This window comes from Arachis ipaensis, chromosome B9, assembly GCF_059453495.1.
Source record: "Arachis ipaensis isolate K30076 ecotype BB chromosome B9, ASM5945349v1, whole genome shotgun sequence".
Classification (NCBI taxonomy): domain Eukaryota; kingdom Viridiplantae; phylum Streptophyta; class Magnoliopsida; order Fabales; family Fabaceae; genus Arachis; species Arachis ipaensis.
In genome coordinates this window covers 150,384,688-150,456,014 of record NC_142444.1, presented here as the reverse complement: position 1 = coordinate 150,456,014, position 71,327 = coordinate 150,384,688, and the positions used below count along the sequence as shown (strand labels likewise).

At 36.2% G+C, this 71,327-nt stretch overlaps 7 protein-coding genes, 1 long non-coding RNA gene and 1 pseudogene across 11 annotated transcripts in view; 4 read left to right on the top strand and 5 right to left on the bottom strand.

Annotated features, from left to right (window-relative positions):
• Positions 1-3,115: 3,115 nt before the first annotated feature.
• On the top strand, positions 3,116-4,285 carry LOC107616339 (uncharacterized). Its single transcript, XM_016318308.1, has 2 exons — positions 3,116-3,866; positions 3,933-4,285. The coding sequence occupies exons 1-2, from the start codon at positions 3,116-3,118 to the stop codon at positions 4,283-4,285; spliced, it is 1,104 nt and encodes a 367-aa protein (XP_016173794.1).
• Positions 4,286-6,040: 1,755 nt separating this feature from the next.
• LOC107616341 (uncharacterized) lies at positions 6,041-7,272 on the top strand. Its single transcript, XM_016318309.1, has 2 exons — positions 6,041-6,673; positions 6,805-7,272. The coding sequence occupies exons 1-2, from the start codon at positions 6,041-6,043 to the stop codon at positions 7,270-7,272; spliced, it is 1,101 nt and encodes a 366-aa protein (XP_016173795.1).
• Positions 7,273-8,404: 1,132 nt separating this feature from the next.
• LOC148546785 (uncharacterized) lies at positions 8,405-9,279 on the bottom strand (annotated as a pseudogene).
• Positions 9,280-21,279: 12,000 nt separating this feature from the next.
• Positions 21,280-22,353, bottom strand: LOC110266321 (uncharacterized). Its single transcript, XR_015899941.1, has 3 exons — positions 22,228-22,353; positions 21,493-21,573; positions 21,280-21,414 (listed from the first exon to the last, which is right to left on the bottom strand). It is a non-coding gene; the product is annotated as an uncharacterized LOC110266321 (long non-coding RNA).
• Positions 22,354-22,647: 294 nt separating this feature from the next.
• On the top strand, positions 22,648-30,053 carry LOC107617801 (tRNA nucleotidyltransferase cca2). Of its 4 annotated transcripts, none has more exons than XM_016319669.3 (16): positions 22,648-23,253; positions 24,362-24,792; positions 24,872-25,002; positions 25,143-25,260; positions 25,548-25,603; positions 25,726-25,775; positions 25,897-25,995; positions 26,120-26,229; positions 26,378-26,505; positions 27,365-27,431; positions 27,570-27,653; positions 28,122-28,184; positions 28,321-28,468; positions 28,898-29,056; positions 29,344-29,441; positions 29,537-30,053. In XM_016319669.3, the coding sequence occupies exons 2-16, from the start codon at positions 24,445-24,447 to the stop codon at positions 29,639-29,641; spliced, it is 1,764 nt and encodes a 587-aa protein (XP_016175155.1). In that variant the 5' UTR covers positions 22,648-23,253; positions 24,362-24,444; the 3' UTR covers positions 29,642-30,053. The 4 variants fall into 4 exon arrangements, with proteins under 4 accessions (XP_016175155.1, XP_016175156.1, XP_088356081.1 ...); XM_016319670.3 differs by having other exon boundaries at positions 24,357-24,792; XM_088499955.1 differs by having other exon boundaries at positions 22,801-23,253; positions 24,362-24,780.
• A 3,856-nt stretch (positions 30,054-33,909) lies between these two features.
• Positions 33,910-38,757, top strand: LOC107617843 (Protease-associated (PA) RING/U-box zinc finger family protein). Its single transcript, XM_016319712.3, has 4 exons — positions 33,910-34,606; positions 34,977-35,207; positions 36,350-36,754; positions 37,755-38,757. Exons 1-4 carry the CDS (start codon positions 34,426-34,428, stop codon positions 38,321-38,323), a joined length of 1,386 nt encoding a protein of 461 aa, XP_016175198.1. The 5' UTR covers positions 33,910-34,425; the 3' UTR covers positions 38,324-38,757.
• A 1,322-nt stretch (positions 38,758-40,079) lies between these two features.
• LOC107619631 (hevamine-A) lies at positions 40,080-41,335 on the bottom strand. The gene has a single exon (XM_016321930.3). It carries the CDS (start codon positions 41,234-41,236, stop codon positions 40,358-40,360), a length of 879 nt encoding a protein of 292 aa, XP_016177416.1. The 5' UTR covers positions 41,237-41,335; the 3' UTR covers positions 40,080-40,357.
• A 13,170-nt stretch (positions 41,336-54,505) lies between these two features.
• LOC148546784 (uncharacterized) lies at positions 54,506-57,527 on the bottom strand. Its single transcript, XM_088499361.1, has 5 exons — positions 56,924-57,527; positions 56,588-56,857; positions 56,434-56,489; positions 55,785-56,324; positions 54,506-55,288 (listed from the first exon to the last, which is right to left on the bottom strand). Exons 1-5 carry the CDS (start codon positions 57,525-57,527, stop codon positions 54,506-54,508), a joined length of 2,253 nt encoding a protein of 750 aa, XP_088355487.1.
• Positions 57,528-71,097: 13,570 nt separating this feature from the next.
• The window catches only part of LOC107619696 (uncharacterized), a 910-nt gene continuing 680 nt past the window's right edge, over positions 71,098-71,327 (bottom strand). Inside the window, exon 1 of the mRNA XM_016321990.3 lies at positions 71,098-71,327. This exon is cut by the window's right edge and continues 680 nt beyond it. Coding sequence (XP_016177476.1) covers positions 71,292-71,327 — 36 coding nt within the window. The 3' untranslated portion in view covers positions 71,098-71,291.

Genomic DNA, 71,327 nt, shown 5'->3' with positions numbered 1-71,327 from the left:
GAACAGGGTTCTGGGTCTGGGTGGGTTGTGTGTTCGGGTTTTGGGAAGGGATCATGGGCTAGCCCAAGGTGTCAAGAACTCAAGATGCAAAAACAATCATGATCAAAAAAAAAAAAACAACATCATCAAACTTACTTGGATTATTAATCCAAATAACACTATATTTGTCATCACTAAAGTTATTAATTGTTTACTAAATTTAACACATTAAAAGAAAAAATAAATATAATATTAAAATAAGAAAAAAATAAAAAGAGAATTATTAAAAGAAGAAGAAAAACCAAACAAAAATAAGAAAAAGTATAACATGTAACAACAGCAACAACAATGATAATTCTTGTTCCGGCCTGATCCGGCTAGTGCAGTGTCCGACCTGACCCGAACGACTGATCCAGCAGGCCATGTACGCCCGAATTGCGACCCAAACACCTGCTCCCTGGCAACCAGCTGCAAGACAGCTGGGAGAAGAAGCTTCTTGGAAAGAGACATCTCTTTTGGGACCCGCCCTACTGACAGGGTATATATGGGGAGGGTCCTACCCTTCCCTCACGGTACGTCACTATCCCATACTCTCACCGTCATCTGTGAAAAACTCTGACTTGGGCGTCGGAGTGTGATGACATGTCATCATGTCATATTTTTCTATGCTTTTTCATACAAGAAATTAATGATTAGTGCTTAAATATTGAATGTTTTTCTATGTTTTTTCATACAAGAAATTAATGATTAATGATTAATGCTTTTTCTGACTTGATCTTTTGATTTTACAAATTTTGTAGGAAATAAGAGGAAAAAGAAGTAAAAAAAGCACAAAATAAGCTAAAAAGGAGAAAAGATTAATTTTTGGAGCTTGGGCACACTTTGGAGCCTTAGGCCACGCTTTTAAAAGCGTGGCCCATGATTTAAACAAGGAGAGCGCTCTTGGCACGAAAACACCACGACGCACACGCGTACAGGACGCTTACGCGTCGGATGACGAATTTTGAAGACCCACGCGTACGTGTGCATGACGCGTACGCGTGGAGGTGATTGGCGTTCATTTGCAAAGAGAACGCTACGTTGAATAAGTCAGCATTTTCGGGCAAAATCTAAATTTGAAATGGAAGTTCAGCCATCGACGCGTACGCGTGCATGACACGTACGCGTGGATGTGACATACCTGAAGAAGCACGCGCAAGCATGGGCTGAGCGGCAGCGTAGAAGTGGAATGTTTGAAGAACCACGCGTACGCGTAGGTGACGCGTACGCGTAGGTGACGCGTACGCGTAGGGAGCGCTCAATTGAAGAACGCTATGCTCACTTAGAGAACGCTGCAAGGGACGCGCACACGTCGATATGCCAGATTGCCAAAAGCACGCGTAAGCACAAAGGACGCATACGCGTGGAAGGCCCAAAATGCAAAAAGGACGCGCATGCGCAGAGGACGCGTACGCATGGATGTAAAAGCGTTCCGCTCACTTAATGAACGCTACGCTCTCCTGGAAGTGCAACTTTGGCTCAATTAATCTGATTCAAAGCCCATTGAAGCTCCAAAGCAAGCAGAGCCCATTGACATCACTCAAAGGCACAAGAAACAGTTAGAATAGCATTTTCATTTAACTGTAATTTGTTTTGAATTTCAATTTCATTTGTAATTTAGGAATGCCTATAAAAAGGCTTTAGCTCACAGTCAGGGAAGGAGGCAGGTCTGTGAAGTTAGGAGGCGCTGGAGTAGGCTGCATTAGTAGTAGGCAGTAGTAGAAGTAGGAGTAGGAGTAGAATAGAAGGCTCTCTTGAAACACTTTTATTTTTCTGCACTTTTACATTTCTGTATTAAATTCAATTTAGCTTATGCAATTTTAGTTTCTGATAATTCTCTTCTGCACATTTTCCTTTCTGCAATTTTACAATTCAGTTTACATTGAACTTGATTTTAATCTTCTATTCCCATTGCTTTCAATTTACTTTTCATGCAATTTAAATCTTCTGCAATTGTTCTGAGTTCTGATTTACTGCTTTCTTTAATTTCTCAGCACCCAAAGCTCTTTACATTTGCTGCAATTTACGTTTCTTGTTCTTTAAGTTTCTGCCAATTTACCTTCTGCACTTTATACCTTCTGCAATTTACATTCTGTCAATACAATTTCACCCAATTCACCACTATTAGCTTAACTAAACTAATCACCTCACTAAAATTGCTTGATCCATCAATCCCTGTGGGATCGACTTCACTCTTGTGAGTTATTACTACTTGATGCAACCCGGTACACTTGCCGGTGAGTTTGTGTGGAATTGTTTTTTCCTCATCAGAGTGTCATTGCAGGTGGCTCCCCTCTCACATTGCAAGACAGCTCGGGAGGTCGTCTACCCTCAAGTCTCACTCACCAGACCCAGATCTAAGCCGATTCCCACCATCACACCCAGAGAACACCTCCGACCCGTCCGGCACATGAAGTACCGAACATTGGCGCTGTCCGTGGGGACTGGCCAGAATGGACTTTCTGTTGGGTCTTGTGGAGGCAGATGACGGAGGTGAACCACGTGGGGAGGAAATGGTTCCCCGAACTGGCAGGGTAGCCTCTGTGGCTTCCTTTCGTGAATGCACAAGATCCCTTCTGTGGCGACCTGAGCCCCCCTCATGCTCCCAGGAGAGGCGACCATTTGGAGGGACTGGGAGCGACAGCGTCAGAATAACACAGGAGCTACGCCACAGGGTGCAAAAGCTGGAGCGAGAAGTAGCAAGCAGAGAGTGCCACCGACCAGCTCCGGGGCAAGATCGTTCCTGGTTTTCCCAAGGGAGGGAAACCAGAGGGAGAAGCCCCTGAAGGGACCGCTCCAGACGCACCCCAACCCCCGATCAGAATCAAAAAGCCAAGGGGAAAGTAGGGAGTTGCCGAGAAGACGGCGAGATCCCATCATTTATACCCGATCTCCAACGAGGCATACAGTGGAAGAAAACTGAGAGGACAGCAGAGAAAGACCAAGGAAAAGGCGACACCCCATAATCATGGGAGCAACCCCTTTCCACCACTCCATCCTCGAAGTATGGCTACCGAAGCACTTCGGTAAGCCAACGGACATGAGGTATGATGGGACCCAAGACCCCTAAGAACATCTAACGGCCTTCGAGGCCAAGATGAATCTGGAAGGGGTGGGCGATGAAGTAAGATGTCGCGCCTTCCCTGTGACCTTAGCGGGACCGGTAATCCACTGGTTCAATGGTCTCCCCCAGGGCTCCGTAACAACCTTTGCGGACATAACCAGCGCTTTCCTGGCACAGTTCACCACGTGCATTGCCAAATCGAAGCACCCGATCAACTTGCTAGGGGTGACACAGAAAAGCGGGGAACCGACCAGGAAGTACCTAGATAAGTTCAATGATGAATTCTTGGAGATTGACGGCCTAACCGACTCGGTGGCCAGCTTATGCTTGATGAACGGGTTGCTAAATGAAGATTTCAGGAAGTACCTTACCACCAAGCCCGTATGGACGATGCAAGAAATCCAAAACATGGCTAGGGAGTATATCAATGACGAGGAGGTTAGCCAAGTCGTGGTAGCCAACAAGCGGCAGCCCGCCTATAACTCTTCTCGTCAACCCGGTAACGGGGAAAGGTCTAAGGAGCACTCCAAGGACGGAGGGCCAGCTAAAGCCTTCAAGCCGTTCCCCCAGGTAGGGAAATTTACTAACTACACTCCTCTGACAGTCCCGATCATCGAAGTGTACCAGCAAATAGCCGATGAAGCCATCCTGTCGAAGTCCCGGCAACTTAAAGATAGGATTGGGGGGAACAAAAACCTCTACTGCGATTACCACAAGGGCTTCGACCACAAGACCCAAGATTGTTTCGATTTGAAGGATGCTCTGGAGCAGGTGATCCGGGAAGGTAAGCTGGCAGAGTTCTCTCACCTCATAAGTGAACTCAGGAGGCGGGATCGTGACTGATCTGGAGACGATAGGAGCCGCGTCGTTAGACCAAGGCAAGAGCCCGAGGAGGACAATGAGCGCGGCCTCACCATTGTGAACGTCATAGTTGGGAGAGACGTCGCTCCCAGGTCGAAGTCGACAAGCAGGAAAGATGCCAAAGTCTTGGCTGTGTCATCGTCTAGTCCCGCGCCTCCCTCCAGGAGAGTCTCGTCAATATCATTCGGACCAAAGGACCAATGGTTCGATGACTTGTCGGAGAACCCTCCCATGGTGATCACAGCAAGGGTGGGAACTGGTATGGTCAGGCGAATCCTCGTAGACACTAGAGCCGATACGAACATCATGTTCCGTAACGTGTTTGATGCTCTGGACCTCTGATACACCGACCTAAGAACCCACCAACACGGTGTGGTCGGCTTAGGTGATAACTTTATCAAGCCTGATGGAATAGTCTCCCTACCGGTCTCCATAGGAAGAGGTCGGAGGAAGAGGTCGGTAATGGCGGAGTTCGTTGTCCTAAGGGACTCCACGGCCTACAACCTCATCTTAGGAAGGAAAACCATCAATGAGTTTGGAGCAGTGATTTGTACCAAGCTACTGTTGATGAAGTTTGTCGCTGATGATGGATCGGTTGGTTCCATCAGGCGAGATTTGGAAACGGCGGTCGCATGCGACAACACCAGTCTCTCCCTTAGAAAGAAGTCTAAAGAGGCATCCGGGGTTTTCCTAGCTGATCTAGATGCCAGGGTCGACGACAAGCCCAGGCCAGAACCTGAAGAAGACCTCGAGAAGTTCCGGGTCGGTGACTCGGATGAAAAGTTCACTTTCGTGAACAGAAACCTCCCTCATGACTTGAAAGAGCCACTGGTGGAAATGATTCGAGCAAACGGCGATCTGTTCGCATGGACGCCAGCCGACATGCTGGGAATTGACCCGCAATTCATGTCGCACCACCTTGCCGTGAAGGCAGAAGCTAAACTGGTGGCACAGAGGAGGAGGAAAATGTCCAAGGAGAGGGCTGACGAGGTGGCCAGGCAAACGGTCAGCTTGCTAGATGCCGGGTTCATTCGAGAACTAGACTACTCGACCTGGCTCTCGAATGTAGTCCTGGTCAAGAAAGCCAATGGAAAGTGGAGAATGTGCGTGGACTATTCCGATCTCAACAAGGCATGCCCTAAGGATTCCTTCTCCCTCCCTAATATTGATGCTCTTGTAGACGCGGCGGCGGGGTATCGGTTTCTGAGTTTCATGGACGCATACTCTGGCTACAACCAGATACCGATGCACCGGCCAGACGAGGAGAAGACGGTGTTCATAACGCTAGGGGGTACATACTGCTATAAGGTGATGCCTTTCGGACTGAAAAACACAGAAGCTACATATCAAAGGCTGATGAACAAGGTATTTAGTAGTCTCATCGGCAAGACGGTGGAAGTGTGCGTAGATGACATCTTGGTGAAGACCACCCAGGCCGAAGACCTCATCAGTGATCTAGAGACCGTGTTTGCATCTCTTCGGCAACACAACATGAGGCTTAACCCTCTCAAGTGTGCCTTCGCCACGGAAGCTGGGAAGTTCTTGGGCTTCATGATAACCCAAAGAGGAGTGGAGGCCAACCCGGAAAAATGTAAAGCAATCCTACAAATGTCAAGCCCGGGATGTATTAAAGATGTGCAGAGACTGGCAGGAAGACTCACGGCGCTATCTCGTTTCCTCGGCGCATTGGCTGCCAAAGCTCTTCCGTTCTTCAACCTAATGAAAAAAAGGGATAGTGTTCGAATGGACCCCGACGTACGAGGAAGCCTTCAATCACTTCAAGACCATTGTCCGGCGCCCCCTGTCCTCGGTAAGCCCAGAAACGGTGAGGCGCTATTCTTGTACTTGGCAGTAAGTGATGAAGCTTTGGCAACCATCCTGGTAAGAGAAGAAGGGAGGATTCAGCAACCGGTCTACTTCGTGAGCAAGGCGTTGCAGGGGGCAGAATTGAGGTACAGTAAGCTGGAAAAACTGGCATATGCGCTCCTGACCTCCTCCCGTAGGCTGCGACAATACTTCTAGGGACACCAAATAATCATCAGGACAGACCAAGCGATCCGCCAAGTGTTACAAAAACCCGACCTGGCGGGCAGAATGATGACCTGGGCAATCAAACTGTCTCAGTATGATTTACAGTACAAACCCATACATGCAATCAAGGCCCAAGCAATGGCCGACTTCCTGGTAGAGGTAACAAGAAACAATCCCGAGACACCAAGCACACGGTGGAAGCTCCATGTGGACGGAGCCTCCAACCAAACATTCGGGGGAGCGGGAATCATTCTAGAAAGCCCAACGGGAGTCGTGTATGAGCAATCGGTCAAGTTCGAGTTCCCGGTGTCCAATAATCAAGCAGAATACGAGGCCCTCCTTGGCGGCCTACTTTTGGCAAGGGAAATCGGAGCCCCCAGAGTGGAAGTATGCAGCGACTTCCAGGTCATCACATTACAGATTAATGGAACGTATCAGACCAGGGACTCCCTGCTGCAGAAATACTTGGAGAAAGTTAAAAAGCTGAGCGAGGAGTTCGACGAGTTCACAGTGCAACATGTTCCAAGAGAGAGGAACACCCGAGCTGACCTCCTATCAAAACTGGCAAGCACAAAACCAGGAACAGGGAACCGATCTCTGATTCAAGGTTTAGTGAAGGAACCAACGGTGACCCTGCATATAGCATGTACAATCGATCCCCCTCATGGATGGACCCAATCATCAACCTCTTGGAAAACAGTAAGCTCCCTGATGACGATAAGACGATAAAGGCACTAAGAAGAGAAGCGGCCAAGTATACGATAATACAAGGCCAGCTATTTAAGAAGGGGCTGAACTAACTTCTATTGAAGTGCCTACGCCCTGACCAGATGGACTACGTGCTAAGCGAAGTCCACGAGGGGTGCTGCGGCCATCACATCGGAGGAAAAGCCTTAGCCCGAAAGCTCGTCAGGGCCGGCTACTTTTGGCCCTCAAAGATGTCGGATTCCAAGGAGTTCGTGAAGAAATGCAGGAGGTGCCAAGAAAACACCAACTTTCACAAAGCACCGGCAGTCGAGCTAAGCCTACTGATGGCCTCCCGACCATTCTCTCAGTGGGGAGTCGACTTGCTAGGACCCTTCCCGGTCGGACCTGGGCAGGTCAAATACCTAATTGTTGCCATCGATTATTACACCAAGTGGGTGGAGGCCAAACCGTTGGCCAGCATATCTTCGGCAAACTGCCGAAAATTCATGTGGAGGCAAGTAATAGCCAGATTTGAGATCCCGGAGGTCGTCATCTCAGACAACGGAACACAGTTTGCCGATAAAAGTTCGGAAAATTTCTCGCCGGTTTAGGGATAAAGCAAAGAAGTTCTCGTCTGTCGAGCACCCACAAACTAACGGCCAAGTCGAAGCAACGAACAAGGTCATCCTGTAAGGCCTCAAAAAGTGACTTGACCAGAAGAAGGGAGCGTGGGCAGACGAACTAGCATCGGTCCTCTGGTCCTATCGCACAACGCAGCAGTCATCTACCGGGAAAACGCTCTTCCGGCTCACTTATGGGGTTGACGCGATAATACTAGTAGAGATTGGGGAACCGAGCCCACGACTACTCTTGGGAGGGGTTGAAGAAGCCGTAGAAAAGGACTTACTGGATGAGACTAGATAGATGGCCCACTTGTCGGAGACGGCGTTGAAATAAAGGATGGCCCTGCGTTACAACGCCAAAGTACTAAAAAGAGATTTTGAGCCAAGCGACCTAGTCCTACGACGCAACGACGTTGGACTCCTGGCACCAGGGGAAGGAAAGTTGGCAGCCAATTGGGAAGGCCCCTACAGAGTAAAAGAAGTAGTCGGCAACGGAGCTTATAAGCTGGAATGACTGGACAGCAGGGAGGTCCCGAGAACATTGAATGCAAGGAACCTAGGAAGGTTCTACTCTTAGAAGCCCGAGCACACCCAACAGGCAGGCAATGTACCAGTTTAGTAAGACCAGTTTCATTTCATGTTGCATTACCTCCCATTAGTTGTTTATTTGCAAATCATCATGATATAATTGTGTTCAGGCTACGCTAATCGTCTCTTTTTTCATTTTATATTCCAATATTATTCAAATTATTCAAATCACTTTGCCAAGTAAAAGTAATTAATACCATAACGACACGGCATCCCGGGGTGATCCCCGGGAACCATTGAAGTCGCAAACGCTACGGCTATTAAATAAGGCCAAGTTTCAGGCACTCAAACGAAAAAGTCATGACCTGGCTTCATTAATTACCAACGAATTGGTAAACAAGTGCAAGCAAATAGATAATTACCAAGAAAATGGTAAGCAAACACAGCAAGCAAGTCGTTAATTACCAGTAAAATGGTGAACAAGCAATTTGTTATCTACTGATAAAACGGTAAACGAGTTCGCTAAAACTACTTAAGCGTTCAAAAATCCACACAAATTACAAAAATCAAAACAAGATACAACAAGATTACATTAGTTCTTCGAGATATCAATGATCTTGCCATCCTTAATGGTTTTAGAAATGCTGACGGCCGAGGTATCAAAATCGGGAGCTAACAGCTTCACTTGAGCCTTGATCGCCTCCTTAGTCACCATGATGGCATTCTTATCTTGCTTCACGGTCTCTCTATACTTTTTCCTCAGCTCAACAGCCTCAGTCTTGGCCGCAGTCACCGATGAGAGGGCCTCATCACACTCTTTTTCGAGTTCCTTTACCCGACCTTGAGCAGCGCTGAGTTCGCCCTCCAAGGCAAGCTCCCACTCGGTAGCCACGCCACCGTCACATCGGAAGTCTTGACCTTCTCCTCAGAAGCAGCTAACTATGTCTGCAGCGACTTCACCTCAACCTTATACTTCTCATTGGCACTGACGTACGATTGAAGCTTGTTTTCTAGATTCTGAGCTCCCGCAAAGACGGGCTCTGCCTTCTTTGCTATGGCAGCGGCCCGGAGCAAGGTGCGGTACACCCATTTGGCTTGAGAAGCAAGATCCCCATCCAGAAAGAAATCCTCTGTACCAGGTAAGAGCTGGGAATCGATAAAGCTGCTTGTATCAAAGTTCTTCTCCATCACTGTGAGCACCCCCTCGGGGCTGGAGGACGGTTTCCTTTTCCTTGGGTTGTCAACGACGATAACCTCAGGTCCTTCACCATCCACTTCGACCTCTGGTTGGGGGCCCAGACTAGAGCTGGTCCCAGCCACCTCTCGTTGCGTAGGCTGGGATTGGGCCTCAGCCTCGGCAGCAGAAGAGTGAGGCACCTCGTTAATACGGGTGGCAGAGTCATTATTGCTACCCTCAAGAAGAAATGTATTGAATAAAGTGTCAAGTCCAACCTGCTCGCCAGCCATCAACATCAAAACAACACACGAAGGCTCGTTAGTCAGCAAACCAGTTGGAAAAAAAAAAGGAAAAAAAAAAAAACAAATCTACATGAGCATAAAACCAAACGAACACCCACCTACATAGCCCCTAGCCATGTCACGATCACCCATGAGGAGGTGAGGGTTAACGTGGTTCTTCCCAAAGATAGCCAACAGAACATCGACAACCTTCTTATTCTCGGGAGACAACCCTTTGTATGTCACTTTCGTAAAGGCGTTAGGCCCCGGCCCGAAACTCCAGTAGGTCGGGATGCAGCGTTCCCCCTCCAACGTCAACCAAAAGGGATGCCGACCTTCAGCAGGGCGAACCTTGAAGTATTTATCTTTAAAACCGTGGTAGGAATCTTTAAACAGGCTAAAGATCCTGCGACCTTGGGCTGATCGGAAGGACATGAAGCCTTTTTTGGCCCTCCCCTCTTTAAAAGGGTTGGTCAAGGTAAAAAGAAATAAAAATACCTCAACAGAGGCCGACAGCTCTAAATATTCACAAACCATCTCGAAACAGCGGATAGAAGCCCAACTGTTCGGATGCAATTGAGATGGCGCCACATCACATCGGTTAAGCAGTGCCATTTGAAAGGGGGGGGGGAAGGTGATGCGAACCTCCAAGTTGGTGAACATCGCCTTGTATACTCAGATCCAATCGGCGAACCAAGGAGTGTGTAGGTTTAGATGGAATATCCGTTCCTGGGCAGCGGGAACAAACACCTCGTAGTTATTCTCCTCAGGGCCTCCCACGCATAAGTACTCGGCTTGTCGGAACTCCGTAAGTTCCTCTAAGGACATCTGATTGGGGCTGTCCTTCACGTCCAAGGTCACCCAGGCATACCAGTCGTAGGGTGCTCTCGCAATGGGAACCCTCGTGACGGGACGTTGGGCCATACCTATGGTGGGAGCACCATCCAGAGTCAGTCTATGAGGTCGGGAGACCAGAATTAAAACCAGAAACTATAGTTTGCCTATGCAGTATCTACAGTCAAGCAAGGGCCAAATCTATAGTCAAAACAAAACCTAGAATCCAAAAACCTGGAATGGTTACCCCCCTAATGTCTACCAAATATAGGAACTGATCAAGCATGCAATCCATCAAGTGCACAGTACACACACAAAGCCAAAACAGAAGACAAGCAGTACAACTGCGAGATAAAATTAAAAGAATAATAGAGGGAAAAAACAGCTTACCAGGATGATGGTAATGATCTAGGAGAGCTGGAAAATCTTAGGGAGGTTTGGACGAAACAGGTGATTCACAGCAAGGAACTTTGGAGGAGATGAGAGGAAATGAGAGAGATGTGTTGATAATGGGGAAGTGGAAACGAAAGTGAAAGAAAACTGAAAGGAAAACTGACGCGTAGGAAGCGCAAAAGACGAGGGCAGAATGGACTTTTCACGTAGGGTTTAAATCAGCCATCAAGAGCATTAAATGCTCGGTGCGAAGATCAAGGCGACGTGGGACATTCCTTCGAGGCGACGAGCCTCACTCGCGCGTAGGGCACGCCCTCACCACAATTAACGGCACCCTGATAAAGCGACGACACATGTGGGAGAACATAACGCGCCAAGAACGGCGCTCACGGCCATAGCTGACGTGTTGGGGCACTGTTCCGGCTCGGCCAGTGCAGTGTCCGACCCGAGCGGCCGACCCAGCAGGCCACGTACGCTCGGATTGCGACCCGGACACCTGTTTCCTGGCAGCCAGCTGCAAGACAGCTGGGAGAGGAAGCTTTCTGGAAAGAGACCTCTCCTGTGGGACCCGCCCTACTGACAGGGTATATATGGGGAGGGCCCTACCCCTCCCCCATGGTACGTCACTATCCAATACTCTCACCGCCATCTGTGAAAAACTCTGACTTGGGCATCGGAGTATCATTGCAGGTGGCTCCCCCCTCACATCACAAGATAGCTCGAAAGGTCGTCTACCCTCAGGTCTCACTCACCAGACCCAGATTAAGGCCGATTCCCACCATCACACCCAGAGAACACTTCCGACTCGTCCGGCACACGAAGTACCGAACAATTCTATTGATGAGCATATTTTAATAGATATTTTTTGTTTAACTATTAAATTATTAAACTAACTTAGTTGAATTTAATTATAACAAAATTTTGTAATGAAATATCATCCTTTTAAATACCGTTTTTTGTTTATTTTAGTATATTTCTTTTGTTTCATATATCTTTTTTTCTTTCTTCAATGAAAATACTTATTATTAAATATTAAATTATCCATTACACCCTTAATTTAAAGAAGAAGTGAAGATGCTTCAAATATTTTCTATATTCACCGTTCGTTAAAAGATGTTAAAAAATATCATTTTAGATTACATTTGATTTTGTATTTTCTTAATATTTATTTATTTATTTAATAGATACAATAGAAAAATAACTTCAACAAATCATATATTACCGTAATAAATCACCAAAAAAATATTATTATAATGAGAATTTATAATTACAAAGTAATTTTTTGTTTTTATAAAATATAAAGTGGTATCAACAATTTTTTTTATTATTTTCATTCATCTACTTATCTAAATTTTGTTGTTTAACTTAATTTGACTTTGTTCACAAAAAAATTTATACATATAATATTTCTCTAAAACAAAAATAAAATTAAATCGATCCGATTTTTAAAACCGACTGATTTGTCAATTTCGATAAAGTCATAAAATCCGTACGGATCAAATCAATTTTCGTTTTTTTTTTGGATCGATGGATTGGACAGTCTCCAATCATAGGCATTACCCACTCATGTACACCACACTTACACACACAATTCATATTCTATCACACCCAGCTACAGCTGGAAATTGAACCTGGGATGTGGCTGTATGAGACCAACAAATAGGCCATCGGTACAAAGCTTCGCCATTAACCAATATTTTGGGTCCGGCCAAACAAATTGGTCCGATTTTTACAGTAACGTATAGTAGCAAAAATGAAAAACAATAAAACTAGATGTTAAAGCCCTTTTTAAACATTTTTTTAACCAAGTCAACGCGCTTCTTTTCTTTCGTACACTGGTGAGTACTTCTTCTCCTTTTTTATTATTGTTGTCATCATCTTTTTTTTACGTGCTTCTTTTTTCAATGTTATTGTCGTCATTGCTATTGCCACTGATGTTGCCGTCGCCGTTGCTGCTATCTTCTTTTTCTTCGTGTTGTTGTTATGTTGTTTAATTTATTATTCTCTTTTTTTTCTCTCCTCATTCTCCTTCATTATCATAATCGTCTTCGTCATCTTCATCTTCTTCTCCTATAAATGTTCAGAAAATTAGAGCATAGAAATTTAATGCACTATACATAAATTTTGGTATACAACACAAAAATTTTAATATACAACATAATTTTTTGAAGAATTACATGGCCAAAATATTAACACTCAACTAATAAAATATGCACAACACATAAATTTTGGTGTACAACATAGAAATTTTGGTGCATAGAAAAAAATTTTTATGTACAAAACGAAAATTTTTGGAGAACCTAAACATTAATCCACCAAACTAACAAAATAGATTTGCAGCAAAATTTGTATACTACGTGCAAAAATTTATGTGCTATACCAACGAAATATGCACGCACATAAATTTTGGTATACCACACCAAAATTTTGGTATAAAACTCAGCAAATTTGGTGGAGCAAAATTTTTTTTAAAAGATTATATACTCAAAATATTGATTCACCAAACTAATAAAATATATTTATAATAAAAATGTGTGTACTTACAAATATTTGTATATTATATATAAAAATTTGTATATTATATCGATAAGTTTGTATTATGTATAAAATTTTTTGTATTATACTTAAAAAATTTATATGCTATATTAATAAGTTTTTATATTTTTTAGAGTAAAGAGACAATTAGATCCTCGAAGATATTGAACTTGGACTAATTTATTCTTAAAGAAAAAAAAGTACCAATTAGGTCCCCCAAGATAACAAATAATGGACATGTATGTCCTTTTGTCAATAAATAGTGCGAAACGAACTACAAGGATTTTTTTTATTTGTGGCAGTTTTTTCTCTTATTTGTGGAGGTTTATAACCCCCCACCAAATAGTTTGTGAGTTCCTAAAACCCCAAAATTTGAGGTGCCACGAGGTCTTTTGTGGGGGGTTTTTAAAAACCTCCACAATCTATTCAGTGGAGAGTTTTGTGTGTGTTTAGTGGGGGTTTTATATTGAACTTTTGTGGCAGTTCTTGGTCAATGTTTGTGGCGGTTTAAAACCCCCACAAAAAGACTTTTTTATTTTAAAAATAATAGCTATTCTATGGAGGTTTCAAACCAGTCAATATAATTTTTAAAAATTAATCTACATTATTATTACACTACTAATCATTATTATTAAAAAGAAATATTTAAGCAAGACATTAAAAATGTAAAAAAAAATTAAAATAAAAGAAATACTTTAAAACAAAATATAGTACACTATCATCATTTTTCAATCACATTAATTACAACTATAAAATATTAAAAATAATATGATAAAATACAGAATAGCTATAGAATATAACTATAACTATAGAATAGCTATAGAATATGTCCAAATTCTTGAACAATGAACACAACTATAGAATATAATTATAGAAGAGATTATAACTATAGAATATTACTCCATAAAACTGCATGAGATGACATAACCATCAATAGACAGAAGAGCATATCTTCAACCACAAATAAAGTTAAGAAACTAGAAACACACTACACAAATACCACATGAGAGTCAAATCCCAGAGATAAAAGTCAAAATACTGCCTAAATTTTTATTTCAGGGGTGTATAGTTCTTAAAATATAACTAATTACCAAAAGAAACGCAGACAAATCGTTAGTTATTCAAGAAAGTTAAACACTACCGTGTTATTTGCTTGCAGTAGAGACTCTCATTGTGCATGCAAATCTTGAAGAATAGAAATCCCAAGATCTTCTGTCTCAAATATTGTTCTTCTACTATCCTCAATTCTATCACCAGACTTGTTCAACCTCTCGGTTGATGCCATTAATCTTTCTCTTTGATCAGCTGATGTCTATTATAGTCACATTAGCAGCTGGCATCAAATTTGATGGCGCCAATCCAAGAAAAGAGGTGTTCAGAAATGAAAGTTCGATATATAAGCTTAATATGTATAAGGACATAAGATGCTATGAAAAATAGGATAGTTAGCAATAAAATATAATATAAATATTTGAATTGGTGCCTAAATTTATATATATTAGTGTCTTAATTTGATCATCAAAATTTAGATTTATTTAATTTGGTCTTTCAATTTAGCACTCAGTAATTTAGATTTGTTTCTAACTTTATTTTCATCATAAAATTGTCAACGATATACTTGTTTTTAATAAATATTTGATGTAACAATTAAAACTTATTTATCTTAATTTTCTTCCAGCAAAATCTTTAAAATTTTAATTCAAATTTCACTTACGAATTTTAAAAGTCAATTATACTCACTCTGACAAACAAGTATCAATTTGTGAACTGAGCCTGTTCAAATATTCAGTAGGGCTATGTTTCTATCCTCTTCCAGCTGATGCACTTCCTAATTTAAAAGAAACTTCCCTAGCATTAGTAATTAGGAATGCACAAATAATATTACTAGCTAGCTTATAATCATTCACCTTAAATATCTCATACTGGCAATTAGAATTAATTAGGTTCATATATAGATTAAGGATATAGGCAATAATTAACTTCATTATAATGAAATTTTAAACAGCAGTCGCAGTTATATATATCTTTATGTTGGTAGATTGAATAAAATCAATCAAATAATTCAATCAAATATGAGTCTCTTTTTTTTCAAGTGCTCTTAATATCTCCTTTGCAACTTTATACTTCTTCTGGGCAATTTCTTCACATAGGACAGCAGCAAGCATAACCTACAAGTTGATCAAGCGATAAAGCTTCAACAGAGATTAGTCTTTGAGAAGAGTTGGATCAACAGCAAGCAAACTCTTCCAACCTGAATCAACAAAAGAAATTACCAAATCGTGAGAAGAGTTGGACCAACAACTCGCATAGCAGTTAAAAAAAAATTCAAATAAAGCAAGTAGGGGATTTCAATTATCTTCAATTTAAACGTGTTGTAATGACTCTTTAATTTCTAGGAAGAGAGTCCCTATATTGAATTAGCACTTATGAAACTTGGATCAATTATCTTCAATTTAAACCTGTTGTAATGACCCTATTATCAACTGTATAATATTATATATATTAATAATTGTTAATATATGCTCTTAATTAGTCAAAAAAGCTGGCTGCTGTGTACCTTTATATATAACATCATCTCACCTAACCTCCCCTTTTACCTTAAGCCAGGAATTCCTACAAATTTTCTATCTTTGCAACTTTCCTTAATTAATGGTCAGTAATTTGCTTGCTTTTTTTTTTTTTTTCATGAATTGCATTGTAGCATTAATGGCATACTAACTAATAATCTAGATAGATACTCAAAATGGTGCCATAAATGTTCGGTACAGGGTACTCTTCTTCTTTTGCTGATGATTCAACACTACTGCTTCACATAGCTGCAACAACCACATACACATTTTGCAACGTCAATTTGGTAAAACATTTTTTTTAGAAAGTCATACACAACTATATTATTACTAAAACAAAAAAGACATAGTTGTATAATCACACTATCACCATTAAAGCAAAACATCAATACATGAATGTGAAGTGCCATTTTAGAACAGCAAAACTATGGTTCATTAGTGTTTTACTTGACTTGTTTTCTCCCCAAAATTCTAAATTTAAATCACAAAAATATCATGAACTAATATTTTTTGCATTGAGAATATAACGAATGGAAGTGTTTAACATCCTCCTCGAAAATGTAAGAAGGAGTCAAGTTAATCCCCCCGCCAAACCACCACTGCCTAGGTACTCCGGGAGCATCTGTAGAATGCAACAAGGTTACACAGTTAGTAGCAGCAAATTTATGCAGATACTTATTTGCAAGACAATTACCTTAGAAATTGACATATGTAAGATTTTGAGCTATATGACAAACAACAAACCTATTCTTTCATGGATGACTTTCTCCAAAGCCTCCAGCTCAATCAACCTCCTCTGTGGCTTTAATTTTGAGCTACTTGAATGTTTAGGAAGTTAGATTCTAAACTTTATAGGAAGTACAAAAAAACAAAGAAACATGAGTGATAGAAAGTTAGGAATTTAAAAATCCTAAATTGAGGAAAAATGTTGAAAGATGTAAAAAGACCTAATGTAGCGCTGGTGGATGGACTTAGCTATACCAGACTTGAAGACGAGAATATGGAGGCGGCGCTCGAGCAAGTTCTCGACGGTGAGAGAGAGGATGTAATTGAGCTTGTTCTGCGTCTCGTCGAGGAGGTCGTAACGGAACATCCTCAGAGGCTTGGGCGTTGCAACCAGATCTGGAGAGGCGATAAACCGTAGTGGCAATGGCGATACGAGCTCTCTTTCCTCTCTGAATCTCTCTATTTCACTCTTCTCTCAGATCTCCTCAACCATCGGCACTGAGTCCACGCCCAAACCGTACTTCGAGTGCTTCACATCCGCCGGAGCAAAAGTAGAACAAGTGGCAAAACCTGCCGGAGAAGACGACGCAGTAGTAACACCGCGCGGATATGACGCGCCATAGTGAGAGGGAGCTGGCCTTGGGCTTCAGAGCTTTGGTACGGTGGCGCATTGATGTAGGCTCAGATGCAGGTAAGTTGGCGGTAGCGGAATGAGTTGGAGATGCGGCATCGCTGTCTTTCTCCTTCATTGGAATCGAAAAAATTCTGTTTAGGGTTTTGGAGTTTCACCATTCTTTTTTTTTGTTGGGTTCATTTTGTTTGGATGGGAGTTTGTCCATAATCATGATTGGGAGTTTGATAAATTGCCACAAATAACTAAATATCTTGTAGTAGAAACTGAATTGTCCATGTATTTCGTTATTTACATTGGTGCATGTCCGTTACTATCACATGAGCAGAAAAACGATGTAGTTTTGGACAGTGAAACATTTATTATCTTCTGAGTTTTTATATATCTTTTATCAACTGCTCTCTATTTATCACAATCCTATCAAAATAAGTGAAGTTTCACTTCAAAAGTTGTTATCTACATGACTATCTTTCATAGATAAACATGTTAAAATAATTAACATTACATATAAGTATCACTGTTAGGTTTTAGTTGATGAATTGATTGAAGGACATCATGTGTCCACCTTTTACTATCCTAAAAGACTGAATTGGTACTTTTTTTCTTTAAGGATTAATTTGTTCGAAGTCGAAATCTTCAGGACCTTATTATTATTTTACTCTATTTTTTAATAAAAATTTTTGTATTCCAAAAAACTTGAAAAAATAGTGATATATGTAAGCATTTTTTTATTTTTGGACTTGAGTTAATAGTCAAAATCGTCCCTGAAAGATATCCCGATCTCCATTTTCGTCCCCGAAAGATAAACTTAATCAAAATCGTCCTCGAAAGATTTAAAATTAATCACGTTAGTCCCTCCGTCTATTCTGTTATTAACAACGTTAATTTTGCTGATGTAGCACGTGAGTTTTTTTTGTCAAGGTTCAAATCATTAGAAAATTGGAGCCCCAACCTAACAACCCGACCCGAAGATCACAGACTCTCCTTCTCCTCTACGCGTCTCAGCCTCCATGCCAGTTCCAACAGTTGCTGGCTCCTCGTTGATGTCATTTTTCCTGCCATCACCTACATTAATGCCTTTTCATCAGCTCCCGTCAGTATCTATTTCCATACCCTAACCCACCCAACCCCAAACCCCAAACTGACCTCTCTCTCTCTCTCTGTGTGTGTGTGTGTGTGTGTGTGTGTGTGCAGGTTGGGTCAGCATCCAAAATTGGAGCAATCTCTAGCCTAGCAGTAGAGGCAGAAGCAATTAGGAATGCCATGATACTTGCAAACAATTTAGGGTTATAGAAAGTGTTTATTGAGTTAGATAGCTTACCTCTAGTGCATAATTTGAAATCAAAGAGCAGGATTGGGGACATTGATCCAATATTGTTGGACATCCTACAGTTGGCAAGGGAGGATAACAAGTTCGGGTTCACTTGGACGCCAAGGGAGGGAAATAGATTAGCACATGAAATTGCAGCCATGGAACTCGGTGGAGCGCTGGAGCAATCCTGTACGATTAACCCGCCCCCTGAACTCAGGGTAGTGATCCGACGCGACGTCGAGAGTTGCTGAGGAGCAAGGATCGAACGACGTCAACAGAACCAGTAGCAAGGGCAACAACAGATGACGTCAGGAGCCACGGACAGAGGAGCATACGTCCGAGGAAGCTCAGATCAGGGGCGGAGACTGAACGGGCATATCGTTCAGAAGACGATGACGACGGCGGAAGTTCGAAATCGTCCTCCTTGGTGCAACGACAACCGTGTTCCGCAAGTAGTGCTCTGTGATGCGGCTAACCGAATTGGATTGGGGGTGGAAAGCGAGCACTATACCATTGATGCGGCGGTGGCAGCAGCTGTGGAGCAAGGGCTCTAAGACGCTTGATAGGTGGCGGAGGTTGACGTTCAAGCAAGGCGTGGTAACTCTGCAACATCCGGCGACGGCGGTAGTTACTGGAGACGGTGCACAGCGTGAAGCTTGAAGAACCACCATTGCGGGGGTTGTGTTGCAGCGGGACGGGAATGGAGGCTCGAAACTACTCAGATAGGTTGAAGAGAGATTTTTGGGCTAGGTACGAGTGGATCGAGGTTCTGGGTAGTTAGGGTTCTGTTTCTGTTTCTTGGGTTTAACAGCCCACGACAAAAAAGACAAAAAAAAACTAACGTGCCATGTCAGTAAAATTAACGTTGTTAGTGACAGAATAGACGGAAGGACTAACATGGTTAATTTTAAATCTTTTGAGGACAATTTTGATTAAATTTATCTTTCAGAGACAAAAATGAAGATCGAGGTATTTTTTAAGAACGATTTTGACTATTAACCATGGTTCTGAAAACCGAACCGGACCGGCCAGTTCAACCAAAATAACTGGGAACCGGTCACCTAGCCGGTCCGAATAAGGTTATAAACCGCCTGACAAAAAACTGGTCGAACCGGCGGTTAACCGGTGAACTGGAAGAACCGTTCGATTTTTTAGCGATTTTTGGTTTGAAAATAAAAGTGCTAAACGGCGTCGTTTTGCCTCTTAAAAAAAAAAAAAAAAAGGCTAAACGCCTAACGAAGCCCTAATCCCCTAATTACTCAGAAATCACCCAGAAGCCAGTAGAGGAATCTCCCCTCTTCGCAGTCGCACGCCACCACCATCCTCCTCGCAGCCCACCGCCATCGCCACCGCATCCCGCAACCACAGCAGCGACGACGTTGACCACCGCAACCACCACCGCGTCCTGTTTCGTCGCGGAGCTCGCCTCCTCTTTCGTCGTCGCCGAGCTCGCCTCCTCATTGGTCGTCGCCGAGCTCGCCTCCTCTCTCGTCGTCGCCGAGCTCGCCTCCTCTCTCGTCGTCGCCGAGCTCGCCTCCTCTCTCGTCGCCGTTACTCGCCGCCGGTAATACTCTGTTCTTATTCGGTTATTCCTCCTCGCTGCCTTCTGATTTTCTGTGATTGATTTTATTTATTTGTTTGCGATTTTTGATTTATTTGTTATCTGTTCATGATTTGTTTGTTTGCTGGATGCATGATTTTGTTTTTTTGATTTTCTGGGGTTATTTGTTCATGATGAATTTGGTTGCTGCTTCATGATTCTGGCTTTTGATTTTCTGAGGTTATTTGTTCATGATTAATTTGTTTGTTGCTTCATGATTTTGGTTGCTGAATATCTTATTTGTTCATGGTTTTCTGAAATTATCTTCTGGTCTATGATTTTCTGATTGTTACAGATGGAACAATCACAAAGTAACTCACAGCCACAAGATAATGCTATTCAAGATTCTCAAACTGGTTCATCCAGAGATAAATCTGATCCAGCTTGACAATATTTTACAATGAAGTATGACAAAAATAACAAGGCTCAATATACATGTATTTTCTACTTGAATACTTATAATAGAGGGAGAATATATAGAATGAAATATTATCTTGCAAAAATCTCTGGACAAATTAAAGTTTGTAACAAAGTAACTGAAGATGTTGAGATTGTTGGTGTTGTGGTGGTGCTCTGGGCGACACAGATGGCTCCTCTCCAGAGTAATCAAGCTCATTCTGCAAGCAGTGGAATAAACTTTCACATATGCACTTTACAACCAAGAATAACAAATCCAATAATCTCAAAGCCTAAAGGCATCCCAGAGCAGCCAAACATTGAGTATCACACTTTTCCCAAAACATCTACATATCTAAATAGCTGCCACAACCACACACACAACAACCATAATCGCTTTAATTTTCAGGGTAAGTTATCAGGCTCAAAAATATTTTCTATCCTGCGTAACTACCCTTTTCGATTGCCACAAGATCATCAAGTTCTCAAGTTTCATAATCATATTCACTGTTTAAGATTTTAAATGGATGATCCAGCAAATCTTCAAAGTGGCATAAGATCTACAATTATTTTTTCTACCTCTATCAAGAAGCGGCTTTAGGGCAATTTTGTACTGTCTTGAAGCCCACAAGTAAAATATACAACTTCAAATAAACCATTTCACAGAAACTAAAACTAAAAAGAACATCTCCATACAAACCATCTCTTAATTTAAGAAAATAAAAAAAGAAAGATAGACAGGATTGCAGAAAAACAGAATGAAAAGCAACAAGAAGTGAATTAGCCTACTTATAGATACAACAGACAACTGATAAATAAGCAAGCATCGTTTCTCCACTGAATGTTTCTTAAAACCATGAAAACTTCAACTGATAGTTGAGGAATGAAGACAGCAAGACTGGTATAACATTTCAAAACTATCTTGTACCTCTTTCTCCATGGGCAGTAAAAGAACTCATCCCTGATCATGGGTGGGATTCGGGCCAAATTCTACACAAAATTCTGTGCTGCTTAGCTTAGGCCCTTCAAAAATTCTCATGATCAGGTCAACTTCCGTAGATCACGCACTTTCTTTTCACTAACTTCCACTTCTATAGTCCATATATCTCTCTCATCCCCTTTTACCCCATGTGTGTGTTGGTGTTGTTTGCTAGAGAAATACACATTTCCCCCACTAAGCCACTCTCAATCAGCAGAAGGATTTATGAAAATTTATACATGATACTACCTGAATGTAGTTAAGTATATCAACTGTTGCAACCCTTGATCCTCCCTCTTGTTGTCTCCAGATCCACTGACACAGTTTTTCCTAAAATCATAAAGGGATCCAAGAAAATGAAATAAGAACCAAGAAAACTTTCAAAATTGTTCAATGTTTCTCATACTAGAACCATAGCTGAAAATGGGGACAAGAATAAGGGGTAATATTTTCCATCACAAGCTATCCCAAGTTCTTGAATTGAAACCAGGCTCCAAAAAGCAAACATGTATGAAAACCTGCTGAATGTTAGCAAAATTTCTCGAAAGTGGAAACAGAATATATTTTTGGACACTAATAAAGGCAAGCAAAAATTTTGCAAAAACTTCAAACTTCTAATCTCAACCGTCTCAATTTCATTTGAGAAAAACATCATTTTACAACAATGTAAACCAACCTAGGCAACAGTACTTTCAAGTTTCAGCCTACAAAAAGACAAGAAATCAATCAACGGTTTACTAATCTGATATCACCTGATATCTGATTATATACTCAATCTAACATGGTTCAGTGAATCAAGATAAAGTTATTAGGTTAAATCCACTACATTAAAACACGACAAACAAACCAGCAACGAAATTAACAGAACTAGAATTCAGCAAAAGAATCTTAATGATTTTATTTTCCAAAACAATCATCAGCAATTGAATATCAGCATCTGCTAAATTGAAACTCATGAGCACAGGCACATAGTGATTATTATACCTGAATATGAGCTGAATCCTTCAATCAAATATTACTAGGAGGACTTATTCATTCACCTTAAGAACTATTAGCCGAATTTGGCCACATATTCAATAGTGAAGAGGCTAAGAATTGTTAGCATTCTTTACTCCCATCAATTAAAAAGGTTTCCCTTGGTTTTAACAATTTAAAACCCTAAATATGATTCAGAGAAACACGCAAAAACAGAACAGCATCCGAACATGATACACTACAAGTCCACTTTTCATGCCATCCAACCATAACAATCCAAGGGATTTTTCAGCCTAGGCACAATTTAAAATTAAGATTCAAATTAAAACCATAAAAAAAAATAATTTTATTATTTCTAACTTCCCCAAAAAAGAAAAAAACACGGAGAACAGCCCTAATAAAACCCAAGGGCAAAAACATCAAAGACCCAAAATTACAAAAGCTAAAAATCTTAAGATCTTTGAAGCAACAAAACAAGAAAAACTATTAACTCTTTTTGACTCAGTAGCTTCACCGTGTATTTTACTTTTTTAACCCTCCATCCAATTCTGATTTAAAAAAAAAAAAAAAAAAAATCCCCCCACCCAATACCACGTCGTTGTGTTACGAGGGAAAAAAAAAAACCCCTAATTTCCCACGGGTCGCCCCTCCCCATCCCCAACCTCTGACACTCTCACACAGGCAGCGGCTCTCAGCCTCAGGGTCACACACTGTCACCACAACATCACCGCCTCGTCTCCGCGCCTCTCGCCGGCAACTCTGCTTCGTCTGCGCCACTTCTCGCCTCCCTCTGTGTCGTGCCGGCCGTCTTGGCTCCGCCGTGGCTTGCCTTCTCTGCCTCCGCCTCCGCCTCGTGCCTCCTCTGTCTCTGATACCTCCGTTTCTGTCGTCCTCGTGTTGACTCCCTCCTCTGCTGGCTCTCTCTGCTCGTGCGGTCACCTCTACTCGACGGTGGCCTGCCTCTTCGACGGTGGAACGGCCCCAACCCGTCGCTAACTGCTGACTTTGGTTTTTCTGACATTCTGCAGTGTAGAGGTGAGTTTTTTTTTTATAGTTATTCTATATTAATTTTTTGGACTTCATTTTTGCTGTTTTAATGTAGGTTTAGAAGAGACAAATTGATGCTAACTGTATTTGTATGTAAAACTAATTGATTTAATTTGTTGTTCTCTTTGTTCTTTTTCCTTTCTTGAGGCTTGTATACTAAAGTTGGAAAAACTGAGAGAGATAATAAAGCAGAAGACATTTTTATTAGCACTACAAAATTTGTCTCCTAGCTTGATAATCAAATGATGAAGATTTAATAAGAGGGTCTTCTTCTGGTGTTGTGTAGCACTCTTTAATTTCCTCAGTGGATTAATCACTTTGCAATGGTTTGATTTGGAGGTCAGTGGTAATAAATAAGAGTTTGTTGTTTGTTTTCAAAAGAGAGAAAATGGGAAGGTTCTAGCAGTTTTAAGTTTCAACATGGAATTTTCATTTGAGTTGAAGTTTTTTTTTGTTATATTTGTCTTGTTTTTGATGGAGGATGGCCCTTTTGTTTTCCTTTGCATGTTTAGAACAAAGATGCTAAAAAGTGCAAAAAAAAAAAAAGGGGAGAGAGTGACAGTAGAAGATACATTGTGGCACATAAAAGCATAATCACAAGTCACAGCCACACGGTTAGGCTTTTCTAGAGGAATGTTCATGTTCACAAAACATATTGGAATGCTGCCATATTAGTTTATTTTCCAATGGAATATATTTCCTTGAAAGAAAAAAAAAGTCCTAATTTCAGCATTTGCATTATAACTTTAATTTTCGGGGTGTTTTCTTTTTCTTAATTAATCTCTGGACAATTGATTATTTAAGTGAGACCAGGTCAACTAGTTCAACCAATGACCCAGTAGTCTACTTGGTTCAATTACCAGTTCGATTCTAATAACTATGCTAAAAAATGTAAAAGATCTTCTTTCATTGATAAAAGATCTTTTTTTAACAACTTAATGACACTCAAATAATCTCTAACAGGCATGTTTCATGCCATCATAGTTTTTATAAGCACTTGTATTTCATGTTGTGTTTTTACGGTTTTTCCTTTATTACCCTTCTCTATAAACTAAGAATTGAACTTACCACTTATACTTTTGTTATACAAGCATAGAGCATGAGGGAAATGGGCAAGCACCGCAATTTTGAGCAGTGTGTTATATAAAGCGTCTGCATTCAAAACCGTATAAGGATTCCATGAAATTCACTTTGAAAACTGCAACCAGCCATTTCTTCCTCACTAGATTCTCACTCTTACGCACACCAACTGTTACGACTCTTCCTCTTCCTCTTCCTCTTCTTAACTATCCCCTTCCAACAAGAACAACAACAATAACAACAACAACAACTATCTCTACGCCGTCGTTTCCAATTTACTCCGCCTGCGCACCAATGTCGATTGCCACTCAGCACATTCTTCAGGTGAGGGACAAAATCGAACTTTCGGACATTGAGCGGAGAATCTTCGATAGGCTTCTCGCCACTCTCCGCCACTTTAACCTCCAAACTCAGCTCCGCGTCGCCGGCGGCTGGGTACGCGACAAGGTCCCTCGCTCTTTTCTCTCTACATAGCTCTTTACCTGTAATTTTTCCGTTTGGAGTTTGAATTTGGTTGGTTTTGCAGCTCCTGGGGAAGGATTGCTATGACATTGATATCGCTCTTGACAATATGATGGGCACTGAGTTTGTCGACAAGGTGAGGGAGTACTTGTTGTCCATCGGTGAAGATGCTCAGGGTGTTTGCGTCATTGAGTCGTATGTTCTTCCCAATTTCCCATTCTTATTTCTTTTTTTAAAACATTTTTATTGTATGTTTCTCAAGTGTTACTCTGTTTAGTCATGAAAATTGAATTCTTTGGAGCGATGTAGAACTTAAATGGCATTTTTTTTGGCAGCAACCCTGACCAGTCGAAACATTTGGAGACAGCAAGGATGCATTTGTTTGATATGTGGATTGATTTTGTTAACTTAAGGAGTGAAGAGTATACTGAGAATAGCCGCATTCCTTCTAAGGTATGTTAACATGTTCTTGTTATATGTATATTTCATATTATTCCCTTTTGATTTATTGTCGTATAACATGTTATGCTAATTTCCTCCTAGTTGGAATCACTTCAATGTCTTGTCTTGTTATTGATGAAGGCGATTTTCCTCTATGTTTTGCACACTCCTTGTTTTTTAAGCTAATTTTATGCCAACATGAAATGTTGATTATCTACTTTTGCAATGTGTGCTTGTGTATATTCTCCCCATTACCAAGTCGAGTAAAACCAAATAAAGTTTTTCTTCATGTCTAACAGCAAAGCTTTGGCACACCTGAAGAGGATGCATATAGGAGGGATTTGACAATTAACAGGTATCTTTGTGTGCATATATCTGGGTCTATGGCCCATCATTTTTTCTGTGAATGTTGGTTTGAGTCCTTGTTCGGACATTTTAAATGATAGTTCCCTAAAGCTGTTTGGTTGTGCATGACAGCTTATTCTACAACATCAACACTGGTTCGGTTGAAGATTTCACGAAGAGAGGTTAGAATTGATCTTATTGCCAAAACAAGTATAAGAATTACTTGACCCTCCCTCCCCCTCTTCCCTCCACACATTTCTTTTTTATATCTCCACATGTATCAATCTCTTTGGCACTTTGCAGGGATCTCAGACCTTAAGTCTGGAAGGATAGTGACTCCTTTACCTCCCAAGGCCACCTTTCTTGATGACCCTTTACGAGTTCTTCGAGCCATTAGATTTGGTATACTTTAATTTTTAAGATATTTGCATTTTGTATACCCTGTGAACATTTTTTTGTATGCTTTTATACGAAGCTTGAACTTGGTTTCCAGCTCTGTTTAAGAGAGATGTTTTATTATATATAGGTGCTAGATTTGAATTCACTCTAGATGAAGATCTGAAAGTAGCTGCTGCATGTGGTGATGTGAAAGATGCTCTTGCTGCTAAAATTAGCAGAGAGCGCATTGGAACAGAGGTATGTGCTAACCCTCCCATTCCCTTCAATATGGATACTGAGGAAGTGGTTTTCAATTATGGAATGCTATTGGATATTTTAACGGAAATAGCTTATATATAATATTGAAAATTTAGTCGTCTATGGTCTCCTGTGTGTTGTTTTGTAGGTTGATCTTATGATATCTGGAAATCAACCTGTCAAGGCAATGACTCATATTTGTGATCTGACATTATTTTGGACTGTGTTCAGTCTTCCTCCTGAGTTTGAACCTACTATTTCAGATGGATGTGAAAGGTAAGTTTGCAGGTTTTTTGCCCCCTTGTTTTTAATAGGTTAAAAGGTGTATAATGATTGCAAATCCTTTATTAATTTCACACACATCTTGCGCACATAGAAAGAGTTAGCTGAATATTATTGCCACTTCTACCCAAAAAAAGAAAGAATAAAAAACAATAATGGTCAGTGCACCACTAGCAGCCTTATATATTTGTTGTGAACTTCAAATTTGAAAGAAGTATCATTATACTCATTGAGACGTGTGTTGTTATTGTACTCACACACACAATCCTAATCATATATATATATATATATATATATATATATATATATATATATATATATATATATATATATATATATATATATATATATATTAAAGTTCATTTCTTTTTTTTCCCTCATCACCTTACATGTTATAAAAGCCTTGTGAAATATAATATATGGAGTTGTTTGTAAAACCAAATCTTATGAAGAATAGAGGTGAAATCCATAAGTTGGATGGGAGATGCATCAATTTTATACATAAATGCATATGGCTCTTCTTGGCTCTAGTATTCATTTAACTTTTGATACAAGATCAGACATGGGTTGAACTTGACAGATGACATGAAGTGCTCAAGGGCAAGGCCCACAAAACCTGTGGATAAGAAAAAATTGTTTGGTTTACTAGCAATATTACAGTAGTAGTTGAACAAATTATGAAGAGACACTTTTCTCACTTTTATTCCTTCCCTATGTAAATGGCTAAACCCTATACTTGTAACATTTTTTTCCCTCTTGGCTCTCTATTTTGTTTTTCACTATACTTTTGCACAAGATAAAATGTTTATCTTTCTTGGCAACGGTGATCAGCTAATTCTTTCACTTTATCCAGACTTTGCATTGCTTACTTGGATACTGCATGGAACCTTGTCCATTTACTCAAAGAGTCAACCTTTACAGTGAGTAATGAGTTTTTCATTTTTACCGTAATCCATTTTCACATATATGGTCACAATAAGAAGTTGTTGTCATTCCATTATCATTTTATTTTTTCTTGATTATATCTGGTCATGATAAATGATTTCTGTGTTGCTTAGGACGAAGAAAGGAGGTTGTCACTTTTTGCTGCTTTGTTTCTCCCACTTAAAAATACCACTTACCAAGTAAAGAAAGCGAAGGTGGTATGTGTCTTGTCCATTCTATGTGATACTATTTTTGAATTTGTAATTTTTTTATTTTTTTTTTTGTGCTTTGAATCGATACATCTAGCAAAGTGTCTAAATTAGAACTCTAGTGTCTTGCTTTGTTCTTTTCCTCTTTTTTTCTTTGGTTTGTGTTTTGGAAGTATTTCATATTAGACATGTAGAAACCACAATCTATATCTTGTTAGACTGTCATGCGACACAAGTAGAGATGACAACCACGCTATTGGACAATCTTGGGAGGGACTATTTGTCTCATTTCAAGGATTGCTAATATTGAGCTCAAGTTTTACCTGATACTCAATTGAAAATGCAGGCTGATTTTATCCACAAAATCTATTTACGAGGAACATTTTAATATTGTTATGTAATGCAGTTTCTTTAGTCAGTTTTCTTGTATTCCAATGACATGCTGGTTTAAGACAATAACATTATTTTGAATTATAGGTTCCTGTTGTCAATTATATTATTCGTGACTCACTCAAGCGAAAATCCAAGGATGCAGAAATGGTCAGTTACCATTTACCCTTAGTAAACCCCAGAATAACAGAGTTCTAACATCTGTAATATAAATCATTTCAGTTTTTCAGAATCTGGTTAATGTTTCTATTGGTTAATGTGTTTGTAATTGTGTTTCAAAATCCAGGTGCTTGATTTACACCGAGCATCGCAGAAATTCTTGTCATTGATTCCTTGTCTTGCATCTAATGAGGGTTTGCAATCTGATGATGTTGGTTGGATGAGACGATTGATTGATGATGTCTCTGTTGCTTCTAGAGTCCGGGTTCTAACAGGTATATTGCTCTTGGTCTGCTACCTTAGTATTGGCAGTTCTTCCTTATTTTTTCTGGTAGCTTAGCTCTTGTTGTCGTCAATCTTCAGTTAACTTATTTTGCTAGTTTTGTAAGTTGTGTTGTATGCTAATTTTATTATGCTTTACTATGTTGTGGTTTTCATCTAAATTATTGGGTTTCCTAGTGGAACTTAGCCATGGACACTCCCCTCTATTCATTTTTTAATCATTGTTTCCTATATATTATTTGCACTTCGCCCAAGCCACAATCTACATTTTGCTTCTTAAGTAATCAAGTTTATTTTAAGCTACTTGCTAGATTACCTCAATTTAATGAAAGGAAATCTGTTTCTCTAGGATGTGACTGCAAAGTTATTTTACATATGGATTGCATCTGTCGTGACCAAGATTTTATATTTGATTTATTTAGGTTTTCTCTTGAGGGAGCTTAAAGATTTATGGAGAGTTGCACTATTGGTATCCATATTATTACATCCCATTGACATTAACAACATTGAGGATGAATCCTTACAATTGCACAAACGGAGAGATCTGTTTAATACAGTGGAGAGTGCTATAATAAAACTAGGTGAGCTGTATTAGTCGTTTAACTTGTACCATTGATGCTTGTAATCTATTGCTTGCATCCTTTGAAGAATGAAGGTGTAAGATGTGTATAGCTTTTACTGAAAATTTACTGCAGCATCTACCTGTTCTACTTCATATTCATGATCCTAGTTTGCTGAGCATTTGAAGTTGTATCTCTTTTCTTTGTTCTATCTATGCTTGGCTTTATTTTAGTTGTAACCTCTACCACTTTAAGTGATTGGGAGCCCACACATTATGTAAATATTAACGTATTTTGGTGGATAACAGGCCTCAACAAAGTTTGGGAGGTGAAGCCATTGATCAGTGGCAAAGATGTTATGAATGTCTTACAGCTTAAAGGAGGAGGACCACTGGTTAAGGAGTGGGTAAGTCATTCTATTTACTGCATTTTTACTCGCACAGTCATGCACACTGAACGCTTACTAAATTTGAGGTTCTAATATATCATTTTCACTTGCAGCTAGAAAAATCAATGGCATGGCAACTTGCGAATCCTTCTGGAACTAGTGAGGAATGCATTGACTGGTTAAGAGAAGCCAATTCTAAGCGTGTAAAGTTGGAGTGATGTCGGAACGCTCATTTGTCTGTTCCGTACCATGCACCGAGATGCCTTGGATGGAGGGAGCATAGCCAGAGTTAGCTGTGTGGACAGCAGATGATACTGGGAATCACTTCATGCACACATGACTTGTGGTTGTCCTGCCGCTTCAAAGTTGTATGAAGCTCACAATTTGGATGAAAATTTGCCTCATACTTGTGGATGAAGAAATATGTGAATAGGAATATAGGATAGATATTTTGGCCTTTCTTTTCTTGTCTAATTATAAACTCTTACTTCCTTTAACATATTGGTCCATATTCGAGGAAGAACATATCCCCCTATTCATTTAGGCATGCTTAGCTAGAGCTTTGTCCATCATATATGGAAGAATTTTGCAATGAGTTTATTTTAGTAAATGGAGATATACTTTTGTTCATTTTATGTTCCTACTCGAAGTTGTTTTGAATTATTTAAAACTCTTAGCTTTATTGTTAAGGTTTTAATAACGAAGCTACTATATGATATCTAAAATTGGGGCGAAAAAAGAAAAGAAGAAATATAAATTTCAAGACTATATATAGTAAGCTTTTTTTTTTATCAATTATTTTGACCTGAAGTTGGTCACTTTGTTGTATTTAGACACTGGAAAAAAAAAACTAAAAACTCAAATAAATAAAGAAATTAATTTTTATGCATTTTCAACATAAAATTGGTCTATATTCAATTTTGCTTTTTTAAATAGAAAAGTTTTTTTCTTCTAAAATCATGAATTTAAAAGCTAACTTTTTTTTATTTGTATCCCCCTTAGAAAGCTACCTCAGATTTTTGTTACTTTATTTTTTATTTGGTTGGCACACCTTTAAAGTTGGTTGCATGCATGTTAATGAAGCATTGCTCATATAGAAAAGTAGCTGGTAGTGACTAGTGAGCATGAACACAACACTTCATATAATAATAATTTCACAATGTCAAGTATCGTATCTCTTTTATCTGTAATATCATCTATACTCAAAATTTATCGAAGGTTATGGGGATAGAATAGAATTTGCACTTGTAATAACTTAACTTACTATAGGGATGACAACACTATACGGATTAGTTTTTTTTTTTTTTTTTGGTTTTCCAAGGTATTCTCCAACCTGACAGGTTAATGACTAATCCGCCGCAGTACTGAGCTCCATTTAAGAGTTTGTCGCTGGTCAATGGGTTATTGCATGCATAAGGCGGTCAGATTAGGATGGGTAATTAGGATGAGTTTTTACGTGTTCGAAGTGGGTAATTAGGATGGGTTTTTAGCTGGATGCGGTCAAATTTGGCTAACACATGCCCTACTCACGTCCCTATCCGTCTCGGTATATATAATATATAAAATATATGTAAAATAATTAATAATATTATATATATATTTTTTATTTTTACTTTAATTTATATTATATATGTAATGGTAGTTATATAAATTTTGAAATTTAATTTTATTTGTTGGATTTTAATAATTATAAGGGCAGTACCTACCAAAGTGGATTATGCCATTATGGTTTAATTTTTTACTATTCACGGATAAAAACGAGGTGGATTCTATGAAGGTTATTGTAAAGTGGGACGGGATCAGATAGGACAAAATCTCACCCCTATCCATCTATCTCTACTTACTCTGATTCTTTTACATTTAGGTCCTGACTGCCTTAGAATTTGTTTATGGGGCAATGTACCTTATCTTTTCATTCTAATTATAAGGGTTTGATTAAGCTGTTAAGGAAGCAACTGATTTTTATTATTGTGAATGAACTTATTATGCTGTTTAATTATGGCTGTCCGGCTGTGCCTGTATCCCGTGACACACTTAAGTTGATTCAAGCTTATGGTAGGAAGACAGTTTCTACAATTGTTGACAATGAAGATGAAGAAAGACTAAAGGAGTTTGTAAAGTTATTGAAGGCTGCTGCATCTGCAAATTGCGACTTAATATTTGGTTATGTTGGAGTTATACAGCTGGAAGAATCTGCATCATATATGCATGCTTTAATCGTATCAACTTTGACATATGCGTTTATGCTTGTGTATTTGAGAGATGGAGTTATAGTTGAAAGCAGTGTATAAATTAAGCTGGAGACAAGAAGGATTAATTAAACCAACACAAACCAATAATATTATTATCAATGAAACTTGACAATTTCATTTCTATTGGGAGGATGTGTAAACATTTGAGATTGTGTATTTTGATAATTTAAGTTGTGTCCAAACTTTCATTCAGATTCACACACTAGCTCTATTTATTTCTAAGATGACAAGGGCCATTTTTTTCTATTTTAAAGATTCCAATGGTATAATTTCCAGATCAAAGTTGTCAATACATGACAACTCACTTGATATTGAAGGGATCTGAACTAACTAGACTTTGCACTATTCATATTTAATTATTTCAATTTTTTAATTATATATATAATTTTGATATATTATTAATGTAAAATAATTTCATATATCTATTTAATTACATAAAACACATTAATAAAAATAATTATTTTTTTATATTGACTATATAAATGATCATCTAAAAACTAAGTATATATTATGATTTTTCTAATGTTGAGGCGACTGTTACAATTTACTTTCAAAAAACATAATCCTTTTTAGCCATGAAAATTCTTTGTCCGGTAATAATAAGCAAAAAACCACTTACAATTGATTGGTGTACTGACAACACCACCAACACCAAGGTCGTCTTGTATTATATTGTATGCATAAATTCTTCTGATTAATCATTCAGTTATGGTTTTGTTCATATAATTTAATCTTATATATCATATAGTTATAAAAAAAAATTGTCTGTAAAAATAAGAAAAGTTTGTTTATTGTAAATCATAAAAATACTTATATTAACTGTTAATATTAAATATCTCTTACATAACATAATCACATAGCTACAGGGACGGTTCTATGTACAATGGTGTGGGGCAAGCGCTCCCACTACGATTTGAAATTTTTTTGAGTAGTATATGATAATAATATTTATTTGTCCCCATTATATTATTAAATTTGACCTCACAATAATTTTTTACTCAATTTTTGGTACTTAATCGTCAATTTAAAAATTTTATATTAGAAATTCGTTAGAATGATTAATTCTCAAATTTAAACGAAATTATTGTTCCTTTTTAAAAATCAACTCAAAAGAATATTATTTATCTTTTTTTTTAAATTAGCTTTAATTTTTGCATAGCAACTGTATTAATTGAAATAACTTTTTTAACTATAAATATCAATAAGAGTCGACTTCTAATTGCGTTGGGAAGTGGATTTCTATATAATTATTTAGTAATATATATAAAAAGAGAGAAATTTTGATGGTAGTGTTAAGAGAAAAATTATTTAATTTTTTAAAATAGAAAACCTAAAACAATAGAATTTTAAATTATATATTATTATTTAAATTATTATTTTAGTATTGTAATTTATATATTAAATATTTTGAAGGCTAATCATATTTTATAATAATAAAATATAATCATAACAATAATCATGTTATATGTACATAAAAAATAATTATTTGTATAAAATATATATTAAAATATAAAATACACATTAAAAATAAGTTAAATAATACATATATTTATACATATATATATATAATGATTAATAGATAATTTAATATTTAATTTTTTATATATACATATTATTTTTATTATAAAAATTATTATGATGTTATATAAATTTTGTCCCCACTACTAAAATTTTCTGGATCCGTCACTGCATAGCTATGTATTCATGTTATGATTCAATTATTTCTTATTTTAAAATAATGATAGGAAAAAAAAAAAACACTCTTGCATCAAAATTATTTTATAATTTATTTTTAAGGAAACCTTGATTAGAACGTGGTTTTGCTTTGGTGCATGCACATGATTAGAGGAAAAATTAGTGGTATACAAGGTTCTAAACAAGGTTAGCACACAGAAGACTTACCATAAAAGACATAGGCCCCACTACTTAATCCAAATACATCTCAACTTGCCCACTTGCTTCTTCTTGAATGTTGTTGCATTTCTATAATGTATTCATCAAACTTTATATTATTTTTTAAAATAAAATATTAAAGGTTGAGGTTCCACATGTCCTCATATTATTCCAGGGTTCTTCTGGCGGTGAGATAAAACCCTACCATATTTTAATTAATTATTAATATTAACAACAACAGCTAATATTAATGTTATCACAGTTTCTGATACATCCAAAAATAATAATTATATAATATTAAAATTATGTAGAAAATTACAAGCAAATAGAATATAGTAACTGATTACCTAATATTATTTATTTTATAAGAGACGATAATGATCCGATTTTATAAATTTCATTATTTTCTCCGGACAGAGAAAAAAAATATCAAAAAGAAAATTCTCTGATAGTGTATTAGTGTTACCAAATTGGCAAATTCAGCAACAAACTGACTTATCTACAAAGTTCAATTTTTTCAATCGGAACTCATCAGAAAAAAAAAGAAAGAAAGTTCAACTTGCAACTTCAGTATTTGGTTCCAGATTGTGATATTTTTATTTTTATTTCTCTTTTAGAATAGTGATTTATAGTATCAGCAATCAATTTTTCGGATAATTGTTTCTTTTTTTCTTCGGTTTTTCTGATTGGCAATCAATTTCAAACCTATAGCAGAGAAAAAGCATCAAAGGAATAGAGACTCATTTGATTCTTTTTGGGGAGATGGAAGCTGATGTATCTATTTTTTTTGCTGTGTTTCCAAAACCCTAAATAGTAAAAGAAAATCCCCAAATTTCTTCCATCGCTTTCTGATTTGCATGATTTTCAACCAAAAGCTTTGCCCTTTTGTTCTTTTCAAATCTTTTGCACTGATGGGTACCTCGAATCTTCTCCTCTTTCTCTTCTCTCTGCTGGGTTTGTGTGCTTTGTCAGCTGCCAAAGTGGTGCTGATTGGGAACAACATCACTCTCTCCTTCGATGATATCGAAGCTAATTTCGGTGAGTTTTCTTCTTTTTTGTGTGCATGTGATGTGTGTTTTAACTTTTAAGTTGTTTAGTTAATGAGTTGAATGTGATTTTGGTTCCTGAGTATTTGGGAGTGGTGAAAATTTCAACTTAAGTAGTGTCTTTGGTGAAGCTCTGTCAGTGGGAAACTGATTCGGCTGAAACTATGTCTGAAACCATCTGCAAAACGAAGGCAAAAAAAAGTTGAGAAAAAAAAAATAGAAAAAAGGATTTGATTTGATGCTGAAAAATATCAAATTGTGAACACTGACGTGTGGTATTTTCCAAATGTTTGTAGTGCTGCTGATGGTAATTTTGTTTCTTAATGATCTGTTTCTTGACACAAATGCTGTTTTCATTTCAGCTCCGACGATCAAAGGGTCTGGAGAATGTGGGGTCTTATATTCGGCAGAGCCACTTGATGCTTGCACTGACCTCACGAACAAAGCTCCACAACTTCCGAATGCGAGTTTGCCTTTTGTTTTGATGATTAGGGGAGGATGTAGCTTTGAGGAAAAGGTCAGAAGAGCACAAGCGGCTGGCTACAAAGCTGCAATTGTCTATGACAATGAGGATAGTGGTGTCTTGGTTGCAAGTAATGACCAATTCTTACGTGCAACAGCATATTGTTGTTTATCATTCTCATCCTGCATGCAATTTGCATTAAGCTTGGTTTTCTCTACTGATAATGTGAGTCATCAAATTCAGTCACTGGTTGTAGCAAAAAAAAAAAAAAAAAAGAAAATTGCTACGTAGATTATAAAAAAATCACTATAGTGGCTTTAGGTTCTACATTAAAATGGTTGTTGTAAACCTAAAATGAGATTATGATGTTTTCCATGGAAGTTGGATTAAAATGATAAGTTAGTATGATTTAACTTGGAAGGCATAAGGCTTGAAGTAATCTTTCATAGTTGAGTGTGTCTGTATGTTGTGTTTGTATGTTCGAGACACAGATTCTGATAGCTTTAGACCATCCAATCATGTGAAGTGATCTTTCATTGTTGTTTTCTGTATGTTTGAGTAGTTCCTTGTTTAAGCTGGATGGTAAGTCATAAAATTTTAAACAGAATGCAAGATATATGTTTTCCACTACAAATGTCTGGATATCCTCCAATACAAGATGGCGAGGGAATTATTTAATTTCTAATCAAGTATATATGCTTTTCTTTTTATGAGCATTTTAACACTGAAGAACCAAAATTTATTTATGCATGCTATCTGGGTTTGTTGGTTGGTAAGCTTATGCTGGTAAGCTGGTTGGAATGTTAAAGAGAGAATCATCTTCATTGTTTTACCTAGTAGTGACATATTTTGTCTCCGTTGGAGTCGGGATAAACAAGGATTGAACAACTATTTGGAAAATTTTAACTTCTATGAACATTTGAACACTGATGAACTAAATGCAAAGGATGCTCCTAAAGTGTCATACTCTTTACATGGAAGTTTGGATCAGCAAGGACTGAACAACTGTTGAAATGTAGTAACTAGTAACTTGATTAAAATACATTGTTAAAAGCTTTGTGAAAAGGATGATTAGTTGATAACCCAGCCTCATACAATACATGAGTAAAAGGTTCACAATATGAAGGATGTAAGTTAACTAAGTTCATGGTGAAAGTATGGCCGTTAAAGATGATTTATTACTGGATAGATGTCCATATTTTTTTTCCCCTTTCAATATACGTGTATATCATGTGTTGCGTATATCTAATTCACTATTATGTTGGATTCCAGTGGCAGGAAATTCTGCTGGCATAAGAATACATGCTGTGTTTATATCAAAAGCTTCAGGTGAATTACTAAAGGAATACGCCGGAAGGACTGATGTGGAGCTATGGCTTATTCCAAGTTTTGAGAACTCAGCATGGTCGATCATGGCAATTTCATTTATTTCCCTACTAGCAATGTCTGCTGTGCTTGCCACCTGTTTCTTTGTTCGTAGGCATCGCATAAGAAGGGAAAGGCCTCAAGCTTCTCGTGTTCGTGAATTTCATGGTATGAGTAGTCGCCTAGTGAAAGCAATGCCTAGTTTGATATTTACTGCAGTCTTAGAAGACAACTGTACCTCCAGAACATGTGCCATATGTCTTGAAGATTATTGTGTTGGAGAGAAGCTCAGGATACTTCCTTGTTGTCACAGTAAGTCTTCCAATACCAAATCTTACTTCGTCTTCAGATGCAATCCATTCAAAATAATTGTTTTCTATTTTCAAAAAAAAAAAAAAAAGAGGATATTCTCGTGTTGGGTTCTATGGTCTGGTTTGAATTTAGTGGTTATTGTTTGATGTTGACTACCAAATCCAATGCTATTCTGCATTTAACGTACATAACCTGCTAGAATTAAGCTGAACACACAAAAAAAGGTTTACGAGACAAACAAGTTGAAAAATATAATAAAATATTGTATCCTGGATTCATCATTACATGATTGCTGAATTGCATGTGTATAAAGTTCCCTCAAGATTTGGAAATTCCAAAAAACTGAGCTATCTTAACTTTCCCAAAGTCATACTTACACGTACTAATTGGGAATATGTTCATTAGATGCTCTGACAAATGTTCTGGTGATGAAACATATAAATAAATTTTATTAGAAGAGAAGAAAATCTGCAAAAAGAGGATAAGACATCCTTATAAAAATATTTTTATTTTCAGAAAAAAGTAACAGCTTAGACCTATGGGGAAATTAAAGTGATAAACCATGTAGCAATTATGATAGCCCCTCTGAATAGTAGCTTTAAAGTTCTGCCATATTAGCAATCTAGTCCCATATACACTAAAACACTGTAAAACCGAGGACCGTCATGAAATCTTTGGCCCTTTTTCATAAGCTAAAACTTCTGAACTTAGGAGAAACTGATGTAATTGTAATCCCTATCGTAGATACCAAATAGCCTAAACCAAAAAGAATCTGCCACAGGTAAGAAATCGGCGAGCACTCAGCTTGAAAGCTAAGTGAACTAGTTGAATCAGATCTGGAGAAAGTAGAATAAGAGACTCTGAGGTCCTGGTACCATGTCAACTAACTAAGCAAATAATGCTAAAGAAGATTAATTTCAGCATTCTGCTTTGGCATTGCTTATATTGATGCTTGTTGTATTTAGGTCTAATTCCATTTTTCCTAACGTGTTATATGCAGAGTTTCATGCTATATGCGTGGATTCTTGGCTTACCTCATGGAGAACATTTTGCCCCGTTTGTAAGCGTGATGCAAGAACTGGTTTAAGCGAACCTCCGCCTTCTGAGTCCACGCCTTTGCTTTCGACCAGCCCAGCATCTGTATCATCCTCCATCTTATCTTCTACAAGGTCATCATTAGCGTCATCCCCAGCTATTCAAATTGCTCGTCCACCTTCACATGCCTCGTCCGTTTCTCGCAACCACTCTTTAGCTAGCACCCCTTACGTTCAGCCGTCTTATAGGTCCTACCGACAATCCCCATCGCTAAGCATCAGTCAAAGCTCTGTAGACCTTAGGAATGCATCCCAAAGATCTCTAGCTTCTCACTTGAATTCACCACATTCCATGGGCTACCCATCTTTGTCTTCTCTTAACTCGAGGTTCATGTCTCCTTATGTTCCAAGTCCAAGCAATGCTTCTGTAAGTATTCTCGGGTCATCAAGTCACCGACAGCATCCACTCCGATACAGTGAGTCAGCTGCGAGTTTCTCGCCATTTGCATCCGCAAACTCCCTCCCAGAGTGTTAAAACTGTTGATCTGATTCCATCACAGGGTTCAGATGCCCATGCAGTTGATCCTGTAATTGGCAAGTCACCCTCCCTTCAATGCGGCAACCACGACTCCCCCAACCTCCGTGTCCCTTTGCCGAATTACCCATTTCTTGGCGGCCGGAGTAAATTGTATAACACCTTTGTGATTTCAGTTTTATTTTTACATTTGGTGATCGAGGTTCTAACAATGATGTTGCTTAGAGTCATCATTGTATTGTGTGTGTTGAGTTTTTTGAATTGTTGATGCTTTTACATAGCCTTGATTTCAAAGTATGTATAGTACTTTCTTGTTTCTTCAAATAACTGCTGACACAAGAAAAAAACGTTGGGCTGCATGGAAAGATTGAACCAAGATAGTTGTTTATGTTTGAATTCAATGATAACAAGACCATGTCATACTTGGGAGTTGAGGATTGTCTTGTCTTATCACTTATGTCTATACTTCAGCATGTAAATTGTAACATTCAGTTTGAGATAATACATGTAAAATTGATCCGTGAGATTTAGCTTTATGGTTCATTAATAGTAGATTTTCCGAAGGTTTTAGCATAGGCCCATCTAGTTATAGATATTAGTTGAGATTTCTCCAATTTGTAATATGATTTTGTTCCTAATAATTGAACTAGGAACATAAAAGCAATTTAAGCAGTTAACTTTTATTTTTTGGTTGTGGATATATGGGCTTATTGTTGTGAGTGCTGAAGTATATAGGGCCTGAAAAGAGCAGTTATATAAAAGGCTCATAAGGTGGCTTGGCCCACTACCTAAACGGGCCTACCTTTACTATTCTAAACAGGAAAAAAATTAATTAAAATATTGTATCTATAATCACTATTTTGTGAGAAAAAATAATAGAGATTTAAATAATAATATTTGTTAAAATATATTATTCTTTCAGTAAGAAGTTATAAGTCTAATATGTATTATTTATTTAAAATTAGAAATGATATAAGATAAGTTCGTTTTAGTAGTCTAATAACCTCAAGTTTAAAATGAATTAAAAATAGTGTTTAGTTATAAAATATTATTAAATATTATTATTCGTCTTTTATAAAAAAATATATTATATTGATGTTTGAGAAAAAATATAACTAAATTATTTTATTCTTTAAGTATAATAAACTGAATGTAAGTCACCAAAAAAAAAAAAACTGAATGTAATTTTAAAATTGTATTAATTAGAGTACTTTTTATTTTTAACAGGAGCTGGCTGAATTCTATATTGGTTAACTAGCGAAATTGTATTTTAAATCCTTCTTAGTTGAAAAACAAATTTTACTCCGTGCCTTGTTATTTAATTCGATTTTGTTTTTCTGCTTTTTATTATTTAAAAAAGTTAGGTAACATGTGCTTTAACAACACATGATAAATTTATTATTAACAAAAAATTTTAAATATTTTTATTTAATAAATACAAAATAAATTTAACAAAAATTTTTTTTTTATATATATATTTTTTTTAAATTTTAAGACATTTAGCTAAAATGGTGCAGAAGTCCTCAAAAGTTGCCGACTTATTACACTAAGAAAGATATTTATACGAAGTTATCAATTATTTGTTGGTGGAGGTAGACAATTCTTAGGGTGGTCCAAATAGCATTGTTTCTCTATTAAATAAATCTTTCTTTAATCTAAAATTTTTCTCCCTTCTTGAGTGCCGCCAGCCGCCTTTAGCCATTCAGCTTGTTAAATAAAAAAGCATATGATGGAGAAAGGATAGCAATTCAACTAATTTTGAAAAACAGCAATTCTATCACATTTATTTGCTTTTGTATCACGTTCCTACATGAATATTGCAGTATGCTCAACACAAGTTGGAAAGCACAACAAATTAAAGGAAAAAGAAATTGCTTTCTTCTCCCCTCATTATTGAATTGAAATAACCATCAAAATAAGGTGAAATTTCAAGTGCACTTGACTTTACATCAAGTTGATAACTGAGAATCGTTAGATGAGTTTTCACCTAAAAATAATTGTTTCATTGCAACTACTGCTCTTAAATCTTGACATTCACACGCTGCTAACGATGGAGTCACTGTACCCATTCTTCACATCATAGAATCTTGACCAAAGCATCACCCCTCCATACTTCGGCGACTTCTTGATCTCCGGCAGGATCTGATTAGTCAACACATCAGGAGGAATGTAACCGCTCCCGGCTGCAGCCGGCAGCCCCAAGAATATGTTGGTTGCGGGGACGGTATTCGTCCACCGTGACCAAGAATTGAGAAGATTAGTTATGTTACCGTTGGCATAAGAGCAAGGAGGGTTGTTATAGAACTGAACCCAAACAAAGTCGAAGAGCCCTGTGTTAATGGCAGTCCCTAAAAACCTATCGGGAATTGGACACTGAGGAGCAGCAGCAAGGTACACCTCCCTTCCCCTTCGGCTATAAGCCTTGAGGAACCGCGCGAGGTGGTCCCAATTTGCAGTTGACCCGAGCTCAATGTCGAAGTCTATGCCATCCAAAACAGCATCCCCTAACGGCCGTGAAGGTGACTTGCCACCCAAGAAAGTGTTCCACAAGAACTTTGATACATTTCTTGCATCCTGAATTGAAGATAAGGAGTAGTTGCCGATGCCGCCGCCGATGGAGAGCAAAACCTTGATCCCTTTGCTCTGGCAATCCTTGATTTCAGCACTGAATTTGGTGCATGAATTGAGGATGGAGGGGTTGCAGTGGCCAGCGAGGTTCATTTCTGGGGTCTGGCCATTGCCAAACTTGTTGAGGAATGCTATGTTAACGTGGGAGTATTTGGCAGTGCCACATGCTTCAGATAAGGTTCCTTCATTGCCGTTTTGTCCCCAGTATATAGCTATGCCACCTCCATGTGATGTTCCAACAAGAAGGAGGAGGAGGGACAAAATAGCATTACACTTGTTTGCCATCTTCAAATTAAAAACTTTCACATTTAATGATATTTATATAGATTTACAGGTTGAAGATTGGTACCAAAATTCTATGTTAACAAAAAGATAATGTGGGTTGACAAAAGAGGGAAGCCATTTCCCACTTGCCATCAAGGGAATAAGTCAACGTTTAATAGCCTTCCAACTACTCCATATTTGAGTATTAAGCTCTTTCTAAAAAACACATCCAAAAAAAAAGCGCCACCGACCGTCATCCTGATTTTTTTAAATTAAAAAAATGATATTATACCCTCTTTTGTAGAAATTTTTATAGGAAAAACAAGAAATAATTTTTTTTTTTATTTTTATTAGTTAATTTTTGTTCCCGATCTGCCTACTGGCCACACCCAACGATCCTCAGATCTGACCCATCTCCACGACAATCGAGCCCAAACGGAGGCCAACCATAATTCGAGATTTGAATTGATACGTTATTTAACGATGTTCCATAAATTGAGATGAAGCAAATCACAACAATTCCTCAAATCAATGGATTCTAACAAACTCCAAAAGTTTTCGTAAATAGAGAGATCTTAGCTCCTCCAAGGTATGAACTCAACCCCTAGTTTTCACCTTATCTCTTTGAATATTCTTTGACTTGAGTGTATCAGCTCTCATAATAATTAGTTTGAGATAAAGAGTTTAATTTTAATGTACTGATAGTACAATTATATTTATTTTTTTAGATGATTATATTTATTTTTTTAGATGATTATTTACGTAATTAATATAAAAAGTAATTATTTTTATTAATATGATGTTAAGTAATTAGGTACACGTCTAAAATTATTTTAGATTATAATGTATCAAAATTAAATTATTGAGATCATATAAAATTGATCCGTGAGATGCAGCTTTATGGTTTTTTTTTTTTTTTGGACGGGGACCGGCCGACAGACCAGCTCAAATCCAGAACAGAGATCCATACCCTCCTAAACCGACCCGTTATACCCGACCCAACCTGTTATTTCTTTCTGTATCCCACCCTTGCCGCTAGAGTAAGCAGCTCATCGAGGTTCTTCTCTGCAGCTAGCTGGCGACCCCTGCATGGTTGCTGGCGCCACCGGGTTGTGGACGACGAGTATTGAGGACGACGAGGAGTTCTCCCATCTGAGCCGCCGTTACACCACCTTGTCTCCTCAGCAGTACCCGGGCCTCGCCAACAGCACCCTCCATCCCATTTAGTTGTAGATAATAATTGAATTTTCTCCCATTTGTAATATGATTTTTTCCCTAATATATGGGCTTATTTTTGTGAGTGCTTCTTAGGAAGTGTTTAGGGCCTGGAAAGTACAGTTACATAAAAGGCTCATAAGGTTGCTTGGCCCACTACCTAGATGGGCCTACCTTCGCTAATCTAAACAGAAAAAAAATTAATTGAAATGTTGCATCTATAATAGAGTGCTTAGTTTCTTCCTTTGTTTAAACAAATGTTAGGAGATTTGAATTTACGTACATAAGTAGTAAACACTTCGTCAGAAATTCAGATTTGCATTGATTAATATTTAGCCTGCCGGTTAAAGAATATTGAAAAAAAAGTTGCATATTAGGTCACCGAAAATATTATTGGGTTAGGATATTATTCTACCCCAATACAAATTGCTGAATTAAGACACTACTTTTTTTTGTCTATAATCATTTACATATATTATGAAAACCTAAATATAAAAACTTATGGACATAAGCTTCGAAATCGGTTTCTTTAATCCTATACGAAACGACCAAGTCTTAAAACCACTTTTATGTCCTATGTTATAAATAACTTAAAATTACATTTATTATACGCATTAAAACGTGGGTGTTTGACACATGAAAATTTAAAGCCTCCTTCGTAATATGAAAGAAACAAAATAGGATTGAATGCAGAAAATTCCTTGACATTAAAAGCCTGTGTTTTGTGGTGCATTCCTAATTCTCTTAAAACACAAGAAGCCTTTATTACTGCTGCTGGAGACACCACAATCTTACAAATATTGTTAATTCTGACAACAAATAGGTGTTTGCATTATTTAATTATTTTGGCACAGGCAATTTTCAATAGTTAATAATAATTTTGAGACAGCTTGGGGATTGATGCAAAGACTTTCATCACTTACTTGTGCGTTAGACAATGGTCATCACTATTATAATCTTCAATTTTTCATTAAAATAATGATGCCTATGTATATGGTTGCTTCCCAATTGCTTCTTTATTTATTTATTTATTTTTTTGATTGAGACCAATTCTATTTAATTTATTTGTTATAGGATCTGTAATTCTTTCATATTTTTTTTCCAGAATATTAATTGTATGATTTGCTCTTAAAGTCTTACGTGTTTTTAGATAGATCATAGATGTATGATTTGCTCCACTGTACCCTACTTGTAAATAGGGCAACACACTACATATACAAATTAAATTAACTTTTACGTGAACTAATAAATAAACATATTATTTAGTCACTAATATTTATACAAAATACTAATTTTATTTCTAATATTTTAAAACATTTTATTTTTATTTTTATTTTATTTTAGTTTTTCGATCAAAATTATAATTTTTTATTCTAAATATCCCTCTTCCATATGTATTACCATCTTCTTTTAGATAACGACAATAATTATAATTGTGATAGTCATAAAAATAGTTATAGTGATTCGAAAATGAAATTCAAATAAAATTAAATAAAGATAACTTGAAAAAGTTATATAATCGAATTCGAATGTGTTAATATTTTAGAAGAATTTTTTTCTTAAAAAAAGAAATTAAAGAAGAAATTTTTAAATTTAGCCTTTAATTCGATATAAAATCTTATTTTACTGGTGTTAAATTTGGGTTTTTTTCTCTTCTTTGTGAGGCCCAGGTCCAACATTTTGAGGGTGTCTCTTTGCACCCATTGTTCCACAACTCTATTCAGATTTTGGAGGTCATTTGAGAGAAAGAGACTAGCCACCAAAGAGAGAAAGAGAAGGGGAAAAACAGAATTTCCGTTTTTGCCCAAAGTAGTAAATTTCAAATGGCAATTTCTCAGTTGTTCACCGTTGGATCGGCTTGAAATTTAAACTGTGTGTTTCTATCATTTTTTTCTTCATTCTGGTCGGTGGAGATGTTGATTGAAGATTTGCAGTGAGAGAAATTGGCTTCTCAAGAAAGAAATTAGGTTTCCCGTTTTTACACAGAGCAGCAATCTTGGAACGGCATATTCTCATTCTTTCACCGTTGGATCGACGTAAAATTTAGATTGTAGATTCTTCACATCTTGTTCTTTATTCTGAACGGTGAAGATTTTAATTGGAGGTCTATAGAGAGAGAAATTGGCTTCGACATCAGCTCTATTTTTTTGGGTATATTTCATCTTCTTGCTTCTAATTTGTAAGCTTTGGTGCTTTGATGTTTTGGCTGGTTATATGCACGTTTTTTTTTGCTTTGTTTGAGACTCTCTTATACCTTATTTGATTATAGTGAAGCTATTTCATTAGTCTGAACGACCCGTGGTTTTTACCTCTCACATTGAGGGGTTTTTCACGTTAAAATCTCGGTGTGTTTTTGTTATTGTTTTACTTGCTATATTTGCTTGTTATAGTTGCTGCCATATTGTGTTGTGAGTGCTTCCATATTGTTCTTGCGTTGGACATTTGTGTCGTTTTCGCTGTTAGGCTCTTTCATACTGGCATTAGAGCTTGTTGGTATTTTTCTGGGCTTGTGATTTTGTGAACAATGGAAGCTAATACTAATACTAGTAGGATGATCACTCTTAATGGTCCTAATTATGATTTGTAAAAGTCAAAACTGGAAGATTTGCTTTATGTCAAGAATTTTCATCAACCAGTTTTTGGTACAAAGAAGCCTAATGATAAGTCTGTTGATGATTAGACTTTGTTGCATAGACAAGTATGTGGATATATTAGGCAGTGGGTTGACGATAATGTGTTGAACCATATTATTGGAGAGACACATGCTCGAAATCTTTGGATTAAGCTTGAACAGTTGTATGCTCGGAAAACTGGGAATAACAAGATATTTTTTATCAAGCAGTTGTTAGCTTTGAAGTATACAGATGGGACATCAATGACAGATCACTTGAATAACTTCCAAGGAATTATGAATCAGTTATCTTCCATGGGTATCAAGTTTGATGAAGAGGTTCAAGGATTGTTACTTCTTGGCTCCTTACCAGATTTGTGGGAAATTCTCAGAATGTCATTATCTAATTTTGCTCCTGATGGTGTAATCTCTATGGATCTTGCCAAGAGCAGTGTTTTGAATGAAGAGATGAGAAGAAAGTCACAAGGTACATCGACTACACATTCAGATGTTCTTGTTTCTGAGTTTAGGGGGAGAAGCAAAAGTCGAGGTCCTAAAGGTAGAGATCAAAGCAGAAGCAAGTCTTGAGGAAAGTATAAGAATATTGAGTGTCATCATTGTGATCAAAAGGGACATGTGAAGAAATTTTGTTGGCAGCTAAAGAAGGAGAAAGCCAAGGCAAGTAAAGACAAGAGCACAAATAAAGATGATGGTAGCAAAGAAGACAAGGTTAATGTAACTCATGATGATTTTCTTGTTGTTGAGGAGTTTGAATCTGCTAACCTTGTTGATAATAACACTAGTTGGGTGATTGATAGCGGTGCTTCTATTCATGTTACATCTAGGAGGGATTTGTTTACGTCCTATACTCCTGGTGATTTTGGTGATGTGAAAATGGCTCATCAAGGTGTTGCAAAATGTGCCGGTGTTGGACAGGTTTGCTTAGAAACCTCCAACGGTACCAAGTTGACTTTGAAGCGTGTGAAGCATGTTCCAGATATTCGGTTGAACTTACTTTCTGTTGGTAAATTGTGTGATGAAGACTTGGATAGATCATTCTCTCATAATAGTTGGAAGCTCACCAAGGGTTCCATAGTTGTTGCTAGAGGTACTCGACACTCTACTCTTTATTTAACTCAAGCAAAGATTGTAAAAGATGTTGTTAATGCTGCTGAGTTTGTTGATGAAACTGATTTATGGCATAAGAGATTATGTCATATGAGTGAGAAGGGCATAAATATGTTATCCAAGAGGAATCTTTTATCTGGTTGTAAGGTTGCTTTGCAAAAGTGCAACCATTGCTTTGCTGGGAAATAAAACAGGGTTTCTTTCAAGAGCCACCCACCTTCAAAGAAGTCAGAGATACTTGACTTGGTGCATTATGATGTATGTGGGTCGATGAAGACAAGAACACTTGGAGGATCTATCTATTTTGTAACCTTTATTGATGATCATTCTAGGAAATTATGGGTTTATACTTTGAAGACCAAAGATCAAGTTTTGAATGTGTTCAAGCAATTTCAAGCTTCTGTTGAAAGAGAAACTGGGAAGAAGTTGAAATGCATTCGTACTGACAATGGTGGTGAGTACTCAGATCTATTTGATGCTTATTGTAAAGAGCATGGTATAAGACATCAGAAGACTCCTCCGAAGACTCCTCAGTTGAATGGCTTGGCTGAAAGGATGAACAGAACATTGGTTGAAAGAGTTAGGTGCTTATTGTCACAGTCTGGATTGGCAAAATCCTTTTGGGGTGAAGCTTTGAGCACTGTTGTTCATGTCTTGAACCAGACACCATGTGTTCCCTTGCAATTTGAAGTGCCAGAGAAGGTATGATCAGGTAAAGATATTTCTTATGATCATTTAAGAGTCTTTGGATGTAAAGCTTTTGTTAATATTCCTAAAGATGAGAGATCTAAGCTTGATGTAAAGACTAGGCAATGTATTTTTATTGGCTATGGCATGGATGAGTTTGGTTACAGGTTTTATGATCCTGTTAACAAAAAGGTGATTCTGAGTAGAGATGTTGTCTTTGTTGAAGACCAAACATTGAAGGATGTTGATAATGCGGAGAAGCCAATGGTTCAGCCTAGTGATGATTTTTCTGACTTGGATATTACTCCCTCTATGCTTATGGTAGAAGATGGTAGAGTTGAAGCTCAAAATAATGAGCATGATATAAGTGCAGGTGAAGATGGAATAATTGATCCGATACTTGATGAAGTTGGTGATGATGATCAAGATGAAGAACCAGCTTTAGAAATTCCTGCAAATGCACTTAGAAGGTCTACAAGAGAGAGAAAGCCTTCGTCAAGGTATTCTCCACATGAGTTTATTTTGTTGACTGATGGGGGAGAACCTGAATGCTTTGGAGAGGCTGTTGAAGATGAAAGCAAAGCTCAATGGCTTGAAGCTATGCAAGAAGAAATGAAGTCCTTGTTTGAGAATAATACCTATGAGTTAGTGAAGCTACCGAAAGGTATGCGAGTTTTGAAGAACAAATGGGTATTCAGAATCAAGAATGAAGAACACAATTCTAAGCCTCGGTATAAGGCTAGATTGGTTGTTAGAGGTTTTAGCCAGAGAAAAGGTGTTGATTATGAGGAGATCTTTTCTCCTGTTGTGAGGATGTCATCCATTCGTGCTGTGCTTGGATTAGCAGCGTCTCTTGATTTAGAGATTGAGCAAATGGATGTGAAGACAGCTTTTCTTCATGGTGATTTAGACAAGGATATCTACATGGAGCAACCGGAGGGCTTTGTTGTTAAAGAAAATGAAGATTTTGTGTGCAAGCTTAAGAAGAGTCTTTATGGGTTGAAGCAAGCTCCAAGACAGTGGTACAAGAAGTTTGAATCTGTTATGGGGAAGCATGGTTACCGTAAGATAACTTCAGATCATTGTGTATTTGTGCAAAAATTTTCTGATGATGATTTTATCATTCTTTTACTTTATGTGGATGATATTTTGATTGTGGGTAAGAATGCTTTGAGGATTAATGAGTTGAAGAAACAGTTGAGCAAGTTCTTTGCTATGAAAGACTTGGGTCCTGCCAAACAGATTTTGGGCATGACTATTACTCGTTATAGGGATTCCAAGAAGCTTTATTTGTCATAGGAGAAGTACATAAAGAAGGTGCTTCAAAGGTTTGGCATGAATGATGCCAAATGTGTTGCTAGTTCTTTTGCTCCTCATTTTAAATTGAGCACCAAGCAGTGTCGAACCACTGATGAGGAGAAACAAGCAATGGATGAAATTCCTTATGCCTCAGCTGTTGGAAGCTTGATGTATGCTATGGTGTGCGCTAGACCAGATATTGCTCATGCGGTTGGTACTGTGAGTCGTTTTCTCTCTAATCCAGGTAAAGAACATTGGAATGCAGTTAAATGGATTATGAGATATCTCAAAGGTACAACTAACTTGAGTTTGACTTTTGGTGGTGAGAAACCTTTGCTAGTTGGCTTTACTGATGCAGACATGGCAGGAGATATTGATTCTCGAAAGTCTACTTCAGGTTATTTGGTCAAGTTTGCAGGGAGAGCTATTTCATGGCAGTCAAGGCTACAAAAGTATGTTGCACTTTCTACCACAGAGGTAGAGTTTATTGCAGCAACTGAAGTATGTAAAGAGTTGTTGTGGATGAAGAAGTTTCTTGCAGCACTTGGTTTTAAGCAAGACCGTTATGTGTTGTTGTGTGATAGCCAAAGTGCTATTCATCTTGCCAAGAATTCTATTTTTCATGCAAGATCTAAACATATTGATGTTAGGTATCACTGGATACGGGATATGTTAGATTCCAAGTTGTTGGAACTTGAGAAAGTTCACACTGATGACAATGGTGCTGATACGATGAGTTTGAAAAGTTTGAAACATGTTGTTTGATCGCTGGAATGGCGAGAGCCTCCACCTAGTCGAGAAGGGGGAGATTTGTTGGGTTTTTTTTCTCTCCTTTGTGAGGCCCAAGCCCAACATTTTGAGGGTGTCTCTTTGCACCCATTGTTCCACAACCCTATTCAAATTTTGGAGGTCATTTGAGAGAAAGAGAGTAGCCACCAAAGAGAGAAAGAGAAGGGGAAAAACAGAATTCCCGTTTTTGCCCAAAATAGTAAATTTCAAATGGCATTTTCTCAGTTGTTCACCGTTGGATCGGTTTGAAATTTAAACTGCGTGTTTCTATCATCTTGTTCTTCATTCTGGTCGGTGGAGATTTTGATTGGTGATTTTCGGTGAGATAAATTGGCTTCTCAAGAAAGAAATTAGGTTTCCCATTTTTACACAGAGCAGCAATCTTGGAACGGCATTTTCTCATTTTTTCACCGTTGGATCGACGTGAAATTTGGACTGTAGATTCTTCACATCTTTTTCTTCATTTAGAACGGTGAAGATTTAAATTAGAGGTTTGCAGAGGGAGAAATTGGCTTCGACAGAAGCTCTGTTTTTTTGGGTATATTTTCATCTTCTTGCTTCTAATTTGTAAGCTTTGGTGTTTTGATGTTTTGCCTAGTTATATGCACGTTTTTGTGCTTTGTTTGAGACTCTCTTATACCTCATTTGATTATAGTGGAGCTATTTCATTAGTTTGGATGACCCGTGGTTTTTACCTCTCACATTAAGAGGGTTTTCCACGTTAAAATCTCGGTATGTTTTTGTTATTGCTTTACTTGCTATATTTGCTTGTTATAGTTGCTACCATATTGTGTTGTGAGTGCTTCCATATTGTTTTTATGTTGGACATTTGTATCGTTTTCGCTGCTAGGCTCTTTCAAAATTATATATAAGCATTTTGTTCCTTGATATTGTTAGTGTCACAAATTAAAGAATACAAAGATTTAATTATATAACATGAGCATTAGGTCAGAATAGGATGTTGAAGTATCATGAGTAGTGAAAGCAGGAGAAGGACCACTAATAATATAATTAAGATAGCAAATAAAATAACACATATAATGGATTACATGAATTAGAGTTCAAAATTATTATTATTCTTATTGCCATATAAATTCTTTGCCAGCCACATGGCTTGAAACTTCGCACTGGTTGCTCAATAAGACTTCCATTTATGTCACTTTTGTTTTGGTGCCATTTATATCTTCACCTTTTCTTTTAAAATTTTCTGTAACTATTTATGTCACTTTACATCCATTTCCATAATTTTTCGTCTAATCCACGAGTACAATTAAGCTTCATAATCAAATCTACAACATTTAATAATGAATCAACCTTTTCTTTGATTAATTAGAAAAAGAGAAAAAATGCAAGGTAACTATATAAATTATTCATCAAGCTAATAAGAGGGATATAGTAATAAAATAGTACAGCTGTGAGAGGTTTATATTTGACTAAGTGATAAATATATATATATATATCGTTATACAAATAATTATATCATTTGTTAAAAGAAAATGTTTCGACATTGAATATTTTTTTAAGAAAAATGTTTTTTCTTAAAAACATATTTTCATAAATTGTTTATATATATATATATATATATATATATATATATATATATATAAAATGATTTTAAAAAAAAATCAAATAAGTTTAATCGATATAATCGGATTTTTAATTTAAATTAAATCGATTAAATGACCAATTTTTTTATTAAATTGATTAGTTCCGTCTAATTTTTAAAACTATATATGTATAAAATAGGCTGAAATTTTTCAATGTAGAGATTAATTATACTAAGCTAATTAATGTAAGCCTCTCTCTCTCTCTCTCTCTCTCTCTATATATATATGCTCAGAATTTTAATTTAATGTATGATTGATTGGATGGTGTTATCAGAGCACGCATGCTATTGAATTGCAAAGAGATTCACATTTTCTGGGGCAGCATCTGAAAAAGTTTGAAAAAAAAAAAAAAAAAAGAAGAAAGGTCCTCATCCTTGTTACTTATGGTGGTGACTTTTACACCAAGCAATGCAAAAGGAAAAACACTATTCGCCTAATTAATTTTTATTCAAAAAAAAAAAAAAAAAACTGTCGGTGTGGGAAGCTATAGTTCCAGCAGCTTCAATGTATATTATGATGATAGTGGAAAAAGAAAATCATCATGTGCTTGTTATTGGAATATGAAATTATATCCTCTTTCTGTAGAGCAAATAAAGAAGTTTCAAATTAAAATAATTATTTTAAGTTAAATATGATCATTTTTATTTTATGATAATAATATTAATAGTAGTTTCTAAAACTAAAAAAAAAAGAGAGAGAGAAATTATAATTATGAATAAATTTAAACCGGGTGTTGTAATTTAAATTTAATCATTATAACGTAATAATTCTAGTGTATGTAAAACAATTTATGCACATGTATAAGACATTAGAATTATAATCTTCTAACTAAGGTGCACGAACTGGGGTAGGTTAATGATGATTATTGTGGGTCACCTTGTTCTTCATAATATTAGTACTAATATAATATAATAATAGTTTAATTATTCTGTTAGTTTTCGTAATTTTATTAAATTTATAATTAAATTTATATTTTTTAATTAAATTTTTATATTATTTTTAATTTTATAATTAAATTTTGTCAATATAAAAAATATTAAAATTAATAAAATATTTTTTATAAATTAAAAATATTTATAATAAAAAATTTAATTAGATCTTTAATTAAATATTTTTTTAAAAATATATTTTATTAATTTTAATATTTTTTATATAATAAAAATTTAATTATAAAATTAAAAATACGCTAAAATTTAATTATAAAATATATAAAATTTTAATTATAAATTTAATAAAATTAAAAAGACTAACAAAATAATCGTACCTATAATAATCAAAACAGGTAACAGTTTGGAACTTGGAACAATTATAGTGTTGGCAGATGATGAAAAATGGTATGGAATGGAAAAGGAAAACACTATGATGCAGCATTGAAGCTGAGTGATGATACCGGTTTCCTACAATATATTTGTTTAATTAGGAAAATAAAAATAATAATAATAAATTATTTGGCAAAATAAATTTGTGATATTCTGTCTCCCTCCCTTTTCCACGTTCCCGAGTCCCGACCAGTATGGATTAGGGAGGTTACGTTTATTTAAACCACAAATACAAATATTGTTCATTTAATTATCAATCTTTTTTTATTTATTTATTTTTGGTGTACAATTATCAATCTTTATTGAATGCATGCTTCTTATGATTTGCTCCTTTATATTATATTGCACGAAGCCCATGCCATTTATATAATTCTGTATGAATTTTATTAGGCAAGCTAGATATATTTTTTTTAAAAAAAAGGAAAAAAACTTTATAAGGACATAAATATATTTTATTTATATAAGTAAAGAACTAATATATTTGACGGCCTATCCAACTCAACTGTGAAGATATCTATATTCTTATAAAATATATTTTTTGGTGAATAACCAAGAGAAAAAATAAAAGAGTAGAAAAAAAAAAGAAAAAAAAATCATGTTCTTAATAGTAAGAGAGGACAAACCACTTCTGATAGCTGGTGCCAAAGGTAAACATCATCAGTTCCGCTACCTCTAGATCCCATCTATACCAACCGATCTGCTACGATATTAGCTTCTCTCGGGATAAGCTCAAAACGAATATCCCAATCCTTTCTTAACTTCAAGTCAAAGATCAGTTGTATCACTTCTTTTTCAAGATGTCAGAGTAGAACTTGCCAACCAGTCACTAGCTCAAAAGTTACTGCGCAATCTGTCTCACAGACAACAAGCTTAAGACCCGCCTCCAAAGCCCAAGCCAAACCTTTCCATATACTCCACAACTCCATCTTGATGACACTAGATCCAAATGAATTTCCTGAGCATCCCATTACCCATTGACTGGAGCTATTGCGAATTACCCACCCAAAACCAGCACAATTATCCCCCAAGTTCACACTCCCATCACAATTTAACTTCCAAGCACCAGGTTCTGGCAGGGACCAAGACAGAGGTTTTAATCCCTGGATGCAACACACTCGATTCTGAGTTGTATATTCAAAATCCATCATGCACCTGCGAGCCTTGTGTGCAATTGACCCAGCAGATCTAAAAACTCCCTGAAAATTATCCATATTTCTGTCTTGCCAAATTGACCATATTATAGCTGCAAATTTTGAACAACCTTCATTGAGGAGGCCATGCTTGAACCAATCATGCACCTCGTGAGAGCCAAAGAAACACACATCAGAAAAACCTAGAGAAACCCAAACTGATCGCACCACTTCACAATCCCGAAAACAATGAAAAATTGTCTCCGGAAGTTGATTGCAACGTGTACATAAGGATGAGGAGGAGAGATATCGCCAAAAACGTAGATATTGAGTTGGTACAGCATCATGAAGGCAAAGCCACACTAGGAGCCTCAACTTTTCAGGGACCCGCGCCTTCCAAAGCCAAAGCCAATTGATATTCCTATCCCAATTCAACTTATTCTGAATTAACCATAAATATCCTTGTTTAGCAGAGTAAAGAGTGTGCTCCCAGCTCCAACCCAAATCACGACCAGAAGCCGAAATATATACTAAACTAAGAATGTCTTCCCTTAAGTCCCTAGGAATAAAAGAGTAAATCCTCTCCAAATGCCAAACTCCATCACGGTAAACATCTTCAATGGTCAAAGCAGCCTCACAGATATCAAGAAATTCAACCCTCGCTCTTACTGGCCCAGAGTGCAACCAAGAGTCAAACCAGAAATTCTTAGAAAGAGCTCCCACTTCCCAAACAAACCCTTCCTTTAATACGGAAGCTGAGTGCACAATAGACTTCCATATATACGATGAAGAACCATTGCTTTAATTTCAAATAGGTTTCTATTCTGGAGGTATTTCTAAAGCATAATCTTGACCCACAGTTTCTCTTGATTCATCAAAATTTGCCAAACTAGCTTTCCTAATAAAGAAAAATTGACCAACCGTGACTCCCGCAAAGCAAGACCTCCAAACTTTTTCGGAGTCGTCAAAACTCTCCAAGATGCTAAATGAAGACCACGGTGATTATGACTACCACACCAAATAAAACTTCTAGTAAACTTATCAATGTTAGAGCACACACCTGATGGAAAAAGGCTTACTTGCATCCTATAAATAGGTATAGAAGATAAAACTGATTTAGCAAGGCAAATCCGACCAGCTTTATTAAGGAAGTGACCTTTCCAAGATGCTAGCCTATTAGTAAGCTTATCAACCACATCATTAAAATCAGCTTTAGTAACTCTGCCATGCTTGAGGGGGACACCAAGGTATTTTCCCAGAGAATTAGCAAATCGGATAGAAGAAATACCAGTGAAGAGATCCTTGCGTTGTCTAGAAACATTCATAGAACAGATAGCACGAGATTTGTCAAAATTCACCTTCATACCAGATGCTCTGCAAAAGGTGGCCATAGTGTCCAAAATATGAAGCACTTGAGATTTCTTCGCTTTGCAAAAAAAGATAAGATCGTCTGCAAAAAGGAGATGGGAGATTACAGGACCTCCCCTAAACACAGTCACTGGTTTCTATCTACCAACCTCCACTTGCCTAGCAATGAGGCAACTCAACCTCTCCATACAAATAACAAATAAATAAGGAGACATCGGGTCTCCTTGCCTCAAACCCCTCTTTGGCTGAAAACCATCCAACCGGTTACCATTCCACATTAGAGAAAGGGAGGAAGACTTTACACATTTCATAATAAGAGAAACAATAGTACCCGAAAAGTCAAACATTAGGAGAGATTGCTCCAAAAACTCCCAGCTCACCCTGTCATAAGCCTTTTCTAAGTCAATTTTAAAAGCAAGAACACCTTTCTTTGATTTGGTTTTCTTCATAAAATGGAGAACTTCCTGGGCTACAATGATATTGTTTGGGGCACCCCTTCCAGGAATAAATCCTCCCTGTAGAGGGCCAATGATATCTTGTAAAAAAGGTCGTAACCTCTCCACAACCACCTTAGTTATAATCTTGTAGATGACATTACAGAGGCTGATAGGACAAAACTCTTTCATACGAGACGGGTTATCAACTTTAGGAATTAGCACCACCAAAGTGTCAAACAGAGCACTATCTAGATCAAACCCAACGAAAGCCTTCTTAACAAGTTCCCATACCTCTGTACCAACTACTTCCCAATATTCTTTGAAGAAAAAAGCCTGAAAACCATCGGCACCTGGGGCCTTAAAAGAGTTCATGCCCATAACCACCTTCCTAACCTCTTCTTTAGAAACATTTCTTGTGAGACTTTCAATAGCTTCACGAGATAAAGAAGGTAATTCCTGATCCCCCATCACATCAAGTTCTACCTGTTCCACATTACAAAAAAGATCTCTATAAAATCCAATTGCACATTCTTCTAGTTCTTGCGGATCAGTACTCCATCTTCCATCCTCCAAAAACAACCCCTAAACCTTGTTACGCTTCCTCCGCATAATGGTTTGCATATGAAAGAACTTAGTATTCCTATCTCCAAATCTGACCCAGTGCTCTCGGGATTTTTGATACCAAAACAACTCCTCTTGCATAAGCAGATTACTATATTCAACCTGTAACTCCCTTTCTTCCTGTATAAGGGATAAAGCATTAACTCTCTCCACTCTGTTGGATACTGGTCACACGCCTCTCCAATTTCCTCTTTCTTTTAAAAATATTTCCAAAGACATATCGGTTAAAGGCCAAAGCATCATCTCTGACCTGAGAAAGGCAACGAATAGGATTGGGTCCCTTGTCCCAAGCACCCCTGACCACCGACAAAAAACTTGGGTGATAAGACCAAGCTACTTGAAAACGAAAAGGTTTTACCCCGACTCTTCTATCATTACCTTGACATCGCACCATAATGGGACAGTGGTCAGAATGCATCCTCGCCAAATTCTCCACATAGCTTTCCGAAAAACAAAAACACCAAGCATCAGTAGCCACAACCTTATCCAGCCTCTTCGAGATGAACCGATTACCCTGCATATGTCTGAACCAAGTGTACAAGGATCCATGAGCTCCCAAATCAATCAAACCACACTCATCTAGGAGAGCTCCAAACCGCTCTGCCCTTTGAGAGACAAAGTTCCCACCTTTAACCTCAGATGAAAGAAGGATCTCATTAAAATCCCCAATAGCTAATAAAGGACCTGAATAATTTCTGGAAAAATCTGTCAAAACCCTCCAAACTTCTTCCCTTATGCTAGGAACGGGACTTGCATAAATTGATGCACAGACCCAAGAGAAACTGTTATTCGAAAACTCAACACACACCACTTGTGAACTCGCTGCCACGACATTGCAAGATACTCCGAGCCATGCAGATCGAGAGCACCCAAATACATCCACTATGCCCCTGAGCTTCTTCAATATGAATAGGAGTATAACCTAATCTGTTCCAAAAGACAGCCACCTTTTGGAAAGCACAATGAGTCTCTAAAATGATAAAAATGTACGGATAAAAATTCTTTACCAATTGTTTTAGATGCACCCAAGCCAGCTTATTTCTAGCTCCTCTCACATTCCAAGCTATAATGTTTGCACAATCCATATTAATATTACTTGGAGTGAAACCCACACCTCAGATTATTTGAGGGTAGTGAGTGGGGTCTCCACTGTAACCACACTGTGCCCATTCTCAACCGGGGAATTCTGAAGAGAATTAGGCCTTAATCTCTTTAAATTGCTTCTGAATGGCATTTTAGAAGTCTCCGCGCCTTGCGAATAAGCCCCTGCCCATTCTGAACCAGGTCCTTGCTTGCCACCCGTCACACCTTGAGCAGAGGTAAAACCTGACGAAGCTAATTTAAAGTTCCTCGCTTGTTTTAGCACTTGATTGCCCTTACTTAAGTGTAAAGATGATTCAACCCCATTGATGCCTTTCATAGCAGGTTCTCCTTTAGCAACATAATTAGAAGATTTATCCACATAAACTTTTTTGGACTTATCCTAGTCATGCCTACCCAAAAAGACCTTCTTGCCCTTTGCCTTTCTTTCCACCTTGGTCCACGTTGTATCCCCTGCATGTGCCCCTTCTATTACATGCACTTCCTTATCCTTATTCTTCTCTATCCCAATTGTAGCACTACCGAAAACAAAAGGCTTCTCAATATTAGAAGAAAATGGCACCTGATCCATCTTCTCATGATCTTGTTCCTTGTCTTCATTCACCCTTGTTTCATCAATGTTCGCCGAAATTGAACTAATCAATTTACAGTCCACACCAACATGCCCATAACAACCACACATATTGCAGACCAACTCAAGGCTTTCATATTCAACATCCAAAACCCTCCCATCCACCTCAACACTGCGAGTAATGGGAACGCCTAAATCAATCTCCACACAAGTCCTCGCATACTTCCCTCTTGCTGCCATCTTAGTTGCTACATCGACTTTCACTGGCTTTCCCATCGCAGCGGCAATCCTCAACATAGCCTTCTCATGGTAGTAACGAATCCCTAAGCCGTAAAAGCGTACCCATACCATGGTGGATCCAAAAACCTCCTCCTCTGAATAGAACTCAGGTGACCATGGCTTTACAGCAAGATAGAACCCAGATATCATCTAAGGACCACCAAGTAATACCCTCTCTCGATCTTCGAAAGCATCAAACTTCACCAGAAAATAACCATTTCCTATGTCCAGAACTTGAAACCCACCCTTCAATCTCCACACCATACCCAACTTATGCACCATCGCCGTGTAACTCATATGCTTGCCCAAGACTTTGACGACGATCGCTTCCTTATATGGTACAGATAACGCCGCCAGCCCTCTTCTGAGAAGAGGAGGATGCGAATCCCCGTGGTTCCCTTTGATCACCTTGGCTAGCCTTTCTCCATCTAAAGCCTCATTCCAAAGTATAGGAGACGGAGATTTCTGTCCAGTCACCATGTCGCGGAAAGAAACCTTTTGAAAGCCATGTTTTTCTTTAGAAACTCTAGTTCCCTCCTCCTTCTCACCAGATACAAACCCCCGATGCTCTCCCCCTTAGTTCTACTGCCGGCATTACCGGTTACCTCACTATGTGTCACCCTCTTCGTGAACCCCCGCTCACTCCGTCACTCATATCTAAACCCTAGCAGAAAAAGTACAAAAAGAGTACAAAAAGAGTCTTATAAAATATATTTGATTCGGAAAAATAAATATCACTAAAAAAATATTCACATTTTTATATGACATATTTTGTTTTTCACTCTTACCTACTTAAGACTTTACATTTATCTTGATTATATTATGATGAATAGTTTAATTTTCTAAAATATTTAGTAGTACGAAGACATACATCGACATTTTCGATTAATAACAATGCATATAGACAGAATTATTAATTATAGTAATTATTGCGTGTACTTGTATATAAAACAACGCGAAGCTTTTATCATTATTATTTAAACAATTTTTACCTTCGCTGCGGGGAAGGTTTTAGAGTTTCTAGGATATTTAACATTTTTTATATGATACCATTTATAATTTTTATTAATTAATTAAGCCTTGTATATATTATTGGCACATTTTAGTGATTTAAATTTTAAAATATATAAAATAATTTTTAATATTTATTTCGATTGGATAATATAATTTTTTTTAATTTAATCCAAAAAATAAAATACAATATTATTCTTAAATTTAAAAAAATTTAAAATAATTTTTGAAAAACATTAAAAATTTTAAAATAATTATTTCGATTAAACAGATTAAATTAAAAAAATTATATTATCTAATAAAAATAAATATTAAAAATCTGATAAATTGATTTGGATAATTATTCGAACGATAATAATATTCATTCATAACAACACAAACACATGTATTATTGTTAGTGACAAGGCAGCCGCCTTTTCATAACTTCGTTAGGTGTTACAAAAGAGGTCATCGGTTTGATTTTAATTATTCTAAGTATACGTTAAAATTAATTATTAAAATTAATTATTACGAGTAATAACTCAAATTGGATAGATTTTCTATACTCAATTAAGAGGTTTCTGGTTCGAGTCTCTTATCTTTCTAAATTTTGTCAATGAGTAATAGCTCAAATGGCATAGACTCTCCATACTTAATTAAGAAGTTGCGGGTTCGAGTCTTCTATCTTTCCAAATTTAATGCGTAATAGCTCAAATGGCATAGACTCCTCATACTCAATTAAGAGGTTGCTCAAATGACATAGTCTTTCCATACTCAATTAAGAGGTTGCGGGTTCGAGTCTTTTATCTTTAGTAAAAAAAAAAAAAAGAATAAAATATAAAATATACATAAAAATAAATTAAATTATACTTATATCTATATACAAATATAATAACTAATTTTAGTAATTAATTTTGATCTATATAAATAATATTTTTTGTTTTCTTTATAGGATTATTAGTTCATCTAAATCATTTTGCCGCTGACTTACCTTCTTCTCTTAATAAGTAATAACTCATTAAGCGTGAGTAGTTTTTTGGTCCTACCACGGAATCTGTTTTATGCAAATAACATTGGCATATGTGATGATTTTGAAGAATAAATTACTTTAATTTAATTTTTGAAAAGTCACTCGGATCTGTCTAAGGATGAGGAAATTAAGTAGTATTCGTACGATTTTAAGTTTAAACTCGATTATTATCGCGCGCGCGTATATATATAATTATTAATTAAGACTCTTAAGTTAATGAACGATTGATTCAAGGATTTTTTGTTAATGGGTTATCTAATTGATAATTTATAAATAAATGTAGGTGTAAAAAAATGTTTTTATATACCAATTATATATATTAATTTAATTTTAATGCATTAATATAATCATGTAAAAATTTTTTACACAATTATCTGTTCAGATATATTTTTTGAAGTTTTTCAAATAATAAATTTAAATATTAATGTAATAATATATAATTGGATGCTTCTACAATTTTTTTTACACGGTAATAACATGAAAACTAAGTTTATATATCTCCGATGAAATTGCATGTAGAGACAAAAATCAACATACCTACTTTTTCGATGGAAACAAAAAACAACTTCAAATTGTATTCTTATATATTTGAATTGTTTGATAATTTTTTTTATGGATTCAATTTATATGGTCTTGTTATGATTCCCATGGAGCATATATAGGGTATGATGATAACCCTCAGAGAGGGCACTAATAAATATAGAAAATGCAATGTCACTAAGTAGTAGATGGGCCTCTACTCATTATTATAAAGTCTATATATGCTTTTATTAGGACATCCCACCACCGTAAAATGTGACACAAATATATGTGCACTCGTTGCTTTCATCATATGCAATACATCTAAAGTGGACAAAGATATATATAAAGAGGATTTTCTTATTATTTGTTTTCTTTTTTCTTTTTATTTTGTGCTTTTTGACCTTTAATTTACACGAGTTATAAAGACTTAGAACATTATTATATGTGATGAATGAAGATTTTTTCTAGTCTATCGCCTTGGATTTAATTAATAGTGGGTGGTAGATTGGTCATTTAGAAACGAATTGAATGTGTTGAAACCATGTGAGGGGAAATCATGGACCCATTTCCAGAACTTGGGTTCCAAGATTGTCTAAATCAATTATGAGGATAGTTAGATGCTTCCATACTTGTCGTTTTATGGTATCTTTCAATTTTTTTTTTTTTTTTTTTTTTACAAAAATAGAAAAAGAGAACTATTATGATGTTACTAATTAATAAGGAGATAGATGTGAAAACGTTTGATTACTTTAATATATTCCATGCACCAATTAAGAAGGTTTTAAAAGATTATATTTGTTTTTCTAATTTTTTTTTTCAAATTTTCAACCAACAAAACATGTATGTATATATATGTTGACATAATTCACATTTTACCTTGGATATAAACATCTGACTCATACGTGAAGTTTAGGCATTAAATGTACTTTACAAGTACCAATTATAATCTTCCAAATGGCTGGGAAAATATGATATTCATGTGTGTGATCCATCATGTTCATGGAATAAATTAATGTTATAAATGCAATACACAAATTATAAGAATACCTAAATTAAATTATTTTGAGGATATTGCATTTTGGCGTGCTTAGTAACATACATGAATGCCATTATTTTTTTTGAAACTGTATTTTTCTTAGGGAGAAGAAGTTGCATGATGTTACCTTGTTAAAATTTTTATTCTAATTGTGGTCCAATTTGTTAATATAGAAATTAGTTTGGATGGTGTTGTAATTATTTATTAATTATATTGGCAGTTGGTCTATTTTTTATGGAAAGAATACGACTATTTATTTTACAAAATATCCTGGTAATCCTTTAATTTTCTTGCGGCTTAATTTACAGAACTATACGAATTGGTCGCGATCGATTTCGCTAATTCTGAAATCCACAAATAAAATTGCATTTGTTGATAGCTCATTACCTAAACCTGATATCGTTGACCCCTCATACGTCGCTTGAGATCGTTGCAATACTTACGTTCTGTCTTGGCTTTATCTTTCACTTTCTCAAGATATTTTTCAGAGTGTAATTTGGTGGAACGTTGCATCCGATTTATGGAATGACTTGCGCAAGAGGTATTATCAAGGGGATCTGCATCATGTGTCTAAATTATATGAGGAATTGTATGCTGTACGACAGGGTGCTTTAAGCATCACTTTCTATTTCACAAAATGAGAGCCATTTGGGAAGACATTGATAATTTTCGACCTATCCCTATCTGTGTCACATGTTCTAGCCGGTATCACTGTGGTTTAGCTACTAGGCATGCTTATAGAGATGAGGATTATATTGCTTGATTCCTTCGCGACCTTAATGATCAGTTTGCCACTATCAAATCCCAAATAATTCTACTCAAACCTCTTTCGGACATTAACATTGTCTTTGTCATGCTCATTCAGCAAGAACGCCAACTCAATCCCTCTGTTGATTCTCACGAGTCTAAGATTTTGTACGCTGCAAGCAATGCTAGCCCTTCCAAAGGCAGAAGCAAGGGTCGAGGGGGCATATCTAGATGAGGCAGGTCCCTAGAGAGAGACTATAGTACTAAGCACTGCTCATATTATGGTCGAACATGCCACATGCTACAAAAAGCATGGTCTGCCACCACACTTGCAAAGAACAGGCCACACAAACAAACTTGTCACTGATGAAACTGCTGAATACAGTGATCAGCCCAGTGCCATGAGTGTTAAAGAGAATGAGGTCCAAGTTGCAGCTTGACCAATGACCAACAGAATGCTTTGTTGTCTCTTCTCCAACAAGCACCTCAATCCTACATCAACTAACTCGTCGCCTCATCCAAACTGAAAGATCTGAAAATATATAAAGGTACTCTCTTAGCTGTCTCTTTGTCAATAAATCAAAGATTTCTAAGATCTGATGCCTAGGTAGTGGACACAGGCGTCGCAAATCACGTTTGTTTTTATCTAATAACCGTTTTCAAAACTTTTAATTACATCTCTCTAATAGTAGTGCACATGCCTGATGGCTCAATAGCTTCTACAAACATAGTTGGTACAGTACACTTCTCTAAAGATTTTTACCTTGAAAATGTGTTGTATATTTCATCTTTCAAATTCAACTTACTTTCTGTCTCTAAGGTGACTAAGACACTGAATTGTTTGTTTGTATTCTCATATGCATAGTGCCAGAGGGATCACCACATATTGAAGATGATTGTTTGTATGTCTTAAAACAAATCACTACTGCTTCACCTACACCTACTACTAGTTGCATTTCACACAACTCTGATCTTACACAATCATCCACACAACAATATAACTGCTTCAAACACTGCATTTGTACAAACTGCTCAGCTTTGGCACAACAGACTGGGACATTTAAATAATTCTATCTTACACACAATACAAAAAGTTTTTTCTTTCATTGTTTGTAATAATGATAGAGTGCTCTGTGAACCTTGTCACTTAGCAAAACAAAAGAAATTTCCTTTTCCATTAGGTACTTCAGTAGTTGAGGCTGTATTGACCTTATTCATGTTGATATTTGGAGACCTCTTTCTATTGTATCTTCATATGAATATAGATATTTTCTTACAATTGTGGACGTTTTTACTTGGATAAAGTTCATGAAAAATAAATCTGAAGTGTCTTTTTTATTGCCTAACTTCATTGTGATGGTTGAAACTCAATTTTCAAAGAAAGTAAAATGCATAAGGTCGGATAACAGTCTTGAGTTCCATTTACAAAATTTTTACACCTCACGAGATATTTTGCATAAAAAATCATGTGTGGAGACCCCTCAGTAAAATGGTATTGCCGAGCGCAAACAGCAATACATACTTGCTGTTACAAGAGCTCTTATTTTTCAATCAAATATTCCAAAGGGATTCTGGAATTTGGCTGTGGCACAAGTTCAAGTCTCTCTTTGAAGAATGCTTCACATTTTCAAAAACTATATGGCACACTGCTTAATTTATATTCTCTCAAAGTTTTCGGGTGTCTTACGTTTGCATATACTCTCACACAAAATAGAAAGAAATTGGATGCTCATGCCAAAATGCTATTTTACGGGGTTCAAAGAAGGAGTTAAAGGCTATCTTTTCTATGACTTAAAATTCAGACAATTTTTACTTTCAAGAAATGTACTTTTCTATGAGTTTGACTTTTCTTTTGTGTCAAAAGTTGATCAGCATAATATTACATCTGTACCGGATCATTTGTATCATTTCACTCCATTAGTAGATCCGCTTGTATATCACATTCCTTCATTACAGCATCCCAGCGTTCATTTAGAACCCATGCATCATAATTCAGAACATCAGGGCCCTCAGCAACCTAGTTCGCCTAACATCGTCACTAGGAGTAGACATTCTGAGTCAATATCAGCATCTCCACAACATGTTCCTGCATCTTATGAGAATCCACACGAGACATAATTCCTCATAATCATTCTGAGCCCATTAGAAAGTCCAATAGAATTAGGAGAGCACCAGTCTACTTGAAGGATTTTCATTGTGCATATAACATCACCATTCTGTCACAATAATCACATTCTAATTGTAAATATCCTATATCCAATTTAGTGTCTTATGCATCTTTATCCGTTAACCATTTAAAATCTTCTCTTGCTCTTTCCACCAACACCGAGCCCACCACATTTGCATAAGCCACGACACATGATTGCTGGAAAGCAACGGTTAATGCGGAACTTTTAGCACTTGAGCAGACTAAAACCTGGACCTCACTCCTTTACCAACTGGCAAGAAGGCCATAGGTTGTCGTTGGATTTTCAAAACAAAATTTCATCCTGATGGTTCGATTGAAAGACACAAGGCTAGATTAGTTGCCAAGGGCTATACTCAGAGATATGGGCTGGACTACCACCTGTGGTCAAAATTACCACTGTGAGACTCGTACTTGCTTTGATAACCATCAAGGGATAGCATTGCCACCAACTTGATGTCAACACAACATTTCTTCATGACGATCTAAAAGAAATAGCTTACATGCATCCACCACCAGGAGTCCCAATTTCTTCTCTTCATTTGGTATGCAAGCTTGACAAGTCCCTTTATGGACTTAAACAAGCTAATTGACAATGGAACCTCAAACTTTGTTCTGTCCTTCTCAACCACGGTTACAAGCAATCAAAGCATGATTATTCTTTCTTCACAAAATTCAATTCAGATTCTTCTTTCACTGTGATTTTGGCCTATGTGGATGACTTGGTCCTAGCTGGAAATGATTCCTTGGAGATTCAGTCAATCAAAGTTGTCCTCTATGACAAATTCAAGATCAAAGATTTGGAAATCTTGAAGTATTTTCTTGGATTTGAAGTGGCACGGACAGAGCAAGAGATATCTCTGTATCAACGCAAGTACGCGTTAGATCTCCTTGAAGAATGTGGCCTCTTAGGGGCAAAGCCAGCAAGCACCCCTATGGAGTATACATTGAAGCTCTCCAAAGATTCTGGATCTCCCTTGACTGATGTTTTAATGTACAGATAATTGGTTGAGAGATTAGTGTATCTCACCAACACTAGATCAGATATTATTAGCTTTGTCGTGAGCAAGCTGAGTGAATTCTTGAGTAAACCAACTAATATTCATTTACAAGCCACATATAGGGTGCTCAAATACATCAAATCAGCTCCAACCTCAGGATTGTTCTTTGCTGCCAGCTCTAAGCTCCGAGTTTCTGGATTTTTCGACTCTGATTGAGCTCAATGTCCGAATATTCGACGCTCCATCACCGGTTTCTACTTCTTCTTGGGCTCCTCCCAGAAGCAATCGACAGTGTCACGTTCTTCGACTGAAGCCGAATATATAGCTCTTGCCATCGCAACATGTGAGGCTCAATGGTTGAGCTACTTGCTGCATGACCTTCATGTTGAGCATCAAACACCCGATCTCTCTCTATTGCGACAGCCAATCAACAAGATATATCGCAACCAATCCCGTCTTCTATGAGCGCACCAATCACATCAAGATCGACTATCACATCATTCGAGACAAATTGCTAAGTGGTCTCTTCATCTACTTCCAATCAGTTCAAGTGAGCAAGTGGTTGACTTGTTCACAAAATCCTTGTCTCCTGCTCCATTTGATTCTTGTATGTCCAAGCTTAACATGTTTAATTTTTACAAGTTAAACGTTGTCAGCTTGAAGAGACATGTTATTTAGTATAGATGATTTTTCATCTTCAATTTTTTTTTAATTAGTAAATATTTTTAGATATATAGCAGTAAGTTGTTAGAAATTTAGAATTGAACTCCAATTAATAACATTAACTTAACGCTATGGGTTTATCATAAAAGTATACCCCCTTTATAATAACCATATGAGGTTTATTGGGGATGCTGCAATCCCTATCAATTTATGATATTAAGATAGTATTAATAGAGTTAGAACAAACAAAAATGCGTTGTATTTGTCAGAACTTTTACTTGTAAGCTAAAATCTAATAATTTTAATAATTTCTGAGAGAAGACGTACGTATCATTTATCATATTAATTATAACATTTGAGGATTGGACATAGACTTTCAATTCGTGTCTAATGCTCTAATTAACTCATCAAAAGAATGTATTATTAAGGTATTGTTATAAATCTATATTTATATATACATTTATACATAAAAATGAAGTATAAAAAATTAATTTTTAATTAATTAATATTAATTCCTTTATTGTAATTTTTTAATTCTCTTTTCTTTTTGAAAATTTAGAATTTAAATTTAGAATTTAAGATTTAAAATTTAAAATTTAAGATTTATAGTTTAAAATTTAGAATTTAAAATTTATAATAAAAAATAATTTAAAAAATAATTAATATTAATTAAAAAATAGTTAACTTTCTAATTGAACTTATATATGATACATACTATTTTTTATTTAGTTTTAGAGTTTAAAAATGGCTACTTATTTTTTATTTAGAAGCATAGAGTTGATTTTAGGTTTAATTATTTTGTTGGTCCCTATAATTTTTTAAATTTTTAATTAGATTCCTATACTTTTTTTTTCTTTTTAATTGGATCCTTTTATACCATATCAGATTTTGTAAATAAGTTCTTATCGTAACAAAAACGTTAGAATTAACAAAATATTATATTAAACTATACAAACTATTTAGTCAAGTGTTATATACATTTGTTTTGTTTATTAATGAAATATTCTATTAATTTCAACGTTACTTAATTACAAGTAAATCTAATTAAAAAAAAGACTAAATCGAACCCAAAAAAAATCTAATTAAAAATTCAGTAAAAATATTATAAAAATCGACATCGACAGAATAATTAAACCTTAATTTTACGTGGGATATATGAGAACATATATAAGTACCATTTCACTTATATCTAGAAAAATTTGGACTAAAATCGCACAAAAGTTTACAAATACTAATAAAATCATAATTTTCTAATCTTGCATATATAGCTCAATCTTATTTGAAGCTAATTTAATTGTGGTTATTAAATATCATTATTGAAAGGATGAAGTATGTTTTCAGGGTTATTTTTTATACTTTTAAAAAACTTTAAAGACAAAAAAATAGTGAATTACTTATTGAAAATAGTATTATCGATCTAAATCCAAACCGTAAATTGAAGATAATGCATTTGACAATTAGAGGATCAAGTATAAATTGAACCGAGATATATTTGGGAGACCAAAAATAAAAATTGATAATTAAACCTCATTTTACTTTTGATATATTCTGATTTGCAAATTCAAAAACTCTTTTTAGTATAATTTGGGTTGCCTAGCTAGCATGTGCATGGAAAATAATAAATACATTAAACAATATTCATTTTCAAAACTTGATTTATAAGATTGCCTAAGATAATCATGGATGATATATATATAGTTGGGTGCAAGCTCAAGGTTTTTTGGTGTATGAGCATAACGTAATATACATTTTTTTTTTCAAAGATAAAAATAGGGTATATTTCATTCAATTTAGTAAATGAAATACAGAATTTATGTCAGGACAAAAACAATGAATGATGGGATTTTCCAAATAAATTATATTTAAAAAGAAATCTAATAGTAAAAAATAGAAAAAAATTGTAAAAAGTGAAAGTAGACTTCTTTTCAGAGAATAGGACTTATAAACTAATTCAATAAGAAGCTATATAGAGGCTTGAATCTCTCGAAAGAGTATACTAGAAGTATTGAGAATAGAAGTTGGGGCAGTGTTGGTTCCTTCAAAGACAAAGAGATTCCTAACTTTCCAACAGTTCCAACATAGAATAGCAAGCAGTTGTTGGTTCCGATTGTCACCACCCATTAAACAAATCTGCTCTGTCGTGGTGTTTCACTAAGACCAAAATTCAGTAATTGGATGGGTGGGGAGGCATAAACTCAGAGAACTATTTGACCAAGCATCTCTTATAACTGGACATTGCATAAGACAGTGAGGGATTGTTTCGTCCTCTTCTTGGTAACGGGGACACAGTGCCGATGTTGCAGGAAATCTCTGGTGAATCTGAGTTAGAACCGAAAGCCAACCATGGAGGCACTTCCAAATAAACAGTTTGATTTTGTGAGGGAATTTCATCTTCCAAAGGTTGATCCAGGGGGCTTTTTGCTGCATATGAGTTGGACAGAGTTCAAGCGGAGGGTGTAAGAATAGGTACGCCAATCTATAGTCTGATATTGTATCATACTTCTTTTGTTTGTTCAATGCCCATTGGAGTGTGTCATCTCTACCTTTAATTTTCAAAGATAGAATTCTAGTTGAAATATCACTTGAAAAGATCTCTGTAATTAACGGCTGATTCCAAATTCTTTCTTTAATAATTAGGTCTTTTACTCTGGGAGCAACAATAGCCGAGTGTTGAACATTTATTGGCACAATGAATGGATATGGAGGAAGCAGCCATGAGTCATCAAACGTACGAATGTTTATACCGTTACCTATTCTCCAGGTAAGTCCCTTCTCCACCACATTTCTATTTTGCAAAACACTTATACATCCTTAAGAAGGGAGTGTTCCAGGTTCTGCATTTAGAATATTTCCGTTTCTAAAATATTTACCTTTGTAAATTTTGGCCAATAGAGAATTAAAATGTGTTGCTATTCTCCAATACTGTTTGTCTAACAGAGCAAGGTTTTGAGCCTTAAGGTCTTTAAAACCAAGACCTCCTTCTTTTCTTAAGTGAATCACAGTGTCCTAACTGATCCAGACCAATCGCCTTTCATTTTCTTTTTGACCCCACCAAAACTGAGTCAGTAAGGAGTGGGTATCGGAGATTAGACTGTTTGATAATTTGAAGTAGGAGAGAGTGTAAATCGAGATGGCCTCCCCAATTACCTTTAATAAAACTAATCTTTTCCAGCAGATAATAAGTTACGCTTCCAACTTTAAATTTTTTTTGTACCTTCTTCTTAACCATGTTAAAAGTGATGACTCTTTTTGATCTATTGACAACAAATGGCAGCCCAAGATATTTATTCTATGTGAAACATAATATACATCATAATAATAAATTTCATCTATAATATAATTGAACCGTTTTTTAGGGTGTGAATAATTTAACTAACGGTTGCGGTAAGAAACTAACTAGAAATAAAGCCAACTTAGTCAACTAATTGAAAAACTTATTTGTTACAAAATAAAATAAAAAATAATTTTTACTATAATTTTTTAAATTTTAAAATTAAAATTTTTTTTTGACTTAGTTGACTTATACTATAATTGACCCACTAGTCACCAAAAGAATACTATAATTAGCTCACTAAACTTTTTTAATGACCAGTAATTAATTAATAGTGACTTATTAACCCAACTAAAATATACGTTTAGAGCTTAATGATATTTGTAGTCCCCTAAAATATCATGTTTTTGGTTAGTTAATTCCCTTTTAATTAAAAACCTTTTTTTCCCTAAAAATATAAATAAAATTTAAATTTCGCGACCTCTAGGTGAATATAGACAAATTATGCCATTTGAGTTATAGCTCATTAGCACAAATCTCACGTAAATAAAATTTTTAGATAATTTATAGATGTTCATGAACTAGTTTTTGAGATTAAATTATGTCCGCTCAATTTTAATTTTAATAATATAGTATTAAAATTTATACGATCTAATGTCCTTATTATTATTATTATTATTATTATTATTATTATTATTTAATAAAGACATAATAATTTTAATTTTTTTTAATTTCCAGATTAGTTAACTCCTATTGATTTCCAATGTTTTATATGTTAACTATTAGAATGCTTTATATATATAGTATTGAAGACTAAATGATGGGGAACAACAACACCACACAAAAAATAACTAAAATAAAAAATATTTATTTAAAAATTACTACCTTGATATAAAAAATTAATCATCTTATTGTATGCTAATATTTCTTTTTTATTGGAAAAGAACAAACAAAAATAATGAGAGTTTAAAATACTTATTAGCAACAGAAAAAATCATAATTTTTTTTTTCAAAAACTTAATATCTGAATTTTACACAATGATATGTTTATATTTATATATACACATGGGAGCCACATGTGCAATTTAGGTATTAAAAGTACTTTAGAGGTACCAAATATAATCATCCAAATAGAAAATCAGTTACAAATTCACTGAGTGAGGTGTATCATATCATGTACTAAATGGAAATGTCACTAAATGCAGCAGCAGGCACAGCATGTGGATCATAATATGTTTGAGACAAACTTATATAAGTGAATCCTTTATTCTCTAATTCAGATTTTCAGCATAACATAAAGGTGTAAAAGTAAAAGCTCATCATATCCATATCTTACAATATAATTTCTAAGGTCAAATGTTGTAAAGTTACTCCAACTTTTAAGCACCTCAAAATAAAATAAAAAATAAAAAATAAATATTTATTATAGCCCACGCTGTAGGACCAGAAACTTGAAGTTTCACTCAGGACAGTGATATCAGAACTAATGTTTTCTGGAAGCATAAAAATAGGTTCATATTGTCTGATGAGTCTATTGTGTTTTGATTTTATGCTAAGTTTTAATGCCATTTCATCAACAAATAAAATATGTGAAAAATTTCAGGTATTTTAAGAATACTGGTATTTGAATGATATGATTTCAATGTGATTAGTAATCCAAGAAAATGAAATAGTGTCTAATTGAAAGTCTCATTGTTGAAGACTGGAAGTTTTAATTTGTTTGGTAATTGGTATATACTCTGTCTTATTTATTTGTTTATTATTAATATGATTTTATTTTGTGAAGGGGATGTATGCAATACAATGACATACTAAATTATTAATATTTGTAATAATTTTTGAAGTTTGTGGGGTTGAAAGAGAGAGCAGGGTAGCTCAACAACTTGTCATGGGCATCAGCATCAGCATGGACACAAATATGCACATCACTATACTTATACTCTATATATAATTCATAATCTTAGGGGAATCACATTCACTTGCAAATACAGATCATAACATGTTGTTAATATTATTATACATTGAAACTAGAAAAGTCAAAATCAATTATATGACTTCTGTGGTCCTCTGCATTTCTTTTTCTTCTTCCTCTCTCCCACATGGGATCATGTAAATTTCACTCACTATATCATCACATCAAATACAACCATCACTTTAATCTCCCTAAATTTACTTACTTTAAGAATTAAAAATACTTTTAAATATTTGTCGAATTACCCTAATTAGAATTAACAGAAATAAAAAAATTGAGCATAATGAAATCTGTGTAGATCTCTGAAGAGAAGATGCCAAGCATACACTGGTTCCTATACTTATAATTTTGTATTAACAAATTATTACAATAACTTAGTTTTCCAAAGACATACCACATTGTAATAAGAAACTAATTAATTAGTAGTAACAAAGATGAAATAAAGTTTAATTTTTTCTTACAATGATGAAGAGAATTATTAAGAAGGGAATGCAGAATCAGAGGGTTCTGCGGCGGCTTGAAGAAGAAGACGA

Bases quoted from the DNA above. Each gene is read 5' to 3' on its own strand.
- LOC107616339 (XM_016318308.1), top strand. From the start codon at position 3,116: ATGAATCTGGAAGGGGTGGGCGATGAAGTAAGATGTCGCGCCTTCCCT. The intron at 3,867-3,932 runs GTAAGCTGGCAG...ACTGATCTGGAG, and splicing joins GGAGCAGGTGATCCGGGAAG to ACGATAGGAGCCGCGTCGTT.
- LOC107616341 (XM_016318309.1), top strand. From the start codon at position 6,041: ATGACCTGGGCAATCAAACTGTCTCAGTATGATTTACAGTACAAACCC. The intron at 6,674-6,804 runs GTAAGCTCCCTG...CGCCCTGACCAG, and splicing joins CATCAACCTCTTGGAAAACA to ATGGACTACGTGCTAAGCGA.
- LOC107617801 (XM_016319669.3), top strand. From the start codon at position 24,445: ATGAAATTCACTTTGAAAACTGCAACCAGCCATTTCTTCCTCACTAGA. The intron at 25,996-26,119 runs GTATACTTTAAT...TATTATATATAG, and splicing joins TCTTCGAGCCATTAGATTTG to GTGCTAGATTTGAATTCACT. The intron at 26,230-26,377 runs GTATGTGCTAAC...GTTGTTTTGTAG, and splicing joins GAGAGCGCATTGGAACAGAG to GTTGATCTTATGATATCTGG.
- LOC107617843 (XM_016319712.3), top strand. From the start codon at position 34,426: ATGATTTTCAACCAAAAGCTTTGCCCTTTTGTTCTTTTCAAATCTTTT. The intron at 35,208-36,349 runs GTAATGACCAAT...GTTGGATTCCAG, and splicing joins TAGTGGTGTCTTGGTTGCAA to TGGCAGGAAATTCTGCTGGC. The intron at 36,755-37,754 runs GTAAGTCTTCCA...TGTTATATGCAG, and splicing joins GATACTTCCTTGTTGTCACA to AGTTTCATGCTATATGCGTG.
- LOC107619631 (XM_016321930.3), bottom strand. From the start codon at position 41,236: ATGGCAAACAAGTGTAATGCTATTTTGTCCCTCCTCCTCCTTCTTGTT.
- LOC148546784 (XM_088499361.1), bottom strand. From the start codon at position 57,527: ATGATATCTGGGTTCTATCTTGCTGTAAAGCCATGGTCACCTGAGTTC. The intron at 56,858-56,923 runs GTAGGCATGACT...ATGTTGCTAAAG, and splicing joins GGGCAAGAAGGTCTTTTTGG to GAGAACCTGCTATGAAAGGC. The intron at 55,289-55,784 runs GTAAAACCTTTT...AATGTGGAACAG, and splicing joins GTAATGATAGAAGAGTCGGG to GTAGAACTTGATGTGATGGG.